We start from the raw sequence: 72089 nt of genomic DNA on the forward strand, positions 1-72089 counted from the left end.
TCCTTCCAAATTTCGGTGTAAACACATGCCCCCCAATTTTAGGACAAAAGAAATTTTGTTCCAAAGTTATCATGTCCATGCTCCCGATAGGCCCATAGTCATGGGTAAGGAATCTTGATCTGGGGTCCACTATTCATCGCCAGTCCATATCAACTCATGAGCCCATGCTTCAAAACTTTTTCAGAGCATTATTGCTTCATGGGCATTTTGGATTCATCCTTCCAAGCCAGCTATAAAAATGGCTATCCGACCTTGGTGAAAGCAAACTCAAAGATTTAGCCATGTTTTACTTCTATCTGCCTCCTCGGGTGTCTTTCGATCCCGCTGGATCCTCCATGGTTTATCCTTCTGCTATGTAGATCTTGAGCAGGTTAGGAGAATTCTTGTGCATAGGGTGATTGTGTCGCTCATTCTAGCGTCCTATCGAGCAAGAGGATCAGTTATTACAGTTAGGAGAATTCTTGTGATATCACCTGAGTCTTCTCTCCATGCTCACAAAGCTGTCCTAGTGTTTGCAAGGGCTAAAATGTGTGGACACCTTCCCCTTGTTTACTCCACTAAATGCCCACTGGGAAAGCCACAAGCTTCTTCCCCACAGTTTTCTGATTTATCAAAAAATCGGTTGAATTTATGTTTAGGCAGGCGATTTCCTTTCTCCTTGGGCATAATGTAAGCAATTGGCCAACATCAACTCGCCTCGCAATGAACTTTGGCCTTGTTGGGGCCCGAACTCCCTTCAATCCAAAATAAACTGGATAGGCTGATCTCTGGTAAAATCTCTGAATCTTTTTTAGATCTTTTGTAATTTGAGGAAGCAATAAGTCTGAATCTGTTATTTCTTTGTTATCCATCTCTTGAACTTCCAGAGTGTCGTTCCGCTTTCGTTTCTGATTCCAACCTCACACCCCTAGCGAAATCTATCTCCTCGCCTTCCTGGGCTATATAAATGGGCCTCAGCAGTTGATCTAAGGATAACTCACTTTGCCTCAAACCTTCTGCACCCTTAGCATAGTTCCTACTTTTCTGTAGGTTAGAGATCATGGAGAACAGCAAGAGGTTTATAGAGAAGGTCATCATCGGGTCTGCATCATCGTGTCAATGCCTTCATCATCAGGAGGGTATATCCCATGATGCCTTCCGCTGCCTCGAGGAACAGGGCCGACTCTGTTCGGCCTTCGAGGCCTTCTTTGTCGAATGGCTTACCGTCAGCCCCTTGTCATCAGATGAGGCAGATTGATAATGATGATTGGCTTGCCTCCATTGATCAACATGGCCAGAGTCGCGCTGAATGTTTATCCCTCACAGAATCAGCCCTGGCCATGGTTTGATGCCGATCACCTCCTGTAGTAGATTCGGTGGAGGATAGGTTGGCCAAGGCCGAGGCCAAAATTGTGGGTGATATACTTGTCATAACCTCTGCTTTCTTTTCAATTTTGTCTCTAAGACTCTAATCACCTCCCCTTTTGAATCTTTTAGATTTATCTGTCCAACTAGAGAGCCTTCGATTAGTTGTGGATCATGCGGCAGGATTTGTCAATGCCAGGGGCACCGTTCCGGTGGTTTGTTTGCATGACATCCCGAATCATGTTAGGGAGGTTGCTCTCCATGGCGTTCATCATGGCGCTACCATGGCATTGGCTGCCACCCAAGCCTGTTTGGGCCAAAATCTTTAGCTTCTTCCCCATGGTTTTCCAGACGCAGCATACCCTAGGGAGCAGGAGCACTTGGTTGAGGATTTCATGAGTGCCGCTAATTCTGTAGCTTTTAATACCTTGGCCAATGACATAGTAGGCAAGGTTTTCCTCGTCCCATAGTTTGTAATAGGTGAGATTTAGTAGATAATTTTCCTGTCTTGGCACCATGCACATTACTTTTGTTTATGTTTGCTTTTCCCCTATGGATGATACGCATTGTACCGGCTTTTACTCTTCTGAATCTATTTTCGCACCAGTAGTGATACCTTTCTGGTATCGGCCATTAGAGTTGTCAATCGAGCGAATTGGTCATTGAGTATTAATCCAAACGTTAGGGTAATATTCCTTCAAATATTCCCTATTGATCTACTGAATCCTTCTCCTCCTCCTAGCATCTCCAAAATGTACCAGGCATGCAATGCCTAAGCCGATAAGGTTTCCCCTGATTAGGCGACCATACCGGTTGTCTCGCTTTTCGATCAGTCATAAGTGTGTCTTTGAGAGCATTTCTAGATCAGCTAGAGAAGTCAATAGCCTGTGGGAGCTGATGTCATTTGACTAGAAATATCGAGAGCGACCCATGGTGCCCCAGACTCAAGATTTGCATGTCATCATGGATCTTGTGTAGAACCGATCATATTCTCCTGTTGTTTACTCATGCTTCCTTCTTTCGGCTAAAGAGCCGATTTGATATAGCCGATCTAGGCCCTTGGTTTAACCAAGTCTGAAAACACGGACTTTATTAAGAGAACCCTTAGATTTCCTGCCTTCCAGTTGCTCAGTGCTGTATTTCCATTGGCATTAGTGAAGTGGCGCTTTGCCTCCTATTAATTGCGGATTGCCTTTTGCGCATCCGGAGGCGTCTGTCCCTTCGCTTCATGTCTTCAAATACCAGCCAATGTCTTTCACCTCGAAACACATTTCCATCCTGCAACTATTCCTTTGCTCTCCCCCACATGCCAAAACTGTGTAGTAGTTAGATCCAATCATTCTTCATGGCTGGCGAAGATAACCGAGGCAAGCGCGCGGCAGGAGGAAACCCCAAAAGAGAATATGCCGATGAATCAGCGCCTCCGGCGCATGAGGTGAGATTGACATTTCTTGTTCATGATGATGAATAGTTCTGATCCACCTATGGGTTTGTTGTGAATGACAGTCTCCGTCCTCTTCCTAGGATTCTTCTGATTCCAATAGTTCTACTCAAGATCGAACATGCCTTAACCGCACGCTATGCACGATTAAGATTAATATGAAACAGCCAATAAAAACATAACTCATCATTTAAGATGTAGATTAGATCAGTTTAAGATTAGCAAATGATGGGTTAAATAAGATATAAGGCCGATCCGGATCAATCTCAATCGGGCAGAGTGATATTGCTGTAATTAGATAAACAATGAAAGCAATAAGCAATATCAGTAACTTAATGAATCTACCAAAGACTGCCATTCAAAGGTAGAGCCAATAACTTGACCTTGATCTAATTCAAGCAGTGGGGTGTGAGGCAGAATCACACAGGCCATACTTGAATTAGGCAAGAGTCGATAACTAGCTTATACCAGAGCCATAGTGGGGGTTGACCGGATCGATGTAGCCATATGAACAGAGGTATAAACCATGATGGTACTTATAACAAGTAGTGGAGGTTGACTGGATCGATGCAGCCGTACTCGCTAAAGAACTCACCGAGATCTACTCTACTCCTACTCCTAAGGGGTGGCCGGAGCCAAAAAAGTAATTGACTTGTATTTGATTGATTCGTTCCTCTCTACAATAGCCAGGGTTTGGTATTTATACCCGGAGCCTAAAACGAACCCTACTCGAGTATGACTTAATACAATCTTTGGCATAATGAAAAACATTCCTAATTTAAGATAACTTGGACTCTAATCTTTCCCTTTTTGTAGAGTCCAACATGTTTTTGTCTTGGCAGTCGAGCGTAGCCTCCGTCGTTTTCTGCTGGCACTATCCGAAGAAAGCCGATTCCTAGATTTTTGCATCTGAATTAGTTGTTTCTGATCCGCCCAATCCCTTGATGATACGATCCTAGGAGCTTCTGGGTCCCTATGACTCCTCCAAATTTTGGTGTAAACAGTAAAGCTTTCAACCATCAAACCCATGGCGACGAGAAGCACCTCTACTTCGACGAGCAGCATGAGCAGAAGGCCCAGACAAAGAAGTACCTATGAATAGCAAGACAACGGTAAATACATGGTATTGACCTATAAACCAAGGATGGAATTATAAACTAGAGGTATAGGACGTAACCTGCGGCTTGAGAACTGGAAGCAAAGGGAGGACCTCAATATGCCATAGGTGAAAGTGGGACAACCTTGAGTTGTACTGGACTATCAGGAGAAACTACCTCTAATGGGATGGGCTTTGCACAAAATTAAACTTGGATAAGTTAGGATACAAGCAGTCATGGCAAGTAAACTCATGTAAGCAAGAAGGATAGAAAGGGCAGCAATACCTAGAAAATAGTGGAGCTATAACCCTACAAGACATCGACTACAACTCCCTCTCCTAGTATCCCCACTAATCAGGTAATGGTCGATAGATCAGATGCTTAATCTCCAACACGCCTCTAAAGTCATCAACTATACAGAGCACCAAAGCCATGATGTATGGCTGCAATGCTAGAGGTGAGCGCACATCCCACTGGCACTCTAGCATTTGGTTCACCATCCAGTTGTTGGTATTTATTAACATATCACTTGATTAAGTAGTCACCTAGTGTTTATTGACATTTCTTGACATCACTTTTACTAAGTTCTCATCCCTAGCAATGATTCTAGAAACTCTTGTTGGTACTTCTTAGCATCACTACTAGAATGACACTAAGGAATACTTTGATATTTTGTTGTGACTAGAAAGAATACATATAAATGAAGGGTCTGCAAGAGCATAGACTAATATAGCATTATAGCACTTCACCTAGGAGTATTCCAAGTATCGTTATTTATATTTTTTACCTTAGGGAAGGACGAGCAAAGGAAATATATTGATAACTTGTACGTATGATGGAGAGATAAACCATAACCAAACTACTACTCACAACAGGGGTAAATCAAGAGATAAATGTAATATGAATGATAAATGATAATGAACACTCAGAGTACTCCTTTAGATGGCACTAGCATGGCTAAGTAGATAATAGAGAAATAATTCATAAGTCATTTTTAATTACAAGTCAAGACATACTATGATTAGTGCAATTACACTTAATAATCATGGCTAAGATCAACTTTATATCTACACATAAGGGATGTTACTAAGGAAGATGAAGAACAGAGCATGACTTCCTTCGTAACTAGATCCTACTTGAACCTATATTCGGGGAGTGGACTAAAAAGGACTCAATGAGAGTGTCACACTCACGATCTACCACATGGCCCAGAATATAGGGTGTATCGATAGGTAAACAACGTATAAGCACCATGCTTACCCAATGTCAACCACTCACCCCATGTACTTTAGAGTGAGCGCTATATGAGCTTATGCTTGAACATAAAGACAATGTAGCTATACTAAGCATATAATCAAAGTAAACGATGAACTTGATAACTAGGAACATGAATAATATTAAGAAGAATGTCAAATCATATGTAGCTAACATATAGAATATGAAAGATACAAGAGAGGACACAAGGGGCTACCAAGCCACTGCTCTTGACACGATCAGGAATCCAAGCAAAGCTTGCCTCCCTCTACATCTAACCAAGCAAAGCTATTCCCTAAATATTGTAGAACTCTGAGGTTCTTCTCTCTAATTAGGGTTTGGTCTCTTGATTGAATTAGGACTCTCCCTGAGGTGTAGGGGCTGATATATATTGGGGGAACCATCAATCCTAAGCCCTTGGATCAAACCAACTTAAATCAACAACATAGAGGTGGTGGGGATCCAACGTAGCAAGGGGAGGATGACAAGTGGGCCCACCTAGGCCGACCAGCCTACAAGTGGGGCTAGTCAGCCCCACCTAGTAGCGTCCCCCTTCTCTGCTTCAGTGGTTTGCCTTTTGGTGTCTTCTAAAGTCTTCTAGAGTTGTTTTCACCATGGATAAGCATGATTAATTCTGGTGTTTGGGTCCACCTTGATGGTTTTCTAGATAAACCCTCCTAAAAGCACAGATTCACCAAAGCTTATGGAATTTATTAGTTTGAACCCCTAAACCTATGTTGAGGATCATATTCATGCATTTATAAAAGTTATATTGACTGGTTCATAATGGGTGTTAACTACCATCAACAAACTCCCCCAAGCTTAACCTTTGCTCGTCCCTGAGCAATGCTAAACTCAGCAATGGATCAGGAGTTTTAAGATTTTTGAAAACATTGTAACAACTCCTTAAAAGTACAAATGCGTTCATACAAGAATTCTCCTTCGAATTAGAATAAACTAATATATCCTTCAAACTTACCCATATTACCTTCAACCATGGGGTTTCTTAGCCTTCACTTGGGTCTTGATAAATTGAAAGACAGAACAATCAAGTTAAGCACTATGTCTCAAGTTCTTTGTTCAACCATTATTCTAGATAGAGAACATGCCGAGGCCCTATTCTTTTGGGCTAGTGGGTGTGGATCCGATCTATTGGGACACCCTGCACCATCTTTTTACTGACCACACCAAGCGCAGCTACATCAATGACCTCTACTAGATCGACTTCCCTAAGGGCCGACCAACCTATGCCAATGGTAAACATGGTGCAAATCTAGCAGCTTCTAGATGAAATGCTCTACACAATACTAGAGGAAAGCCTCGAGCCATATTTTGAGGGCTCTACCAGCAGCTACCCCCCGTTCCCTCAAGGCTTTAGGAGAGAGCTTTTCATGGTTAGCCATGACAGTGTTGCTTATCGATGGAGAAACTAGTGTCTAGTGTCGTGAGTGCGAAAGCTAGGAACACTAATCGCCAATGACATCATAATGAAGAAGCAAAAAATGCCTCTCACCTCTCGCTCATAATCTCCAACAAGAGTTCCTCATGGTGAACAACCAGCAAGTGGAGCTGACGCCAAGCGCCAATCTAGCTATGGCCACCCATGAGCTAGCTAGACTCCCACCAACGCTGGAGGTACTCAAGATTCAAGCACTCCTTAAAGCAGCTTAGGTCTAGGTCAACGATATCTAGAACCCAGTTCCATCTTTTTCGACCGCATCGGCTCATAGTCGAAACCCCCGTGGCTCTCGCCATGAGGGTAGAAGCTGTTATCATAGTGGCTAGATCATCCATGGGGGTCTAGGGGCAATGTTGCCATCAACCCTGGATCACAAGGACCACAAAATCAGCGTGGCCTAACTAGCTTGTGACGCCAACCAGGAGATTATTGAACCCCTATGCGGTGATGCCCATGACCATATCAATGCCAATCTCAATGCCCACAATCTCATCGAGAACCATCATGCCCAGCGGCATCAGGCATAACTCCAATGCCGACAGGACTATGATGACCAACATGGCGAGCCCATCGGCCTCCAACTGCTCCCCATTGTTGAGCCGATGGGACCTCGCCCCTTCACAGTAAGGCTACAAGCTGTATAGTGGCCCATAGGCTTCAAGGTCTTTGGTGTCAATCCCTACAATGGCAAGGCAAGTCCCAAGCAGTGGATGTGGCTCTATGAGATTGCCGTACATGCCACAGGGGGGACAATGACGTAATGGCAAACTATCTGTCTATTATGCTCTCCCAATCTGCCAATAATTGGCTTATGGGCTTGTGGGAGGACTCCATAGAATCTTGGGATGATCTTAAGAGAGTTTTTATCATGAATTAGATGGCAACATGTCAGTAGCCTAGCATGAAGTATGATCTGGAGAAACTCCATCAGTCGTCTGGGGAACCTTTGTGAAGCTACATTAGGCGTTTCTCAAAAACAAGGAACTCCATCCCCAAAATTGGGAACAGTGAGGCCATCTCCGCTTTCACTAGAGGACTCCATCACCATCAGGAGTTGGGCTCCAAACTTTACCACAAGAGGCCCTAGACCATCGGTGAACTCCTCAAGGTTGCAAACTCGTACTGCAGACTCCGAAGAAGTTGATTGGTTGTTTAAGGACAACGTTGCTCATGCTTCCTGCTCAGATCACCACCCACATCATGATGATGATCACCATGAAGAATGGTGCTATGAAGATTCTGATAGGAGCTACGACGATCGCAAACTGCCGTCATAGTGATCAACCAGAGGGATCGAGGGTTGCACAACCATGTCACCATCGACCAGAAAACTTCATTAACAAGGCAGAGCAGCCATGCACAAAGTGCAATTTCTACACTATCTATGAAAAGCTCCTTGATGGTCCATGCCCAATTCACAAGAATAGCAAGTACACCATGCAGCAATGCTATGGCATGGCCAAAGCTTTCCGCAATGAGGAATAGAAATGGTAGACGCGCAAGGACGATGAGTTAGATGATGGCAAGGGGGAGGAGCATCCTAAGGATGCACTGACCCACTTTCCAAGATGCCAACAAGACCATTGCCACAATTTTTGGAGGGTACGCCACCTCTAAGAGCAAACGCCACCAGAAGCTCATTGCTCGGCAGGTCATGTCGATCACCAAGTACTACATAGTCATCAATCCCAAATATCTAGACTGGTCAAAGCATCCTATCACATTCAGTAGGGTCGACCTAGTGGGCAAATATCCCATACCCATGGTGTTTCCCACTCATGCTAGATCTAATCATTAGTAGCATGCGGTTCAAGGGGGTACTCATTGATGGTAGGAGTGCCCCCAACATCCTCTTCGCCAGATCCCTAACTGAGTTAGGACTCATGAAGGATGATCTTGTTCCTATTGATTCTCCATTCTAGGGTATTGAACCTGGTAGAGCATCCCATCCTTTAGGGTAGATCACCTTGCCAGTCTAGTTTGACACCATGAACCACTTCCATACTAAGTATGTGAACTTCTTTGTGGTAGACTTTGACACCGCCTACCATGCCATCCTTGGCCGACTAGCTCTCGCCAAGTTCATGGCCGTGCCCCATTATTTCTATCTAGTGTTGAAGATTCCAACAGAGTAGGGCATCCTCACCCTACATGCCAACGTCTCCACCGCCTATGACTATGAAAGAGAAGGACTCGCCATCACCGAAGCAACAGGCATCTCAGCCAGAATGGAGGCTTGCATCATTGACTCCAAGAAGGTCCATACATCGTCAAGGCTATGACCCGACTAGGGTCAAATAGGCTCTGTGATCAAGACGGCATTGACATTTGTAATTCCTGGCACATCGAACACCTTAGGTGGTTCTATCCTTGAGACGTTCTACAAAAGATATGTACCTTTTTATGTATATATGCATTTCAATAATGATTTTATCCATGATGTTTTCTCCATTTGTTTTCCATAATTTTTCTTGAATTACTTATTTCTCCATGCTAAACATCTTTGAGACAACGCATTCTATCACAATTCAAATCAAACTATGCCCTCGCCTCAGTCAGACATGCCCAAGGACTTCGCCTCCCCACGTGAATTGACTCCGTCAGGCTCCAATTACGCCCATTTGCCTATGACTCTGCATAGCCGCTTGAGCCACCGAGCCGCTCGAGCCACCGAGCTGCTCAAGCTACCAAGCCACCGAGTCACCCGAGCCACCAAGCGAGCTACCAAGCAAGACGCCCAAGCCACCAAACGAGCTACAAAGTGAGCCACCTAAGTCATAAGCACTCTCCATGTTCTCCAAATTTCGCCATGTTCTCCAAATTTCACCACGTTCTCAAAATTTCACCACGGTTTAGTGCTAAGCACTCTCCATGTTCTCCAATTTCGCTATGGTTAAGTGCTAAGCACTCTCCAATGATATCCATGTTCTCCAATATTCTCCATGTTCTCCAATTTTGGCATAGTATAGTGCTAAGCATTCTCCATGTTCTCCAATTTCACCATGGTATAGTGCTAAGCACCCTCCATGTTCTCCAATTTCGCCATGGTATAATGCTAAGCACTCTCCATGTTCTCCAATTTCACCACTGGTATAGTGCTAAGCACTCTCCAAGTTCTCCAATTTCATCATGGTATAGTGCTAAGCACTCTCTATGTTCTCCAATTTTGCCATGGTATAGTACTCTCTCCATTTTTAAGTGCTCAGCACTCTCCAAATTTTACTCCTATGTCCAATGCTAACCACGGGGATTTCATCCTTTATACAAATATGAATAAACTCCAAATAAGCATATACTACTCTACATGATATAAAATTCACTGATACATTGCTCCTGATAAAATCCGCTCTATTTTCATCATCACCGAGTTCATATATTTTATTTTTAAATCATGTACTACCCATCTACATATTTGTATTGTAGGATCATCATCTAGGTGGTTGCACCATCTGGCCTTCAGATTTCTCAACCGATCAACTGGTCGGACCACTAGGTTCATGACTTCATCACCGACCAGTTTATCAGACTATTGGTGTTCTCTTCTATTCGGCGCTCACTTCACCGCCGATTAGTTGGTTGGGCTACTCGATACTTGATTCTTCATCAACCAACTGGTTCGATTGTTTGTCTCTTCATCGTCAGTTATGCAATGGGCTCACCAGCTAAGCTAGGGACTTTGTCTGTCGATTTGCCTATTGGCTTACTGTGTTTTGCAGATGTTGCATGTCATGTGTGATATCAAAGGTGTTCCATGCTATCTAGATCAGGGTGCTGATCCTGGGCGGCACTTCAGGGGTTTTGATAAGTATATCTATTGTAGCAATCTAGTGCTAAGCACTTTTCATTTTCTCCACATTTTACTGCTTGATATTATCAAGTTTTACTCCATATGCCTAGTGTTAAGTATGGGGACTTTGTCCTTTACACTTAATTCTTTGATCCTACTATAAGATGTTTCTCTATCTTATAGCAGGCTTAGGGACTAAGTGTGTACACTTCACCTTGCTGTGAATGTACTATTTTTTCTTCTTACTGGTTTTTAAGCTAAGCTAGGGGACTAGCTATGTGCTCGGCTATGCTGGGAATTGGTTGTTTTGACTAAGTGATCGTTGAAATTCTTTGATCCTAACACCAGGTGCATTCTTCACCTACTATCAGGCTCGAGGACTACAATGCTAACACTAGGTACAATACACCTTGTGGCGCATGTATCAATACTAACATCCTCTTTGACTAAGTCATGGATGATGATCATCTATTGACACAAAAATGTGGCGATGTGATCAACACACAGCAAGCCGAATGATCTTGATAGAGTGAATTGGAAGATCTACATAGCTTCGACACAAGAACGGTCAGTTTCGGGACCAAAGGCGTGCCAGTCAATTTGACCCTGCAATTGACAAGGAGAGAATAATCAGTAGTTTAAGGTGGAACATGTCAGTGTTGCACTAGACAGTTCCAATATGTGGCTAGATAGCCGATGTATAAGGCTATCGACTAAAGAGTCAATATCCAGCATGTCCATGAATAAAAAATATATTGAAATAGAAGCAATCAACCATTGTTGAATGATGATGGCATGAGGATAATGACTGATATTCATAGATCATGATGATTTAATAAAGGCTAATCAACCAAAACAAGTACAATTGTAAAAGCCTTTCATAACCGATATTCATAGATCTAGCCTAGAAGCATAATCTATCTGCTAAAATAGTCGATTCAGGTAGAAAAAGGATTATATCATATGAGCAATTGACTGTCTAGTTCAAATGAATCTACAAACATTCTGAATCTAATCTGTTACTATCAATAGTGAGGTTTGATCGAATCGATACAGCTATGATAATAATAACAAACTAAAGAAAAGAATCTATAAAACTATCTATATATCGATAGGTTCATGAAAAACATGCTATATGTGTGAAAGCATAGGCGAATCGGCTAAAATAGCTAATGCATGCATAGCAAACAAACAGAGTACATATCTCGATCATGAACAAAGCCACTAATCGATAATCTCTAATCTAAAGTCTTACAAGTGAAGTTCGACTAGATCGATGCAGCTATGGTAGTGTCATTAGATTAGATCTCATTAACTAGTGAGTTCATTCATGATTGAGACATGTCTTTGGATGCATACTATGTTTGACTGGAATAGAGATAAAACAGTCGATCTAATAGAATTAAGCCATCGATTATAAATTTTGAAGCATGACCAGATCAGAGGACGACCAATTAGATGATATGATGCCGATCTATCACTATTTCAATCGAGTGATTTTGTTATAATTAATAAAACATTAATTATAGCAAAATCGATAACTGGTGAATCAACCAAACACAGCAAGGAAAGCCGTAGTCATCTTAGCAGATTCTATAACTGGTGATATTGTATTAAATAACAAGTTATTTAACACAAGATCAATACAGCTGATGCAGCCTTACAAACTACAATACAGATAGATAACTAACTTATATTATGGCTCATAAAAGATCAATCAACTGATGTAGCTTTACAAGCACAATACAAGTCGTGATGGTACTCACAAGCAAGCTGGAGGTCGATCAGTCGATGCAGCCCTATTTGCTGAAGAACTCACCGAAAAGCTACATTACTCCTACTCCTAAGGGTTGTTGTGAAGCCAAAAAAGTAAACTAATTTTGGTTGATGTGTGGATGATTTTTTACAAGGAGCAGGGGGTACATATTTATACCCTGCAGTAATGATCTTGATGAGCTATGTACATAACTTACCTAACAATAATATCTAAATGAAAGGAAATATTAAAATACATAGACTCTAATTTCCCTTATGCAGAGTCCTTGCTGATTGAAGCTTCCTTGTTTGATTCATGTCTTTATCCCGTTTTGCTCAACCTTCACAGATTTAGTACGTAGACATGCCACCTTGCCGGGCCATATATGGACACAACATCTAATCGGCCATGTATATACACATATATGATACATGTCCTTGCTTCTTTGTATTGTCGATGTGCATCTTGACGCCATATCCTGAATAGAATAATATTCCATTTCCTTTGTTGCACATACGTGATGCATCTAGAGCTTTGCAAACACATCATCCTACCAATGATATTTCTTTTGTTGCTTTACGTGATATCTCTATCAGGCCGACTTCAAGATGTTGTACGCCGTCACCGATTTTCTCAAATATTCCATATATTAGCAAATCTTTCAAACTTGGCTGAATGTAATAATCAGCCGTGCATGAGAATATCTCTAATAATTCTCTCAATTAATGACATGTGCACTTCCTTTGATCCTTTTGACTTTTTCCTTATTTCACATTAGGGATATATTGGACGTCGGGCTTCTCCAAAATTGAATAATATTTCCTGGCCGGCTCCCAAATATCCACTAATTAAGGGATTTTCTTGTTTTTGACACCATTGGCCAATCTCTTCCTCTCCAAGGCAAGCGTACCAAATTTTTGTGCCAACACAGCCCCGGTAGTTTAGAGTATGAATTTTCATGCTTCGAACTATTTTGGTCCGATGGTCTTCCTTCCTGAATCAACGATATCTGATCTGCTTCGGCTCTCGATAAATCATCTTCAAAATTAATCCTCCTATGTATCTTGCAATCGGCTTTCATGAGCCGATACTTTTGATGTCTTGCTTGGATTCCATCTTCTTGAACTCCTGACTGTTAATCTACTTTAGCCAATTAGGAGCTAGCCACAAGGTCTATAATTATATAATTGGCTATCTAGAGAAAATTATCATAAACATCACCCTCTTCCTTGCTACTGACCATTAAGTATTTGTATGTGACCAGTAGATAATTGAAACTCTTGTCCACCTTTTTATGCAAAGCTTTCTTTGTTGGCTTGTTGCATCATGAATTCAACATCGGTAGCATCGTTACCCATAATTCAATCCATCAGCTAATCACCATATAAATGTTCAGAAAAATATAATCCAATAACTTCTAGCCGATGGTCTTCTTCCAAGGAGCTGAGGATTTTACTGGTAGCAATATTACCTTCTTCCAAGCCTCACCTACACATGTGAACTTTGAAGTGTCTACCACACCATCTTGGGTGGTTGAAGAATAGAACGGATTAGAATCCAGTCATCTTCGCTTCTCCTACTCAGAAAACATGGGGTTTTGAAAGATTTTCCACTTAAAACATAGCTTTGCTCCTCAAATGATTCTCTCAGATTACTCAATGTGTATAGTTCCTCACCAAGACATTGTTTTGCCTTTGTTCACTCTATTTCTGAAAAGCTTATGTGGAGTTCGGATAGGGATAAAATATGTAACATACTTACCTTGTGTATAATGTAAAGTCAAACCCCGGATCCAAGGAGAGAAGTGTCATACTCTTAGATCAAGATGTGCATGTGTGTGGAATATTTAGTGGTAACCTAATTCTAGCATTTATTCTGACAAACCTAACAAATGTATTTTTATTTGCCTCCTAGTGTAGAAGCAGAACATTTTGGGGTGGATGAAAAGCATGTTTTTTTGCGTACTCCCAGTGTAGAAGCAGCACATATATATGGTGTGTACTGTGATCTTGATCTTGAGAGCATGATAAATCTCTCAACAAGGGTCAAGAAGACTTCACAAAACTCATCACAAAACAAGCAGCTTGGAAAGCTTTTGATGATAACATATGGCCTTGGTAAGAAATTCAACATCATCGAGGAGACAAGCTATTGATTTTAAATTTTTGTGAGAAAATTCCCAAGCACTTTTCAAAAAGAAGCAAGGTTCCTTATACCATATCTCATTCATCAACTACTTAGATGGTATGCTTTCTCTATGATAGATTGTTCACAAGTAGTAGGAAAAGCGAGGAATAAAGAATATACGAGCCAACCATAGAAAGGCATGTACCTCATATCTGCATGTATGCTCCTCCACTCTGAGCCAATGAGTGCCTCTGCTTGAAATTTTATAGACATCGGCGTCTTCCTTGCTTGTTGGGCATTAATTATATGTAGAGCGACAATCCAAGACTTGCAGATGACAACTTCATGCTTTAAATTCTGAGCTAGCTCAAATAACATTTTGTTATATTTACATCGGCTTCATGGATCACTCCAGAGGAGCCAATGGTTGAAGATTACTCCAAATGTTAATTAGTCGATTGCTTTGCCTATTGCATCATCGGCTTTAGTGGGCCATCAAATTATTCTCCACATGTTGAGCCAGTCAGAAGTAATATTTTTCATCTTTATGTATGTTTAGAATTTATGGCCATCAACTTTTATTTTCCTCCCCTTTCCTCTTTGTCCTCCTGATAAATTTGTTTAACTCCTTCATCCTTCTAGGGGGACATCCCTAGATGAAATGACATATGTGATGAATCATGAGCATATGCATCAGTAGTTCGGGTTGAAACGGCGTTGACTTATGGAAATCCTCTTGATGCAGATTCTATTTTTAGGAGAACCCATGTGCCCATTCTATTTTTAGGAGTTCATTGGCTATTTGTGAGCCGATTGTCTCCTATCGGCTGTTACGGTTGCCAACTTCTTTCATATCCCTGATGCAACCTCCAATGATGACTTTTTCAATTGAAAAATATATTACTCTATTGTCCCCTATTTAGAACAAGCTTTCTGAGCTGCTTCTCACTTCCATCATCAGATTGAGCTCTTCTCACTTCCATCATCAGATTGAGCTTTATATCCCACAGGAAAAGACAGAGCCGATAGATCAGCCTCATTGGCTTCATGATTAATCCTCCTTTGGTTTTTCTCCATGATTTGTGGATCCCTCAATTTTTACAAATCAGACAGGATGATTGAGATTTCAACAACTATGATACATGGATTCATCAATATCAGCAATCACCTACCGGCATGGTCAAGGATAACTGTAGCTAGTAAGACGATGACAGTAGTGACGATGCCGATGGTATAGGTGGTGACAATGAGCTGGCCGTTGTCGGTGATTCTAGCACTAGACCATGTGCATGCATTGCCGATGTGCTTGCATTGTATTCTAGTAGTTACCTCAACCACCGACGAACACACAGTGGTCTTTGTTGCTGATGAGCTTGGTGGTCATGCAAGTTTTTTCAGAGCCTTTCTAGCTTGCTTTCCCTTCATGCGTGAACTCCTAGCTAGCATGAGCTTATTGCTCTATGGACTCCGTTAATTCTTTTTCCATATTAAAATCACCTATAACATGTAGGCTGCCTTGGCTGATTCATACAAAGAATATTAGGCTTTTGCTTTTATAAACCTTCTCAGCTGATATCTCTCCTTCGCTATGAGATGGAGAAATAGGAATATGACATTTACTGCTCAAAATTATTCAGCCGATGGTTACTGCTCAAAAATTATCCAGATAATGATGGTGGGATAATTTGAAGAAATATCTCCTTAACCTACCATCTATTTATAACAGCATGCAAACCTGACCTACGAAAAACCTAAGTTCGGACTCCACCTCTCTTTGTAGACGCACACATGCAAATTTTCCTTTTATTTATTTCTTCATATATGCATCCTGTGTCACAATATATTTGGAGTCCTGATTCTTGGCCATCATATCAATACTTACATATGTGATAGTCTTTGGTGATTCCTATTTGCACTCTGATCCTTTCCTTTTTTGTTTCAGCAGCAAATTTAGTCGATTGTGGCTGCATCGGCTATACATAGTTGATTGTGCGTTCAGAGCACCACCTGCGTATCCAAGCTCTTCACGTCACACACGGACATCCACCTAACATACCATTGCTGGTGGTAGCTCTACTTGAGTCAGCCACGTCATGTCTGCCAGGCCAAATGGCTTCATCACCTGATGCATCAGCTAAAGTGGAAACTGGTCTAGTACTGATCCCCCAGCCGATCTCTATATATCTGGACTCTTGATTCTTGGCTACTTGCAGTAAAAGACCTCATCGACTTTTATTAACATGAGTGCCATCGGCTATCATAAGTTGAAGTTTTTGAGCTTGACGATGGATTTGTCGTGCACCTTGAACGTGTGTAGCTCCCTGCACCTAACTACCTCGGCATACTTTGCAACCTGCTTGTCGAGCTCTAATAGCTCGTGGTGGTCCTCGTGTCCTCGCCGAAGGAGATAGGATTGGTGGTAGCCTGGTTGAGGCCATGCGACATTCTTTGTATAGCGCCAGCGCTTCTCGTTCATCCTCGCTGAAGTTGGCAAACATGGTACTCAAGATCATGCTCAACCCAAAGTCGTTGGTATGATGTCCAACGCACTCAGTGTCATATCCATTATGTTGTTCACTGCGATGTTGATGTCCATCTTCCTCAGCGCTGACATGTTGTTCACGCCATCACTGGTATGCTGTAGATGTGTCTAGCCACTTCATGATCTCATACTTGCACTTTAGGAACATGCCGGTGGATCCATATACCTTGTTGATTGGACTGTCCATCACTGGCCTTGTTCTCCACAATGTCATGTTGTAGTGGATCAAACAGTGGTAGGGGGCCGATGAACTGCCATGGTTCATAAGCGATTTCCTTTTCCCAGCCAATGTAGTTGCTGATTAGCATGTGGATCTTTTCCTCGCCACTCTTGTTCATCCAGCACAGCTGATGATCTGCTCAAGGTCCGCATCATTCTTCTTTCGAACTTCATTACGTGACCATGCTTCATCAGCTATTAGCTTCTCAATAAAATAACTCTATTTAGTTTTTACAGCCAATGAGCTATACTCATTTTATGCAAGCCGATAGGCAACCAGGAGGCCACTTAGGATTTCATGCGAGCTGATGAGTCGATAGAATTTGTCCAAGATCTTCCAAGCCAATATCATTATTCTAGAATATAATCATCAGCTGTTTTACCCTTGTAACATGAACCTTCAGAAACACCTGTAGTTAGATGCATCCATAGCCGATGAATTTACTACTGGGAGAAGCTAATTCTAGATGTATATGACCATGTCAATAGAGTCTCCTCCTGTTCCGATTTGATTCCGTAGGAAGTTTGCTAGAGAACCTGAAGGAACTACTAGTGTGATCTTGGAGGTGCCTGCACTCTTCATCCACCATGACTCCTATATTTGGAGAATCGACATGCATGAGTTCAGGCCTGATAGCCCCCTGATGCATAGTCGATGTAGGGGATCGAGACATCGAGCATGTTCATCTCTAGGATCTTCTCAGCGTTGGATCCTGTGATAAGCTGATTGCATTGTTGGTGACGTTAGGCTTGGCAAGGAAGCTAGAGAAGAAGTCATCAGGGGTGGCCACTTTCGCCTTGTATGGGACTCGTTCATCCTGATCTTGCCTTGTATCTTCCTGCATAGCTAACTGTATTGGTTGTTTCACAGGCCGATGTTCCAACAACTTTCACGATATAGTTTATATTCTTTTTTATCATTGGATCATCAATGTTGTATATATATATTCCAATTTCCTGGTTGGTGACTTGTTTCTTTCTAGTTCTTATATAGGGTAGAATGAGGAGCCGATGAAGGTTTAATGCATCGACTCTTGAGCAGGTATTGATCTATCATTGTCTTGGTAGAAGATGTCGACTTGTCAAAGTAACTGGTTGCTATCTATCAAGAGATCCTCAGCAAGGGCCAAGGACTGAAGAATCTTTTTAAAGCTATCTTATAGAACTTGCACCAATCAATGTTGCTTGATAAAATGCCCAATCGACTATTAGCTAGATCTTCGCATTCTAAGCTAATGAGTATCTTTGTATCTTTGATGCACACGTCAAACTTAGCCGATGGTGTCCTACATTTGTTTCCGTCACTATGCCAACTGGTGGCATGGCCTGTAGTTCTTTCATGAGTCTAATCAATTGGGGATCCTCAGTACTTTAGTAAGTCCATCAACCACTTGATCTGCTGGTGTCCTTGGTGGCATTGTGGCAACAGCTAAATTACATAAACCACCATGTGTTGTCAATGTGTCAACTTCTGATGCATCATCAGGACTTGCTAACATGTATGTGACAAGAATTGAATTTCTCTCATGCTAATCAGTTGGTAAGCCAAAGACGGTAATCTAGTGCAGCAGCTTTTCATCCAAATGCATGTCAGTGTCATGCAAATTTTCATCCATACTTGCCTCGGCTCCTCCATCATCGGCTTTATTTAGCTGATTAGCTATAGACGTGTATACGCTTCCCTTTAGATAGATTATCCTTCGTCTTAAACGCTGCACCTCTATGACCAAGCCAGTCAAATAATCCATGGTATGTGTTACTCATCTAGGCCTATCCCTTGTTTATTTTACGATGTAGAATTAACTCGTAGCATCTTGATGATGACCGAATAAATGCTAACATCGACCTCTGACTTCTGATCAAATGATTGTGGTCCCACCGGGCGTGCCAAAAAGTATGTTGACACAAAAATATGGTGATGTGATTAACACACAGCAAGCTAGATGATCTTGATAGAGTGAATCCGAAGACCTGCTTAGCTTCAACACAAGAACGGTTAGTTTTGGGACCAAAGGCGTGCCAGTCAACTTGACCCTACAATTGACAAGGATTGAATAATCAGTAGTTTAAGGTGGAAACATGTCAGTGTTGCACTAGACAGTTCCAATATGTGGCTAGATAGCCGATGTATAAGGCTATCGACTAAAGAGTAAATCTCCAGCATGTTCATGAATAAAAAATATATTGAAATAGAAGCAATCGACCATTGTTGAATGATGATGGCATGAGGATAATGACCGATATTCATAGATCATGATGATTTAATAAAGTCTAATCAACCAAAACAAGTACAATTGTAAAAGCCTTTCATAACCGATATTCATAGATCTAGCCTGGAAGCATAATCTTTCATCTAAAATAACCCATTCAGGTAGAAAAAGGATTATAGCATGTGAACAATCGACTGTCTAGTACAAATGAATCTACAAACGCTCTGAATCTAATCTGTTACCACCAACAATGAGGTTCGATTGGATCGATATAGCTATGATAATAATAATAAACTAAAGCCAAGGAATCTATAGAACCATCTATATATCAATAGATTCATGAAAAACATGCTATATGTGTGAAAGCATAGGCGAATCGGCTAAAATAGCCGATGCATGCATAGCAAACAAACATAGTACATATCTCGATCATGAACAAAGCCACTAATCGATAATCTCTAATCTAAAGTCTTACTAGTGAGGTTCGATCGGATCGATGCAAGTTATGGTAGTGTCATTAGATTAGATCTCATTAACTAGTGAGTTTATTCAAGATTGAAACATGTCTTTGGATGCATACTATGTTTGACTAGAATAGAGATAAAACAACCGATCTAAGCAGAATTAAGCCATTGATTATAAAATTTGAAGCATGACCAGATCAGAGGATGACCAATTAAAATGATATGATGCCGATCTATCTCTATCTCAATTGGGTGATTTTGTTATAATTAATAAACCATTAATTATAGCAAAATTGATAACTAGTAAATCAACCAAAAATAGTAAGGAAAACTGGTGATATTGTATTAAACAACAAGTTATTTAACACAAGATCAATAACTTTGATCTATATTATGGTTCGTAAGAGATCAATCAGCTGATGTAGCCTTACAAACTATAATACAGATCGATAACTATCTTATATTATGGCTCATAAAATATCAATCAGCTGATGCAGCTTTACAAGCACAATACAAGTCATGATAATACTCACAAGCAAGCTGGAGGTCAATCAGTCGATGCAGCCCTATTTGCTGAAGCACTCACTGAAAAGCTACATTACTCCTACTCCTAAGGGTTGGCGTGAAGCCCAAAAAGTAAAAATTGATTTTGATTGATGTGTGGATGATTTTTTACAAGGAGCAGGGGGTACATATTTGTACCCTATAGTAATGATCTTGATGAGCTACGTATGTATCTTACCTAATAATGATATCTAAATGAAAGGAAATATTAAAATACATAGACTCTAATTTCCCTTATGCAGAGTCCTCACTGACTGAAGCTTCCTTGTTTGATCCATGCCTTTATCCCGTTTGGCTCAACCGGCACAGATTCAGTACGTAGACATGCCACCTTATCGAGCCATATATGGACACAACATATAATTGGCCATGTACATACATGTATATGATACATGTCCTTGCTTCTTGCATTGTTGATGTGCATCTGGATGGCATATCCAGAATAGAATAATATTCCCTTTCCTTTGTTGCATATACGTGATGCATCTAGAGCTTTCCAAACACATCATCCTACCGATGATATTTCGTTGTTGCTTAATGTGGTATCTCTATCAGGCCAACTTCAAGATGCGGTACGCCGACACCGATTTTCTCAAATATTCCATATATTAGCAAATCTTTCAAACTTGGCCGAATATAATAATCAGCCGTGTGTGAGAATATCTCTAATAATTCTCTCAAGTCATGACACATGCACTTTCATCGATCCTTTTGACTTTTTCTTATTTCACATGAGGATATCTTGGACGTCGGGCTTCTCGAAAATTGAATAATATTTCCTGGCCGGCTCCCAAATATCCACTAATTAAGAGATTTTCTTGTTTTTGACATCATCGGCAGATCTCTTCCTCTCTAGGGTAAGCTTACCAAATTTTGGTGTCAACATCATATTTCTTTGCCAATGAAGCCTAAGTGTCTACACCACCTAAGGTCAATGTCCCCGGCAAGCTCCTGCTGCTATTTTCTTTGCCAATCAACTGGTCGGACCACTAGGTTCATGACCATCATCGCCAACGAGCTGGTTGGACTGTTCGGTGCTCACTTCACCACTGACCATTTGGTTGGGCTGGTTGGTGCTCGTTTCTTTGCCAACCGACTGGGCGGATTGTTCATTGCTTCATCGCCAGCTAGGCTAGGGACTCCTCGACTTTTGAATTGTTCATCGCTTCATCGTCTACTATGTTGGGGCTCGCCAGCTAAGCTAGGGACTCCACAACATTTGGATTGTTCATTGCTTCATCACCAGCTAAGCTGGGAACTCAGTGTTCGGCTTCTTCGTGCAAGAGTCGCCAGCTAAGCTAGGTACTCCCTTGGTGGTCAAATCTTGATATGTCTCATTGGTGTGCTATCAACTTGCTCTATGCTATTTGGATTAGGGTGCTAATCTTGGGCAACACATCTTGGTCTTGATACACACATGTTAGATGATGTCGACAAGCTTTCAAATTTATTTTCTTTGACCCTGCTACAAGATTCATTCTTCATCTTCTAGCATGCTCGGGGACTAAGTGGCTACACTTCACCTGGCGGTGAATGTAGTGCTTTTTTCTTGATTTACCCTCCTTATTGACTAAATCATGGATGATTCTCTCACAAACAGAGTCTAAGTGGCTACACTTCGCCTAAGGTGGAGAATTTTGAAATTTTTATCTTGTGCCCCTTACATCCTTCTAGCAAGCCTTACATGGCTAAGTCCAAGATCTATGTACTAGTTAAACTGGTCGACTTCGACTTTCACCGCTAAGTTCACTAGTTAAACTGGTCAGCTTTGACTTTCAATGCTTAGATCACCGGTTAAACTGATTTGCTTCATGTCAAACTGCTTGGACCTCCTCAAGATGATGTTGCTTAGCGAATACAAGGCGCTTGGGGACTAGCTATGGGGGTATAACCCTAGGTACCCATGGCAATGGACATGGGCCACACTACCAGGGGAGGTCTAGCCCATAAGATCAAGGCCTGTGGTGCTCGGCTCTAGTCGGTGTGCACCGCAAGGCAACCAGAAGACATCTTGGTGATGAAGGAAGATCTATTCGGATATGATAGATATTGTATTCCTTGTAAATACTCGCCATATAAACGAATAGAACTAGGCCTAAACTGACTTGTAACACTACCCCCTAGACTATATAAGGCGGGTAGGGCCCCCTCGAATTCATCTGATATTCAATACAATCCACCAAAGACACAGGACATAGGGTATTATGTCGATCAGATAGCCTAAACCTGTCTAAATCATTGTCTCTCCGCCCGTGTCACCATTCGGTTCCTACTATGCACACCTCCACCAATCATCTACTACCATGGGTATACCCCTTGATAGACTGCCAACTAGATTTTGTCGACAAGGAGTTCCTGTAATAGAACTAGTCCAATTTATAAGAGCACAAGTACAATAGCAATCGCCTAAGCGATCAAACCGTCACACTTGAGCCCATATAAACCCGGTAGTTCGGTGAAATCATGAAGTATCTCAAACAAACCAAGATCGTACATGATTCAACACAACTAGTCACATGTTACATTGCAGTTCACAAATAGTTCACAAGTATCTCACATACATCGACGTTCACATAGTTATTACAAACCAAGTTTAAATAGCGGAAGCAAAGTAGTTTAACATCAACATCACACGTAGTTCAAATACATGCTAGTGCTACGGTCATTCCAGCAAAAGTAGAATAGAGGGGGTAACATAGGAGTACCATGCCACATGGTTTAGTCCTCATCCATAGTAGGATGAAGGCAGTTCTTACAGTACCCATGGTACATCATGTCATCTGCAACAAGAGGGAATAAACCCTGAGTATGAGAATGTACTTAGCTAGACTTACCCATCATAAAACAAAAATAATATGACACCAAGGAGTATGTAAGGCTTTATTGGTGGAGTTAGCTTGACAACATTTTGCATAAAAGCTCAAGTAACATAATTGCAAGATTTAATATCTCTAGCATCAATTTGGATACCTATTCAATTAAGCATCTCTAGATTAGCACCTGTACTAGAGCTATCACTTGATTAAGCTAATAAGCATTAGTAACCATATCTGGTTATTAGAATAATTTGAGCATCATCATAACTATCCAGTATCTATTAAGTTACTCTATGTTGCCACTGCTCAGTCAAGTTATCACTGTCCGGGAGAGACGGTGATTCAAATTGATTCCTACCTAGCTAGAGAATTATTCTTAACACAAACCCATACTTCCCCCGTCAGAGTCGCATCCAGTCACCTTTGGTACAACTCAAGAACCAACTTTGTGGGTCCAATCAACACCATACCCTTAGAGATTCTACCAATCTGCTAGGAAGATTGGGACTTGAACCTACCCTTGGACTCATGCCATTAGCTCTCTACACATCCTTACTACCTCCAGTGTGTGCACTTTCACTTACCTAGGGCCCGACCTGAATTGAGCTACTTGGCATTGTGGTCGAAATTACTTATTCGGCCAACTATATGCTAGGCATGCGTTCAACATGACATGAGGATGTATAGTGAATCGGTCCTTAACCGACATAGATGGGGATAAATAGGAACCAAGACCTCCATGCCTTGTGATTCTCTATCACAATCCCACCTGGTCTCCTTTTTAATCATCAACACATGGTTATTTCCATGATAGCAATTATAGCCAACCATGATCAGTTATCTCCTATATGTTTTAGGTGATAGGAAATCACCTAAGTTCTACCAGACTAAGCAAGGCTAATCATATATTCAATCCTGGACCTACCAAGGATTCAACATATATTTATCTGGACAAGGATATTATATGTAGCAAGTGGTCCCAATCAACTCTTATAACCTAATGCATCAAACATAAAGGACGCAAATGATATTTGTAGAAACATCAGAGGCTTATAATGCTCTGGGGCTTGCCTTTCAAGAATGAAGAAGGTTGGTGGTCAGGAAACTTAGGGAGATCTTCTACTGTTGACTCCTCCTTCTGCCTAAACTTCCTACTCCTAGGTTGCCTACTGCTCTTCCAGAAGTTATTCTTCAAATTCTAGAAGAATGACTCCCTCCAAAACACCTATTGCATGCATATGCATAGCATAAGAGTCATGAATGGATAAGAGATGGAAGGTGATGATGAAAGGTACAACCATGTATAGATGGATACATGAATGACATGATGATACAAGATTAATATTTATTTTACTGAGTAGGTGCATATCTTTTCTTAAAAACAACAACTACACACTCACCAAGCTCTAACAACCTAAGGTACAGTTGTTCATCTCCAGTAAGAGGTCTAGCACCTACAACAAACCACTTATCTTAATCAACTTAAGCATCTAAATCATCACATTAACTCATATAAAGAAATCAAGTCATTCACTGCATTCAACAGATTCAGGGTTGTAGACAGCTGCTGATAGTTTAATTCATAACTAGAGTTGTACTAACCCTAAAGACATACAGCAAGACAATCTAGAAAGCTTATGAAGTTAGCTCAAATTAATCTTTAATCATCTATGTATGATTCCCAAGTTAATAAGGTCAAACAGTCATATTTCTAAAATTTGGTCCAAAAATTCTGGAGAACAACTAATTCTAAAGACCAACTTTGAACAGTCATAACTCACAAAATCATTTGGCCAAATGCCATGAAAATTTAACATGAGCTAGATAAGTGAGTTATATACAACTTTGTTATAGACAAGATTCATAGCAAACATCATCTTCACCATGTAACTTGCTTAACTCTAGAATCTATCCAGAAAAGTCACTATAAATGAATTTTAGGGAAATTAATATTTCACTACATACATGAATGGTACTTTGAGCACTACCAATGTTACCAACAGTTAACATACATCAAATGAGTACTAGAAAATATAGTGGCCATTCCTAAATAATTTTTTTTCATGCCTTTATTAATTTATTTAGATAATTAGGTAAAATAATAAACATATAGCAAAATTGTACAGTAAATTCCAAAAACATTACAGTAGCTTATTCACAGTCTCCAATAGGCTACTGTATAAATTTCATATCATTTGAACTAGTAGAACATCATATGCAAAAATGACAAGCTAGCAGGGTTAATAATAACATAAATAGGAAATCTTAGTGACGTGTGTCAAGCAATAGATTTCATATTTTTCTTAGATTCATCATAGCACAAGAACACTGTGCAATAAATTTCATGCTCATTGGATACATGTTTTTACCATGAAAAATAGCACAAGAATCTAGCATTTATTCAAGATAAATAGCAAACTCCTATTTACTAGTAAGAACACTATGCAACCAATATTTTCCTAGGTAGTACATGACAAGATAAGACCAACAAAATTGGAATCACATTTTTAGCACTTTTCTAGCTCAAGTTATACATTTTACAAGATTGACACCATTTAAAAAGCATTTATCAAGCTACATTTTATTCTCCTAGAAAAATATAAGAAGTAGTACATTTCATATTTTTATCAAATACTACACATCATGAGGAATCCAACAAAATTTGGTTCAATCAAATTGGACACCTATAGCTCTAGATATGATTTTCCAAAATTAGCACAAAATTCTGGAAAAGAATAAAACAAAACCCTAAAGCTACAGCCGCTGATGCGAGGGACCCAGAGGTCAAAAGACCCCACTTGTCTGTCAGATAGAGGCAAGGGAGGAGGTTTGATTGGTGCTAGCTCACCAACGGTGAGCTTTCTAGTGAAATTGACCCCACCATCAGTGATCCTCTCATCCTCCCGCATCGATATGTGTAGGAGGTTGAAGCGTGGACAGCACTGGAGAGGTCTCGTCACTGACCATGGTGGCAGGGCGGTGCTGTGTAGAGGTGCATCAGTCCATTTTTGGCCATGGCATGGCCCTACAAGGGGCACTAGGGTTCCATGGTGACCACATGGACCTACCGAGCCTACCTAGGGTTAGGTTGGAAGCATCGGCGGGGTTCGTCCTCGTGCGCGGCAGTGCGGCGGTGATTGCACGATGATGCTAGCCATCCTATTCAACTCCAGTGAGACCACAGTTCACCATAGGGTCACCACTAAGGCTAGGTTACACCCATAGCTAGTGCTAACATGAAGAAAAAAGGAGAAGGAGCAAGGGAGCAGAGCAGCAGCGAGCTCGCCATGAAGGCAACCATGGAGACAGTGACTCTAGTGAGAACAAGAATGGCAAATTCACCCTCACCGTGGCTTGCCTAGCCCTGCAACTATGTTGAAGAGGTAGAGAGTAAGATGGTGAAGCTATTGGCTAGCTAGAGGTAGCAATGGGGTGGTGGCAGAGCTTAAGGTGACGGCGGTGACGCCGTTGTGGCTCGTGCGCGGTAGCGATACGATGCAGATGAAGCGAACGAGGGCAGCAGCGCATCGTGGCGACTTTGTTGCTCCTCCGACCAGATCGGTGGGCCCAGCACCAGCGTATGGACACCACATGGCATGCATGACCAGCGCCCGGTCGGCCACGATGGCCTAGGCTAAGATGGCCATTAGGCCACCATCAGTTGTCTAACAGCGCATATTCACCCCCTCCTAATTCCTAAACTATGATGAGTTAGCAAAAACTCCATTAATAAAAGTTGTAGAGCTACATGTAAAATCCAACTTTGCTTAAGAGAGCTTGGTCTAATTCGAGCTGGTTTTCAAATTGTAAAGCATCAAAGTAGAGCACATGAAACTGTAAATTGTTTTTTACAAAGAAAATTCTAAGTTTGAAAACAATATTTTGTTGATTCTTGTGAGCCCTATTTGACCATGTTAGGCACTGAATTAGCTCTTGACCCAAAAATAAAAGTTGTTACTCTAGTCAAGTACTACATCTTTGCTTTAAGGGTGCACTACCATGCAAACATTCTATGCTATAGTTCAACTTAGGTTAAACATACATCATGAAAATAGTAACTTACACTATAACCATGACTTAGAGGCCAAATTGATCCTAGTCATGAGTACCAAAGTGGTTCCATGTGACATTCTAAACATGTCTAGGGTACGCCTAAGGTCCCACAAGCATTTCGTACATTTGTCACACATAAGTACTTCCTAGGTCAAACTAAGCATGTCATCACTTAGGAGCTTAATTAGGTAAGGTGATCCACATGAACATTGTTCTATTAGGCATCCTAAGTGTAGCTAAGGTGTTTTAGTGACCAAACATCACCACTTGCATTAGCCACACTTGATCATAAAGCATACATACAATGAAACATAGAAGAACAATAGTATGTTTCACATGTTTCATAGCAATGTTTCATTTGAAAATGCTTATGCATGAATGAATGATGCTTATGCTCATGCAATGCAAGTGCAATTATGCAACCCTAACACCTAGGGTGTTACAGACCCTCCCCCTTATAGAAATCTTGCCCCGAGATTTAAAAGACCTACCATTTTTCATAAAAGGAGGGATAAACTTCATGTAAGAAATCTTCCCTTTCTCATGTAGCATCTTGCTCACTATGATTATTCCACATCACTTTGTGAAACTTGATCACATGGTTTCAAGTTACCCTATCCTTGCTATCTATAATTTGCACCGGCTTCTCTTCATAGGCTAGATCTGATTCTAACTTGATATCACTGACCTCCACTCTTTCTTCTGGAACACGTAAACATTTCTTTAATTGGGATACATAAAAAACATTGATGATAGCCCTCATTTCTGTAGGTAACTAGATCTTGTAGGCTACTCTTCCACTTTTCTCAATGATTGGATATGGACCTACATATCTAGGTGCAAGCTTTCTTTTTACCCCAAACCATTGTACCCTTTTCATTGGTGACACTTTTAGGTATACATAATCACCTACTTCAAATTCAATGGGTCTTCTTCTCTTGTCCACATAGCTTTTCTGCCTTGATTGAGCAACTTCTATATGTTGTTGAATGATATGCACCTACCCTTTAGCATCTTTGACAAAATCAATACCATAGTATCTCCTTTCTCTGGGTTCAACCCAATTCAAAGGAGTTCTACATTTACTGGCCATACAAAGCTTCAAAAGGAGCCATCTTAATACTCTCTTAATAACTATTGTTGTAGGAAAACTCAGCTAAAGGTAACCATTTTCCCATGAACCTTTTGAAGAGATGACACAAACTCTCAACATGTCTTCCAATACTTGATTCACACATTCAGTTTGCCCAGAGGTCTAAAGGTGATAGGCAGAACTTCTGACTAAGTTGGTGCCTAACATTTTGTGCAAATGTTCCCAAAAATGAGCAGTGAATTGAGGCCCTCTGTCAAACACAATGGTTCTTGGCATGCCATGTAGACTGTACTATATGGGATATATACAACTCAGCATACTCATGTGGTCGATAGTTGGTTCTTACTAGAATGAAATGTGCAGACTTAGTTAGGCGATCCATAATCACCCATATGGTATCATAATTCTTATGAGTAGGTGGAAGTCCAACAATAAAATCCATGCTAACTTCTTCCCACTTCCAATCTAGAACAGATAGTGGTTGAAGCAGTCCAGAAGGTTTCAAATGAATAGCCTTAACTCAGCAACAATTATCACATTTAGCAACATAAGCTACAATCTCCTTCTTCATTTGGTCCACCAAAAATGGTTCTTTAAGTCTTGATACATTTTGCTACTACCCGGATGAATGGATAGTTTAGAAGAGTGAGCCTCTCCTAAGATCTGGTTTCTAAGTTCCTTATCCTTTGGCACTACTAGTCTATCTTTAAACCATAGAATATCGTTCTCATCTACCCTAAAATATTTAGTCTCTTGCTCTTTCATCTTTCTTTTGATGTGGAACACACCTAGATCGGTCTTCTAAAGCTTGATGATCTTGCCCTTGAGAGAACAACTGATCATAATATTGTGCAGCATAGCAGGATGTAACAAATTGAAACCATCTTCTAATAGGGAATTGCAATGAGACTTTCTGCTCAAAGCGTTTGCAACAACATTCGCTTTGCCAGGATGATAATGTACTTCTAAATTATAATCTTTGATCAGTTCTAGCCATCTTCTCTAGTCTCATATTCAGTTCGGGTTGAGTGAAGATATACTTAAGACTTTTATGATCGGTGTAGTTATGACACACATTGCCAAGCAAATAGTGTCTCCACATCTTCAATGAATGGACAACTGCCGCTAATTCCAAGTCATGAGTTGGGTAATTGACTTCATGCTTCTTTAGCTAACATGAGGCATAAGCAATGACTTAGCCTTCCTACATAAGAACACATCCTAAATCAGTACCTAATGCATCACAAAACACAATAAAAGGTTTCTTGATATCAGGTTGTGCCAAAATAGGAGCTGAAGTCAACAAAGTCTGTAAAGTGTGAAAAGTAGCTTCACACTCCGGAGTCCATACAAACTTCTCATCTTTCTTAAGCAATCTTGTCATTGGCTTGGCAATTTCAGAGAAGTCCAGAATGAACCGACAGTAGTAACCTGCTAAACCAAGAAAACTCTGAACTTCATGAACTAAAGTTAGGGCGTTCCAATCCATGACTTCTTATACCTCAGAGGGGTCTATGGAGATCCCATTATCTGACAACATGTGTCCTAGAAAAGGTACCTTTCAAAGCCAAAACTCACATTTGCTAAACTTAGCACACAACTTATGTTCTCTTAGTCTGGTTAGTACAATTCTCAGGTGTTTTGCGTGATCCTCCTCAATTTCTAAATAGATCAGAATGTCATCGATCAACACAACCATGAACTTATCTAGTTCAGGCATGAACACTGAATTCGTCAGATACATAAAGTATGCAGGTGCATTTTTTATCCCAAAGGACATGACCAAATACTCATACCGGCCATACCTAGTGGAAAAAGCAGTTTTAGGTATGTCTTCTGGTCTGATTTTAATCTGATGGTAACCAGATCTCAAATTGATCTTGGAGAACACCTGAGCCCATGATAATTGATTGAATAAGATATCAATTCAAGGCAAAGGATACTTGTTCTTGACCATTACGATATTAAGTGGTCTATAGTCCTCACACATCCACTAAGGATTTGTCTTTCTTCTTCACAAATAAGGTGGGACAACCCCATGAAGATGAGCTAGGTCAAATGAGACCTTTCTCTAAGAGCCCTTGTAATTAGACCTTAAGCTCAGCTAACTCATTTGGTGGCATTCTATATGGCCTCCGAGAGATGGGTGTTGTACCTGGCAATAACTCAATCTTAAACTCTACATCCCTGTCGGGTGGCAACCTAGGCAATTCATCTAGAAATACATCCAGGAAACTCACATACCACTAGAATATCAAGTAGCATTGTGGTCTGAATAGCACCAGTGAAGTTTTGGAGATCAAGTTCTCTAGGAAGTGGCACTAAGAAAGCATTGTTACTCTAGGGTTCTCTCAACATGATGGTTCTAGTTGAAGTGTCAATGAGAACTCCATGGCCACTCATCCACTTCATACCCAAGATTACATCTACCCCCAACCCTGGCAATACTACAAGATCTAAGGTATACTCTCAGTTGCTTATTGAGATGCACACATCTCTGACTATCTAGTTGGAAGGGATATTATTTCCGGTTGCACTTATGCAATAACCACCTTTATCTACAGTAACTACCCTTTGATCATGCTTGGATCCAAATATTTGACTCATAAATGAATGTGAAGCTCCAGAATCAAATAAAACAACTGTGGGATGTTAGGTTCACAAGAAATGTACTTGAAGTAACAACTTCACTTGAAGGGATCTCTTCTAGGGTGGTATAGTACATGTGTCCCTAACGTCCATTTGGATTACCCTGCTTCTAGGTTGTTGTTGTTCTTCGGATAGGTGCAATTCCTTGACCAATGGCCAGTCTTGTTGCAGTTCCAGCATGGCATACTGCTAGGTGGAATGTTGGAGCTTCCTTGTCCTATGCTACCCTTTGGTAGGGCAATACAAAAGGCCTTGCGATACACTTTCTGGTTCTGACTGGTCTGTACCTTCCTCTGAGGTGGTCTATACTTTGGACCGGGTGGGCAAAACTAAGGTCTTGCAGTAGTAGGAGCTTTTGGCTAAGACGCACCTACTTCATAAACTCTCTTGCGAGGCTTGGATGCTAAATAGATGTTGTTTTGATTCTCTTGGGTTAAAGCATCACTAACAAACTCATTGAAAGTGGCACATTTTCTATTAGCTAGTATCTTCATCATCTTCAGACTAAGCCCCATCTTGAAACTAGCAATCTTCTTTGCATCGATATCCACAAACTCTGTGGCATAACTTGACAAATTGTTAAAGGCATGCAGATACTCAGTTAGACTCTTGGTTCCATGCGTCAGCCTCATGAATTTTGTATGTTTCATACTCATAAGACCTGGGGAATATAATGTACCCTAAATGTAGCCTTAAACTGGTTCTAGGTAATTTGAGCATCCTCAAGCAAAGTGGATCGATGATGACTCCACTAAATTCCTACAAGCCCCTGTAGCTAGTGTGACCCGTATTCTATCTTTAGGTGCTCGGTGAGCCTTAAGAGATGGAACTTCTTCTCAATTGTATTCATCCATTCATCTACCTACAATGGCTCTTCTGCATCCTTAAAAATAGGAGGCTTGGTGTCAAGGAAGTCCTTAAAAGTGCTAAACTAGTTAGGTTCATGTCCTTGGTGTTGGTCCCTTCCTCCGTCCATGGCCATCATTCTGCATGAGACCATGCAACACTTCTCCCATGGAAAGTTGGTCTCCATGACTTGGGCCATCATCTCCACTAGCATAGGATGTGGTGGTGGTGGGAGGTCCTCATTGCCATTGCCACGGGCACCACTACCACCCGCATCATCTCCACAAGCTCCCCTACGAGTGTGCATCATCTGCAGATTTGCAACCACAAGTAATTATTGATGATGCTAGAAAAATTGTAGAGGAATTATATAATTATGCCAAACTGAATTTACTAGAGAGAATATATATTCATACAATAAAACAGAGGCACAATAATTCATTTCCACAACCATACACCATCAATTATATTACTTAACAATGCATTCCGTATATGCCAAATTGCTTGCCAACACAATGGGCATTCATTAAAAGTGCAACCACAACATGGATTACATGCAAGGTTTCAAGAGTACATCAAAGGGTACATCATGAGATCTAAGTAATTTATGAGTTCATTACATAAATAATCGAAGATAGAGAGCTAATGCATCTAGCTAGATACTATAGCTAAGCAACTCCTCGGGGTGGTCGCTGTCGATGTCGGACACACCATCACCATGGTCATCCTCAAAAGGCTTTATCTCCACATCTTTAGGCTCATCCTCGGTGTCCACCTCCATGCCATCATCCTCTGCAATCAACACATTAGGATCTTCTTCCACCACAGGAGCTGGAGGAAGAATTAGATTCACCATGTTATTGAGATGATGAACATCTAGCTATAGCTCCTCAATCTGGCATATGAGTTCCTGCTCTCTATGATCAAACTCCATTGCCTGCCTAGTAGCCTAAAACATGGTCTAGATTCTAGCTGCCTCCCTAGTTTTAGCAAGGTGAATGACCTCGTCCCTCTCAGCACAGATGTCCTATAACTCAGCCCTCGTTGCATCTCTTTCTGCAACAGCATTCACCAACTGAACCTGGCGAGCTTCTAAAGCTATAATAGCATTGTTGGTTTCCCGCTAAGCCTCTCTAGCTGCCCTTTGATGCCTACGCACACACCCTCATAGCTGGCGTTGTGTGGCCTATGCTCATTGGAGCACTAGCATGCAATTGACATAACTATCTTGGCGATAGTAGAACTTCTTCAAGACGGTGAACATAGCACTCATAGCAGCACTAAAGCTTTCTGCTCACTCATCATGGTCTCTTACCAGTGCATTGCCGCCTGGCTACATCCAAGCGGTCATCGACGGATCCACCCAGGGAAAGGTCCCGGCTAGACCATTGACAAGCTCATCACCAAACTCTTAATAGATCTCACTCAGTGCTTCCAAAGCTACCACTTGGGAACCTTCCCAAGGAGACTGCCATCTAACTCAATACTCCAACCCTGCCATTGTGGATTGTTTGCACAGGCTAGAATGGTCATCCACACATCATACCACGGCTATCCCTCAGCTACCACTTCCCCCTAGAAGTAGCAGGGTGGTTCAGCGTACCCAACCTGAGTTTAGCACCCTCCATAGCAAGGTAGGAGTGCCAAACATAGCCAGCAATGTGTCACTGTGAGGCGGGGCTCCTGGTGCTTCCATCTATAGCAAAGTGCGCAACTCTTGTGAGAGGATATAATACATGAGAAGAAAATCAATTAATGGGGTAAGCAATTATAATTAAGGGAGGGATGCAACAATGTAAGTGCATGAGTGAACATGATGCATGCACGTTCCATACGTCCTCATGAATCTTAGGAAGAATTTAAAATTCTAGCGACATACACTGGTGGCATACATATGTTCTCTCAATATATGCAACTAATCGGCTACATGATTCGTTGTTAGTGTACCTACACAAGAATTTCATTTCAGCCCAACCCAACACTTATATATACAAAAATGTAAATTTGGGCTCTAGGTTGCAACTAAATACTTCCATATATGTATATCCAAACATATACTTCTATACCAAAGCTACCTGATGACAATTTATAACCCACAATTAAATACGCACCATACACACATGCAAGCATGCATATACAGCCGTATCAAAGCTAGCTCTCCCCGACCACATGTTCACATCTTGCGGTTATGCCACTTATCAACTTACCTTCTTACCTTGGCATAGGGGCATTCGATCCATACATTACCACTAAAGTGAATGGCATCCATACAATAGCACGTCGTATGGACAAGCAAAAGTAAAACCCCCATGTTAGTACTTAATTAGCCACCTGATAGTCCTTAACTAGGAATAAAGGATACGACCACTAGGCATACTCTGTATTTAAAAAAATAGATTTTTAACACACCTATATAGCTATAAGTTGTCAAACTGATTTTATTAAACAAAACATTTGTTTTTAATACCCATATGACTAGTTTAGTGTTGAACCTTGCTCTAATGCTAGTTGTAATAGAACCGTCCAATTTATAAGAGCACAAGTACAATAGCAATCACCGAAGCAATCAAACCATCATAATTGAGCCCATATAAACCCGGTAGTCCGATGAAATCATGAGGGATCTCAAACAAACCAACATACAATCCAAGATCGTACATGATTCAACACAACCAGTCACATGTTACATCACAGTTCACAAATAGTTCACAAGTATCTCACATACATTGGAGTTCACATAGTTATTACAAACCAAATTTAAATAGCGAAAGCAAATTAGTTTAACAACAACATCACACATAGTTCAAATACATACCAGTGCTATGGTCATTCCAGCAAAAGTAGAATAGAGGGGATACTCAAGAGTACCATGCCCCATGGTTTAGTCCTCATCCACGATAGGATGAAGGTAGTTCTTACAGTACCCATGGTACATCATGTCATCTGCAACAAGAGGGAATAAACCCTGAGTACGAGAATGTACTCAGCTAGACTTACCCATCATAAACTAGAAATAATATGACACCAAGGAGTATGCAAGGCTTTATTGGTGGAGTTAGCCTAACAACATTTTGCATAAAAGCATAAGTAACATAACTTGGAGATTTAATATCTCTAGCATCAATTTGGATACCTATTGTCATAGAACTGACCAATTTATAAGAGCACAAGTACAAAAACAATCGCCGAAATGATCAAATTCTCGCACTTGATCCCATATAAACCCTGGTAGTCAACTAAAACCTCGAAGGATTTCAAACCAACTTGCATACAACCAAGATCATTGTAATTCAACATAACATATCGTATGTTACAACATTTCACAGATGGTTGCAAATAAGTTACAACACCTCAGAGTCATTGTTATTACAAAGCAAGTCTTGTAAAGTACGCAGAAGCAAATAGTTTAACTTACACACCTGAGTTCAAATACAAATACTGGTTCGCTGATCACAACCCGCAAAAGCATTCAGATAAGAGAAATAGAGATCATGCCCATGATCTAGTCTTCATCACCCGCCAGGTGGAGACAATACTTACAGAATCCTTGATATAGAAGGTCATCTACAACAAGAGGGAATAAACCTGAGTACGAGAATGTATTCAGCAGACTTACCCATCATAAACCAAAACAAATGACACCAAGGATTATGCATAGCTTAATTTAGTGGATCTAGCTGACACTTTCTTTTTGCAGAAAAGCATAAGTAATAATGATCAACTCATAACCTGAACTAGCAGTGACTTTTAGCCATTAGCCTGTCATCTATATTAGCACCTGTACTAAGCAATCATTTTATTAAGATGCAAACATTAATAACCATATCAGGTATAAATTGTGGCAACATTATCATCATCATCCATTTAACCATATCGTTAAATTAATTGAATCTACGTTGTCGCTGCTCAGTCAAGTTCTCACTATCCGGGTGAGATGGCGATTCGAATCGATTCCTATCTAGCTAGAGGGGTATTCCTAAACACAAACCCTGCTTCCCCTGTCAAGGTCGTAAACGAGTCACCTTTGGTACAATTCAGGAGTCGTGAGTCTGAATAGATCGACATTCTCAGAGAACCACTCTACCAAGGTTGTTCGGGACTCTAACCCGCCTTGGACTTATGCCAATGGCTCTCTGCACATCCTTACTACCTCTAGAATGCACGCCACTACTCAGTGTCCCTAGCCTGAGTCGAGCTACTAGGCTTCACGGTTGGAACGACTTATTCAGCCTAGCTAAGTGTTAGGCTACGTTCAACACAACATAAGGACGTACAGCATATCGGTCCTTAAACGACTCAGACGGAGTCACTATGTCCAAACCTACACAAGACTCCACCCGGTCTTAATTCATTATTAACATGGTTCTTTTCCACGATAGCAAATATAGCCAACCATGATCCACCTCATCCTAAAGCTCGCAGGTGATAGGAAATCACCTAACTTCTACCGCACTAAGCATGGCTAAGCATTTAACCCGTTCCTGAACTTAAATAGGATTTAGTGCAATATCTGGACAAGGATGGATATATAATGCAACAATTGGTTCCAAACAATTCCTATACTTAATGCATCATCAACGAATAAAAGATACTCAATGTATTTGTGAAAACATGGGAGGCTTAATATGCTTTGGGGCTTGCCTTTCAGGAACAAGGAAGGCTGGTGGTCAGGGCACTCGGGCAACTCCTCCGTGGTAGCTGCTTCATTGGCTTCCTGCACCTCGGGCTCCTCCTCCTGGTTGGCTCCCTTGAACTCCAGCAACGTCACTCCCTCCGACACACCTATTGCATGAATGCACAAGATAAATATCATGGATGCATATGAATGAATGTTAGGGATGCTCGAGGAATGCGCATGTTCACTGTAGTTTGCATATTCCAACTTAAGCCCTATTCAAATCACTTTACTTACCAAGTTTATACAACCTAATGTATAATTGCTCATCTTCAGTTAATGACCTAGCACCTACACCTAAGCATATTCTCAAGTTAGGCTAACCCCTAAACAATCAACGAGTGGTTGGAGCCTATGACAACTGGTGGGTAGGGGGCAGCATCAAGTGCAATTTTTGGCTCTACAGTGGTTGGAGCCACCCTCCTCAACATCAGAGCTAATGGCACCACTATAGACAGAGGCGTCCGCTTCCCTAGTGTGTTCTCCATCACCACCGTCACCTTCCCTCTAGGCCAGCTCTACAACTTTGGGAGCCTAGCCTATGTCGCCAATTGCTATGGTGAGCTTTGTCCACTTCATGGGGCCATTGTCACATAACTGACCAATTTATAAGAGCACAAGTACAAAACACAATCGCCAAAACGATTAAATTCTCGAACTTGAGCCCATATAAACCCGGTAGTCAACCGAAATCTCGAAGGATTTCAAACCAACTTGCATACAACCAAGATCACAGTAATTCAACATAACATATCGTACGTTACAACATTTCACAGACGTTCGCAAATAAATTACATCATCACAGAGTCATCGTTATTACAAAACAAGTCTTGTAAAACATGTGGAAGCAAATAGTTTAACTCACACACCCGAGTTCAAATACACATACTAGTTCGCTGATCATAGCCCACAAAAGCATTCAGATAAGAGAACAGAGATCATGCCCATGATCTAGTCTTCATCACCCGCCGGGTGGAGACAATACTTACAGAATCCCTGATATAGGAGGTCATCTGCAACAAGAGGGAATAAACCCTGAGTATAGGAATGTACTCAGCTAGACTTACCCATCGAAAAACAAAACAAACGACACCAAGGATTATGCATAGCTTAATGTAGTGGATCTGGCTGACACTTTCTTTTTGCGAAAAAGCATAAGTAATAATGATAAACTCTTAACCTGAACTAGCAGTGACTTTTAGCCATTACCCTGTCAACTATATTAGCACCTGTACTAAGCAATCATTTTATTAGGGTGCAAACATTAATAACCATATTAGGTATTCATTGTGGCAACCTTATCATCATCTTCCATTTAACCATATCATTAAATTAATTGAATCTACGTTGCCGCTGCTCAGTCAAGTTCTCACTATCCGGGAGAGACGGCGATTCGAATCGATTGCTATCTAGCTGGAGGGGTATTCCTAAACACAAACCCTGCTTCCCCCGTCAGGGTCGCAAATGAGTCACCTTTGGTATGATTTAGGAGTCGCGAGTCCGAACAGATCGACATTCTCAGAGAACCACTCTGCCAAGGTTGTTCGGGACTCTAACCCACCTTGGACTTATGCCAATGGCTCTCCGCACATCCTTACTACCTTCGTAATGCATGCCACTGCTCGCGTCCCCGGCCTGAGTCGAGCTACTAGGCTTCACGGTCGGAATGACTTATCCGGCCAGCTAAGTGTTAGGTTGCATTCAACATGACATAAGGACGTACAGCGTATCGGTCCTTAAACGACTCAGACAGAGTCACTATGTCCAAACCTATACAAGACTCCGCCCGATCTTAATTCATTATTAACATGGTTCTTTTCCATGATAGCAAATATAGCCAACCGTGATCCACCTCATCCTAAAGCTCGTAGGTGACAGGAAATCACCTAACTTCTACCGCACTAAGCATGGCTAAGCATTTAACCCGTCCTGAACTTAAATAGGATTCCAGTGCGATATCTGGACAAGGAAGGATATATAATGCAGCAGTTGGTTCAAACCTTTACATAAATTGTCTACACTTATGAACTTATGAAATTGTCTACAATTCATTTTCAGACCCCAAAGCATGATTCAAACCTTTACCAGGTCGAATTCTTTAATCAACAGAAATCTGTCTTCACAAGACAGAGAGTAGGCAAAACTGGAACCTAACTTTGAATAGCTGTAGTTCCTAAACTACTGGGCCAAATGCCATCAAATTTTGACATGAGCTAGATACATAAATTATCTACAACTTTTGTATTCACCCCATTGATAGAAGACCCTATTATCATGGGGAACTTTATAAAGTCCCCAGAACTGTCCAGAAGGACATAATGCAAACAAAATAATTATTAACTTATGATGTAAACACATAATTGTACAAAACTAACTTTACTCACTCATTACATACATCACAAGAACACCAGAAAGTAAGGTGTTCATCACCACATAATTTCTTTTAATACCTTTCTTAATTTATCTAATTAATTAGGGGAAATGATAAACATATATTAAAACTTCATCATTAAATCTACAAAAATTACAATGGGTACTACATGCTCTAAGTAGGCTACCATAAAAATTTCATACCATTTGAGCAAGTATAACAGCCTACACAAAAATGATAAGACATAATAGCTTAAAATGACATAATTAGGAAACCTTAGTGAAAAGTAGTCAAGCAATAGACTTCATATTTTTCCTAGCATCCTTTAGGTACTAGGATGCTCCCCACAAAATTTTATGGTCATAGGATTCCTAGATAATTTACAAAAAGTCACACAAGTATCAATCAATGATAAAAGGAAAATCTATAACTCAAAAACTATACATGCAATGACTCTCAAATTTTTACCAGAGCTTCCAATAAGCAAGAATAGCTCACCCACAAAATTTCATAATTTTTGCAGCACAGAAACACAAGATATAATTTAAACAATTTTGTATGCATTTACAAACACATTTCAAGTTCCTATTTTATTCATTCAAAATTTCCACTTCAAGTGCTCATGTCATATTTTTATTAAATACTAGACTTCACTGTGATTCTACCAAAATTTGAATCACACCATTTGGATCTACCAATTTGGAGATACAAAATTCACAAAACAGCATTCAAATCAGCAAATTTGAACTATCCTATAGCTAAACTGTCACTGACGCGTGGGACCCGCGTGTCAGCCGGGCCCGCTGGTTAGTGAGACAGAAATAGGGGAGACGGCATGCGACGGTGCGGCAGCGGCGAAGCTCGCCGACGGCGAGGACTCCGATAACACCGAGGGCACCTACATGGTCTACGTGACGAGATGCGTCGGATGATACTACCGGCAAGGCCTAAAGCTAACCGGAGGTAGCTCGTCGCCGATGAAGGCGGCACAACGGAGCTCTGGCGCGAGGTACAGACGGCGGTGAGCCCCCAATGCCCCTCCCGAGCTCGGTATGAGCTTCACGGGGTCACCACAGAGCTAACCAAGTAGAGAAAGGAGGACGAGAGGGTCCCGGTGGTGGTTGGCCGCGGTGAGCTCCGCTCTGGCGAAGTGCGGCCATGGAGACAACGTTGGAAAAATAGCCAATGACCCTCACCTAAGGCTCGGATGGCTCAGCTAGAAGGTCGACAAGGTAGAGGAGGACACGACGGAGCTGTGGTCGAGCTGGAGGTCATGTTTTTGTGACGGCGGAGCTCTGCGCTACTACAGCGAGCAGGGAAGGCGAAGGAAAACACAAAATGGAATGGCGAGCAGGTCGGGCAGATGGGCGTGAGCTCAAGCAGTGGCCAGCAGCACTAGGACGGCCATAGCGTGTGGCCTGTGTGGTCAGGCGGCCAGCGACGGGTGTCCTCCATGTGGCCGTCAAGTTCTAAACTCTGTCGACACTATAGCAGCATTTCAGTGAACCCGATCAAGCCTGACAACAAAGATTTACAGCATTTGATCTCCTAAACCGAGAAGAATCGGTGCAAACAATATACATGAAAGTTGTAGAGCTATGATAGGGCTACAACAATGCTTCAGAAATCACCAGCTAATTCTCAATGGATCACAAGTTATATCAATCCAAAGTCAGCTCGATCAAACTGACATTGCACTTTAGACTTAGAAAATTTTCTAAGTGTTGAATCAGCTCTCAACACTGACTTGTGGGAACTTTTTGAGCATGTTGTGCATATTTTCATGACTTGGCTTCTAAACAAAGTTTGTTCCTTATAAAATTTGCTACAACTTTGCTTTAGGTTGCTCAGACATGCAAAGCACTCTAACTACACTTTTTAAACAGTCAAACAATAGAGTTCAGGGGTCAAAACAAGTCAAACCACTATTTGAAATCATAAATAGGCAACATGATCAACATGAACAATGTTCCAAATGACATTTTAAGTGTAACTAAGTTACTTAAGAGAATTATTAGCCATATCACACATTGGTCACACAAGAATCAAGCATTGTATGTACTGAAACAAGGAAAAAGCCAATGAAATGTTACATTTGTTTCATAGTCATGTTTCACATGTTTCATGATCTTGTTGCATAGTACTAACTAGCTATGTTTCACTAAAGTGAGTTGCATATGTTGCACTTGGGTGTTGCACACTATTCATTTCATAAAAACAACACACATGAAATATAACAATATGTTGCAATGTTTCGAAAACATGTTTCATGTGATATAAGCTCATGAATGGATGAATGATGCTCATGTTCATGAAATGCAAGTGCAAATGTGGAAGCCAAACACCTAGGGTGTTACACCTATTCAATTAAGCATCTCTAGATTAGCACCTATACTAGAGCAATCATTTGATTAAGCTAACAAGCATTAGTAACCATATCCGGTTATAAGAATAATTTGAGCATCATCATAACCATCCAGTATCCATTAAGTTACTCTACGTTGCCGCTGCTCAGTCAAGTTCTCACTATTCGGGAGAGACAACAATTTGAATCGATTCCTACCCTGCTGGGGAATTATTCCTAACACAAACCCATACTTTTCCCTTCATTGGTCGCATTAGGTCACCTTTGGTACAACTCAGGAACCAACTTTGTGGGTCTGATCAGTGCCGCACCCTCAGACATTCTATCAATCTGCCAAGAAGATCGGGGCTCGAAATCTGCCCTTAGACTCTTGCCATTGGCTCTCCGCACATCATTACTGCCTCTAGTGTGCGCACTTTCACTTACTAGGGCCCGCCTTGAATTGAGCTACTTGGCTTCGTGGTTGGAATGACTTATCTAGCCAACTAAGTGCTAGGCATGCATTCAACATGACATGAGGATGTATAGCGAATCGGTCCTTAACCAACACAGATGGGGATAAATAGGTACCAAGACCTCCATGTCTTGTGCTTCTCTATCACAATCCCACCCGGTCTCCTTTTTATTCATCAACACATGGTTGTTTCCATGATAGCAATTATAGCCAACCCTGATCTGTTATCTCCTATATGTTTTAGGTGATAGGAAATCACCTAAGTTCTATCGGACTAAGCAAGGCTAAGCATATATTCGATCCTGGACCTATCAAGGATTCAAGATATATTTATCTAGACAAGGATAATATATGCAACAAGTGGTTCCAATCAACTCTTATAACCAAATGCATCAAACATAAAGGACGCAAGTGATATTTGCAAAAACATAGGAGGCTTATAATGCTCTAGGGATTGCCTTTCAAGAATGAAGAAGGTTGGTGGTTAGGACACTTAGGGAGATCTTCTACGTTGACATCTCCTTCTGCCTAAACTTCCTGCTCCTAGGCTACCTACTGCTCTTCCAAAAGTTCTTGTTTGAATTCCAGAAGAGTGACTACCTCCTAGAACACCTATTGCATGCATATGCACATCATAAGAGTCATGAATGCATAAGAGATGGAAGGTTATGATGAAAGGTACAACCATGTATAGATGGACACATGAATGACATGATGATACAAGATTAATATTTACTTTACTGAGTAGGTGCACATCTTTTCTTGAAAACAAGAACTACACACTCACCAAGCAACAAGAACCTAAGGTAGAGTTGTTCATCTTCAGCAAGAGGTCTAAAACCTGCAACTAACCACTTATCTTAATCAGCCTAAGCATCTAAATCATCACATCAACTCATATAAAGAAATCAAGTCATTCACTGCATTCGACAGATTCAAGGCTGCAGACAGCAGCTTCTAGTTTAATTCATAACTGGAGTTGTGCTGTCCCAAAAGACATGCAACAAGACAATTTGGAAAACTTATGAAGTTAGCTACAATTCATCTTTAACCATCTCTGCATGATTCCCAAGTTAATAAGGTCTAACAAACACATTTCTCAAATCTAGTCTGGATGCATCCTAGGTGACCAGTTTAAGGCAGACTAGTCCTAGAACCCGAGATGGGCTCCAACTTCAGTTGGACTAGGCCTCCACCATGAGAAAGATGAATTGGACGGCCATGCTGGACCTCCTCCTCTCCTTGGCTTGTATGTGATGAAGAAGTGATGTCCTCATCACCTTGACCACCGCCGTTGGCCACCGCCTTCACGTGTTTGGCTTTGGGCAAGACCTGGATTGCTCCCCGGTGGTGCTTTGCCCTGATTGAGTTGAATTGATGGGCATCTTTGTCGTTCCTTTGCACAAATCAATGTCAAAAAGCGCTTTTCAATGAATTTCTCCATGGATTTATGTTTGTGACCTACAAAACATGCTTGTACCAAAACTTGTGGAAAGTGTAAGTTAAAATCCCTAATTCTAAGTTTTGGTGTTTACATTTGTTCATTTTGTTTATATGTTGGTGGCAGGATTATGAGTTTAAGCATCGCTAACAACGCTTCCCTCCGAGTGAGCTTGGTGTTGTCCATCGGACAACTATGTCTTTGAGGGTGGAAGGACTCCAGTGGTGAGGAGCCAATGGCATGGCATGGAGGCAGCTATAGAACCATGACACTAGGCAGGAAACTAGGACCTCCATTGTAGTTAGCGGCCTGAGCGTTCGTGGTCTTGCCATGAGTTGCTAGTGCCAACACCTCCTCGATGCTGAGGCCCATCGAGCCCCTGCACCATTGCCCCTCCTTGAAAAAAGGGAAGGATCCCAGTGCCTCAGGCTACCTTGGTCTTTCTATTTTGTTAATGGACGAGTTAGTGGCCTAGGGGCTCAGCGGTCCTTCACGCCAGTGAGCTTGGTTGAACACCACCGGTCTTGAGCGAGGGTTGGCTCCTAAGCTCTAGTGAGGCGAGGTTGGCGCTTCCTTCACTATGCCTATCTGTATGCTAGGAAAGCTCGACTAGGGGCCTTGACTGAGCGATCATGGCCTTTGCAACCATGGCGATGGGTCAATAGCGGTTTTGCCACCATATATTGTAATTGAGTCATTCCTAATTAATGAAATGAAATTACTTTCATGTGCAATCCCATTATGCTCTTGAGTCATGCTCAGAGACTTGATCCCTCATTGGGCTGAGCTGTTACGACGATGGCCTCATTGGCCAAGATCATAGCGCTTGTGCTACTAGCGAGTAGGTCCATGAGAACCCTAGGTTTATGGTTGTTCCATGCCCCAGTCATGTCCCCCAGAGGGGAGATTGTTGGCTACCCAAAAGAGCCACTCATATTGTTCTCAAGCCTGTCTATCGGTACTTGTGGGCTTGCTACCTCCCTTGTTGGGTCATCACAAGCGGCTCAAGTCAATACTCGGACATCACTCATCCAACGGTCGGGATGCTTCTAAGCATCCCAGCTATAGCCACATGGGCTCATCTCTCGAGCGTCCCTCCCACTTAGTTGCTTTGGGCAGTCTTGATGCCTAGTGGGCTAGCCTTAAACCCTCGGTGATCCCCTTCTATGGTGCCCCCAGACTGACATGTGTGGGGGTGGAATGATCCGATGAAGGATCAAGAGATAGGCAGAAATCTACAGAAAAAATAGAGTGGACACAAGAAAGGGGAAAGAGGACATAGCTAGTCACGTGATGGCCAGGGCTGCTCCGTTAGTGCCCTGTCGATCTTTTGCCTACTTCTCCTACTCCGTCTGTCTCATCCTTGCCTCACTCAGGGGCTTTCTACAGTGGTCCTCCTTCAAAAAAGGTCAGCAAGTGGTTAGCTCTGTCGATCCTCTGGTGTAGCCAAGCCATCTCTAGGATAGCTTGGGTCAAGGAAGACAACAAATAGAGCAAACTAAGGTAAACAAAGTAAGAGGGTCAGAAGGACATGACTTATCTTGGTTTTTGTTGTTGGAGAGATAGGCCAACGAAGGAGGTCGGTTGGTGGGACATGGCTCGAGAGGCATCACTTCTAGGTGGATGGCTCAGCAATGGCCTTCTAAGTAGCTAAGCGCCTGGATGGTGGGGCTAGCTAAGTCACTACTACTGCTAGAGGTCTTGACCACCTTATCGATGCTCGATCGGTCGAGCACCGCCACCATCTTGGATGCTTCCTCCGCTGGCACCCTCCCTGCATCACGACCAGGGCCATTAGGAGTAGAGGGGCCAACGAATGCAACCACTTGGGTGATGTAGTCTTGCTCATAGTATCAGGCTTGCTTGAAGCTACCCTTGACAGTGGTGACCCCCTTTGGGCTAGGCATCTTGAGCTTGAGGTAGGTGTAGTTGGGGATAGCCATGAACTTGGTGAAGCATGGTCTACCAAGCAGGGTGTGGTAGACACTGGGGAAGTCGATGACCTTGAAGGTGAGTGGCTCCTTGTGGATGTTGTCCGGCCGACTAAAGGTTATGTTTAGTCAGATGCACCCGAGGGGCATGACCTCCTTCCCTAGCACAATCCTATAGAATAGTGCCTTGTTGGGGCGTAGGCTGCTCCGAGGGATGCCCATCTTATTGATAGTGCCAGCGTAGAGTATGTTGAGGCCGCTGTCCCAGCCGCTGTCCCCATCCATCAACACCTTGGTGAGGGTGTGGTGCCCATGATCGAGCTAACCATGAGTGGGTAGCTCCTTGGATGGGGGACACAATCGGGGTGATCTTCTTGGTCGAAGGTGATGGCCATCTAGGACCATCGGAGCCACATCGGGGTGGTGACGGTGTGGACAATGTTCACCTCCTGCTCGGTGATGCGGCGCTACTAGTGCAATTCATATGCCTAGGAGCCCCTGAAGATCATGAGGCAACACTCAGCCTTGGGGAACTCATTGTCCTCCTCTTGGGCACTATCTGTCGGGTCATTGGCCTTCGGGGCAGGCTTCTAGGCCTTGCCCTATTGGTCAAGGGTGCTACGAATGTAGCCCTTCATGGTAGCATAGTCCTTGAGAAGATGCTTCACCTGCCCCCCGTGGAATGGGCAGAGGGAATTGAGTGCCTTCTTGAAGTGTTCTGGGCATGCAGTGCGCCCGCAGGGCTGAGGTCTGGCAGCGTAGTCGGCCATGGCAACCATCTCCTCCCCATGGTGCTTCTAGTCCTTATTTCACCTATCATGGCATTGTTAGGATGAGGTAGGATCATCGGTGCCATCACCACCACTGAGGTGTCCAGCGGCCTTGGCTTTCCCACTAAAGTTGGCCTAAACGGCCTCCTCACTGGTGGCATACTGGGTGGCGATGTCTAGGAACTCCTATGTCATGCACGGGGTCTCACGGCCGAGCGTGTGGATGAGCGCCTCACTAGTCATGCTGCTGATGAAGGCGTTGGTCAGGTCAACGTCGATGATGTTGGGGAGCTTATTGTGCTTCTTAGAGAAGCACTGAATGTAGTCCTAGAGGGTATCATCGGCCCTCTCCTTGTAGTTGCGAAGATCCTAGGAGTTCCTCAGGAGGGTGTAGGTACCCTAGAAGTGGCCGATGACCATTGCATGGAGATCGCCCTAGTAGCGGATGCTGTGGGGCTCGAGCTGCTTGAGCCAAGCTCAGGTTGAGCTTGATAGAAGTAAAGGAAGGTATTTGATGGCAAAGTCATCATATGACCCCCTAGCCTTCATGGTGAGGGGGTAGTCCTCTAGCCAATGGTCCGGGTTGGTCTTGCTGTCGTACTTGGAGATGTGCGTTGGTAGCCAAAATTGCATGGGGTAGAGGGCCACCCATATCGCTGCCCTAAACGCTAGGGGGCAAAGTAATCTAGGACAGGGCCCCTACCCGATCGCTTAGGGGTATGGGACAGCGCCTAACCACGGCACCTGGCCTCAATGGTGTCAAGGATGCTGCGGTCATCGCCGATCTAGTGCCCTGCGAGGGGACACCGAGGGGAAAGGTCATGCCATTGCTCCTGCTAAGGCTTCGCACCATGGGTCCATGGCTAGTCGAAGCTGTTACCAAAGGTGTCACCGCTGCTCCCCACCACCTACAGCATGTGAGCGTTGGAGCTCCCCTTGTTGGTGGTCACCATCATCTAGGATGGTCGGGAGAGTGTGGGACGACACCAAGAGGTTGAACTCTTGACCTACTGCTCGAGGGTGACGTGAAGGAGACGCTTTGCCTCATTCAGCCACTCATTGGTCTTTGGGTCTAGCATGTTAGAGATGTCTTCTAGGCGACAAGCAGTGTCTGCCATGTTGTACACTGCATGGGGGAAGCAGAGGCCCCTAGGAGCCCCCATGCGGGCATCATCATCGTCGAGAGGGTGTGGGGCTTGTTGCCACGCAAAGTGCTCCCTTTGGCACTCGAGCTCTACCTCGGTGTCTTCCAATTCCACCTTCTGAGTGCGCAAGTAGTCTGCCTTCTCTGAAAGGTAGGCTGCATGGCTATGGGGACTCTAGTCCAGTGGCATGAGCCTGGGTGCCTCCTCAGGCTGAGCCTTACCATCGATGTTGTAGCACATGCACGGTAGGGCATTGTAGTTGATGTCATTAGAGTGGTACTCTGATCCATCCCCTGAGAGGACCTTGAGCAAGACGCGGAGCAAGGGGACATCGGTCCTCACTGGGCTAAAGAGGATGATGCTCCATAGTGCCTCACGACTAATGAGGTGCTCCAGCTCCAACTAGAAGGACACCGCCACATTTTGTATCTAGAAAGGCAGGTCTAGGAGGTAGTACTAGAAGCGATTAGGCGACATGAGCACCTCACCGGTGGTGATCAGGTGGTAGACGTTAGCTAGAATGTAGAACATCTGATGGCAATCTGACATGTTGGGGCTCAGGTCCAGACCACATTGGATCTAGCAGGCTAGAACTTTGAGATCTGGTCCCAAGAGTCTTGGCGGTGGGGATGACACCGGGAGCTCATTGCCCATTGGCATGGCTGTAACACCCTAGGTGTTTGACTTCCATATTTGCACTTGCATTTCATGGACATGAGCATCATTCATTCATTCACAAGCTTATATCACATGAAACATGTCTTTGAAACATTGCAACGTATCGTTATGTTTCATGTGTGTTGTTTCCATTATGAAATGAAAAGTGTGCAACGCTTAAGTGCAACATGTGCCACTCACTTTAGTGAAACAAAGTTAGTTAATACTATGCAACAAGATCATGAAACATGTGAAACATGACTATGAAACATTTGAAACAATTCATGTGTTTTTCATTGTTTCAGTACATACCTTGCTTGATTCTTGTGTGACCAATGTATGGTGTGGCTAAAAATTCTTTTAAGTAACTTAGTTACACCTAGAATGTCATTTGGGACAATGTTCGTGTTGATCATTTTGACTAATTAGGTTCCCAAGTCATGGTTTGACCAATTTTGCCCCTAAACCCTTTTGTTTGACTATTTAAAAAGTGTAGCTTAGGATGTTTGCATGTCTAAGCAACCTAAAACAAAGTTGTAGAAAATTTTATAAGGAACAAACTTTGTTTAGAAGCCAAGTCATGAAAATGTGCACAACATGTTCAAAAAGGACCCATAAGTCAGAAGTGAAAGCTGATTCAACACTTGAAAATATTTCAAAGTCCTAAATGCCATTTCAGTTTGATTGAGCCAACTTTGGCATGATACAACTCTTGATCCATGGAGAACTGGCTGTTGATTTCTAAAGCAAAGTTGTAGACCTAGCTTAACTCTACAACTTTCATGTTCATTGCTTCCACTAATATGTCATGGTTTAGGAGCTAATCCCTGTCATACATCGCCTGTCAGTTGGGTGATGGATCACTGAATCAGCGTTTCAGGCAAGCTACAGTGATGTCCGTTTTTAGAAAACGAACACCGCGTGGCGCCACCTGTCGCCGGTCGGCTGACCGTGCTGCCATGCGCCGTGGGCATCCTGGCACGGCCGGCCATGATGTGAACATCCCCACACGCCTGCCCGACCAGCTCATCAGTCTATTTTTCAGTTTCTTCGCCTTCACCCACGAGCAGCAACAGAGCAGCCGCTCCGCCATTGCTGCCGTGGAGCTCCATCATCGCCTAGCTCACGCACCACCGCAAAAACGCGTCGGCCAGCTCGTCTATAGCTTCGCCGTGTTCTTCTTGACCTTCTCCACCTTCTAGCTGAGGCAATCGTCCTTAGGTGAGGGCCTCCGTCCATTTCCACCACCGCCCGCCATGGCAGAGCTTCGCCAGAGTTGGCGCTCACCGTGGCCAGCGCATCACTGCACCGCTCCTCCATCCCTAGCCTTCGTCTTGTCTTCTCCATCTTGTGTAGTTGCTCCTATGAAGACGCTACCGACCACGCCGGTCCGGACATGCTAGATCGCGGCCGCGCACCACCGTGCGCCATGGCCGAGCCGCCGTGCGCCATGGCCGACATGCTTAGGGGCCGCTAGGGTCTAGGCTTAGGGGGTCAATCGACGCGGGAGACTTTGGGGAACATGCTGGTAGTCGTGGTTTCGCTGGAGGAGTCGCCGTCGGCGAGCTCCACCGCTACCGCGCCGTCGCGTGTACCTCCCCTGTTTCGCTGTCGCTGACCAGTGAGTCTGGCTGACACCCGGGTCCCACGCATCAGTGACTGTTTTTTAAAGGGCTAGTTCAAAATTGCTGATTTGAATGTTGTTTTGTGAATTTTGTAACTCCAAATGTGTAGATCCAAATGATATGATTCAAATTTCGTTAGACTCACGGTGAGGTCTAGTATTTAAGAAAAATATGATATGAGCATATGATGTAGAAATTTTGGATGAATTAAATAGGAACTTGAAAGGTGATTTTGAATGCATGCAAACTTGTTTAAATCATATCTTGAGTTTCTGTGATCCAAAAATTGTGAAATTTTGTGGGTAAGCTAGTCTTGCTTAGTAGAAGCTCTGGTTAAAATTTAAGAGTCATTGTATGTGTAGTTTTTGAGTTATATATTTTCCTTTTATTATTGATGGATACTTGTATGAATTTTTGTAAATTATCTAGGAATCCTATGACCATGAAACTTGGTGGGTAGTATCCTAGTACCTTAAGGAGGCTAGGAAAAATATGAAATCTGTTGCTTGACACTTTTCACTAAGGTTTCCTAATTATGCCATTTTAAGCCATTATGTCTTATCATTTTTGTGTAGGCTGTTATACTTACTCAAAGGGTGTGAAATTTTTATGGTAGTCTACTTAGGGCATGTAGTATCTACTGTAATTTTTGTAGATTTAATGATGTAGTTTTCATATATGTTTACCATTTCCTCTAATTAATTAAATAAATTAAGAAAGGTATTAAAAGAAATGTTTTGGTGATGAACACCCTACTTTCTGGTGTTCTTGTGATATGTGTGATATGTGAGTAGAGTTAGTTTTGTCCAATTATGTGTTTGCATCATAAGTTATTAATTATTTCGTTTGCATTATGTCTCTCTGGACAAATCTGAGGACTTTAGGAAGTTTCCCATGATATTTTGGTTTTCTGTGAATGTGATGAATACAAGAGTTGTAGATAATTTATGTATCTAGCTCCTGTCAAAATTTGAGGGCATTTGGCCCTGTAGTTTAGAAACTACAGCTGTTTAAAGTTAGCTTCCAGTTTTACCTACTCTCTGTCTTGTGTGGACAGGGTTCTATTGATTTATGAATTTGACCTAGTAAAGGTTTGAATCATGCTTTGAGGTCTGAAAATGAATTGTAGACAATTTCATAAGCTTTCCAGATTGTCTTGTTGCGTGTCAATTGGATTTATAAATCTCTAGTTATGGCTAGTTTACTATACCGCTACATAGTCTTCATTTTGTTGAAATACAAATGCTTGAGTGTATGCTTGTGCAATGTTCTCGTTGATTATTTAGGGGTTAGCCTAACTTGAGAATATGCTTAGGTGCAGGTGCTAGGTCATTAACTGAAGATGAGAAATTATACATTAGGTTGTATAAACTTGATAAGTAAAGTGATTTGAATAGGGCTTAAGTTGGAATATGCAAACTACAGTGAACATGCACATTCCCCGAGCATCCCTGACATTCATTCATATGCATCCATGATATTTATCTTGTGCATTCATGCAATAGGTGTGTCGGAGGGAGTGATGTTGCTGGAGTTCAAGGGAGCCAACCAGGAGGAGGATCCCGAGGTGCAGGAAGCCGACGAAGCAGCCGCCGTGGAGGAGTTGCCCGAGTGCCCTGACCACCAGCCTTCCTTGTTCCTGAAAGGCAAGCCCCAGAGCATATTAAGCCTCCCATGTTTTCACAAATACATTGAGTATCTTTTATTCGTTGATGATGCATTAAGTATAGGAATTGGTTGGAACCAACTGCTGCATTATATATCCTTCCTTGTCCAGATATCACACTGGAATCCTATTTAAGTTCAGGACGGGTTAAATGCTTAGCCATGCTTAGTGCAATAGAAGTCAGGTGATTTCCTGTCACCTATGAGCTTTAGGATGAGGTGGATCATGGTTGGCTATATTTGCTATCATGGAAAAGAACCATGTTAATAATGAATTAAGATCGGGCGGAGTCTTGTGTAGGTTTGGACATAGTGACTCCGTCTGAGTCATTTAAGGACCGATACGCTGTACGTCCCTATGTCATGTTGAACGTAGCCTAACACTTAGCTGGCCGGATAAGTCGTTCCGACCACGAAGCCTAGTAGCTCGACTCAGGTCAGGGACGCGAGTAGTGGCGTGCATTCTGGAGGTAGTAAGGATGTGCGGAGAGCCATTGGCATAAGTCCAAGGTGGGTTAGAGTCCTGAACAACCTTGGCAGAGTGGTTCTCTGAGAATGTCGATCTGTTCGGACTCGCGACTCCTGAATCGTACCAAAGGTGACTCATTTGCGACCCTGACGGGGGAAGTAGGGTTTGTGTTTAGGAATACCCCTCCAGCTGGATAGGAATCGATTCGAATCGCCGTCTCTCCTGGATAGTGAGAACTTGACTGAGCAGTGGCAACGTAGATTCAATTAATTTAGTGATATGGTTAAATGGAAGATGATGATAAGGTTGCCACAATGAATACCTGATATGGTTATTAATGTTTGCACCCTAATAAAATGATTGCTTAGTACAGGTGCTAATATAGTTGATAGGGTAATGGCTAAAAGTCACTGCTAGTTCAGGTTAAGAGTTTATCATTATTACTTATGCTTTTTCACAAAAAGAAAGTGTTAGCCAGATCCACTACATTAAGCTATGCATAATCCTTGGTGTCGTTTGTTTTGTTTTTCGATGAGTAAGTCTAGCTGAGTACATTCCTATACTTAGGGTTTATTCCCTCTTGTTGCAGATGACCTCCTATATCAGGGATTCTGTAAGTATTGTCTCCACCCGGTGGGTGATGAAGACTAGATCATGGGCATGATCTCTGTTCTCTTATCTGAATGCTTTTGCGGGCTGTGATCAGTGAACCAGTATGTGTATTTGAACTCGGGTGTGTGAGTTAAACTATTTGCTTCCACATGTTTTACAAGACTTGTTTTGTAATAACGATGACTCTGTGATGATGTAATTTATTTGCGAACGTCTGTGAAATGTTGTAACGTATGATATGTTATGTTGAATTACTGTGATCTTGGTTGTATGCAAGTTGGCTTGAAATCCTTCGAGATTTCGGTTGACTACCGGGTTTATATGGGCTCAAGTTCGAGAATTTGATCGTTTTGGCGATTGTGTTTTGTACTTGTGCTCTTATAAATTGGTCGGTTCTGTGACAATGGCCCCATGAAGTGGACAAAGCTCACCATAGCAATCGGCGACATAGGCTAGGGCTCCCAAAGTTGTAGAGCTGGCCTAGAGGGAAGGTGATGGTGGTGATGGAGAACACACTAGGGAAACGGACTGCCTCTAGTCTACAGTGGTGCCATTAGCTCTGATGTTGAGGAGGGTGGCTCCAACCACTGTAGAGCCAAAAATTGCACTTGATGCTGCCCCCTACCCACCAGTTGTCATAGGGTCAAAACCGTAGCAAACAAGTTGTTCAACTTGGTGTCAGAGTACGGGGTCTTCGGTGGCTCTGGTGGACTCAAGAACACAAGAATCATGTAGAGAAGATGCAATGGTTTATCCTAGTTTAGGATAATTCGGTCCCTACGTCTAGCAGCTGATGATCCTTATACTCAAGAGCACCCAAAATTAGGGTTTTACAATAGAGTGTAAAGAGAGTTTGGAAGGGGCTTAGCTCGATGCTAATCCTAAGGTTGCCTCACCGCCGGTGGAGTCTCCCCCTCGCTGGAGAGGAAAGAGATGGAGGGATACAGTGGAGGAGAGTCTCTTAGTGCCCCTCTCTAGGTTGCCTTGCCCTTGGTGCTGAGCAGAGGCTGATGGAATGGAATGAAGTGTCTAGTGACCAAATTGGGATCCTCCCCCCTCTATGTCTGACCTTATCCCTTATATAATGAGATAGGTTATGTACAAGGTGGTTTGGGGGTTCTAGTCTATGGTCTACATGCGCCGGAGTCCAAGATGGGCTGGTAGCGGTGCGCCATGGACCGTCGAGGAGTATTGGAGCCAAAGAAGACTGTGCATCATACGACTGCTCTATTCTGACACTCTACAAGTCAAGGGGTGTCAGCTTGGACTAGCCTCCCTGAGTGAAACCTTCTGGAGTCTTCTTGGTAGCAAAGGAGGTTGGCTTTAGGGGCTAACGTGCAGGCTCAGAAGCCCCCAAGCCCCCGGAGGTCATGAACACACCCTAGACATGACCCTATTAGAGGAGTAGTTGGTAGGGGCACACCTCAGGAGTGACGCTAGGGTGCCCCCAGGCATCAGTAGCCTAGGGCTTCTCTTCTTGTGCATAGGCCTTGGCTGGCATCGTTAGCCAGGTCGGAGATAAGGCCTAGGCCCGGAGGTGCCGTAGATTGGGAGCCTAAGGCTTGAAGAAGCCCCGAGCCCCAGGTGGAAGTTGTGGTCGAGTGAGGCTTGGCCAAGTATCTTTGCCAAAGGGTGCGTGTGAGCGTGGCCTAATGGGCATAGCTCCTGAGCACGTGGGCGATCCTAAAGGGGTCAGTTAGGGGGTCTTCTTCGTTTGTGAACCATAGGACCAGAGGCTTAACAAACCTATATGTTAGCATCTCATCTCAAGGGTTATGTGTCTTTATCAAGGCCCTTCTACTAGAGTACCCACCACAAGGAAAGACGATAAACCTATAAGTAAATAATGAACAAAGATAACTTTCTTAAGATAACAATTCCAAAGTTGAGCACAAACTTCTTACTCCAAGTAGTAAGATGATCATAGAGGTATAAGTGGAGGAGTAGCTAGCTCCAACACTCCTTCCACTAAGTGTAGCGAGCACACTAAGGGAGGTTGTCGACAACCCTGACACTTCTCCAACTCTCCCCTCTCTCACTCGATCTATTATTCTAGCTAAAGCTAAGATGGATGAAACCCTTCTACTTCTCTTCTTGTGTATCAATGTGTTGATGAATTATGAAGGAGCTTCCTTTGATTTTATTGGACAGCTATGTCAATTCATGGGAGGATATTTCCCAGAATATGAGCATGCACTGCCTCTGCATGGCTTCTACACACCCCCTTACGAAGGAGAGGATGAGCAGCGTCTGGTGGGGGTTGGGCACCCCCATGGGTTGGCCGCCCCATGACAGGCTACGGTCGCCACCGCCTTCACATGGTGGGCTCCTGGTTGGACCTAGTGCGTGAACCCATGGTGCTATCGGTCTAGTCATGTTAGGTATGTGTCCTTTGCTCATTCTTCTTCTTCTCTTGTGTTGAATTATGCAAATGTTGTACTTTGGGCCCATTTTGATGTATTTCCATGTTGGTCACCTTCAAACAAATATTTCACCAAAACTTGTGGAAATGATTAGTTAAAAGTCCTATTTCTAGTTTTGTGATTGCTTTTGATGAATTTTATACAAGTGTTGGTGGTGTAAAATATGAGTTAAGAACAACCAACAATAAGTATGTCAATTTCTCATCTTTTATGTCTTAATTGGTGGTCAAATTTGGTCATTAAGGACCACCAACATCCCCTAAACTTAACCTTTGCTAGTCCCTAGCAAATAGCTAAGTCCTTGGTTGTTGATCAGGAGTTGCTACTATGCTAATACAATTCACAAGTGCCATGCCTATAATGAAGTATTCTTCTGCAATTCAAATAAGTTTGGCACTCTATCAACCCATTTTACTTAATCCCTATGGGGCTTGTTGCTTTTCCAAGTTCTTGAGTGGTTGCAAGATAGAATAGTTTTAACAAAAATACAATTCATTCATTCTTTGATCAACCTTCTATCCGGAGGTTTTATGAGTTCTGCAAGTAAATGTAAGTTCCTCAAATGATTCTCTCATTCGCTAAATATGTATGATCCTTACCAAGGCATTTGATAATTTTACCTTCTTTTTCATCCTACCTCTATAGTCAATTTAGTTGAGTTTTGGGTAGGTATGAAAATAAGGCATACTTGCATCACATATTTTGCTAAGTCAAAAACTGGATCCAAGGAGATGCAAGTCATACACTTTGATCAAGAAGTGCAAGTGTGTGGAATATATTCCTAAGTCTAAATATTTTTGTGCTCCTTTGATCATGACTCTCCCTCTTTTTGAATAATTGTCTTCAAAATATGGGCTATCTTTATTTCTTTCTTTTCTCTTCTTTTTTTCCTCATGCTTTTTGGCATGTATTTTTTTCTCTCTCATGCTTTTTAGCATGGATATTTTCTTTTTTTAACTTGGCCCATACTTTATTTTTGGCACATGAAAACTTTGGAGAGAAAAACTCATGACAAATGAATGGAGTATTTATTTAAGTGGATGGAAAACCATGTTTTTGGGTAACTCTCAGTGTAAGAGTCAGCATTTTATTTGTTGGTGTATGTGAATTTTGATCATTGGTGCATGATGAGAATCTCAAGAAGGGTGACAAACAATTGGACAAAATTCAATGTAAATACAAGTAGCATATGACTAAGGTATATCTTTGAATATTTGTCATATGGCCTTAGTAGGAATTTATAATCATTGAGAAACTTTTGATTTTAGTATTTTTAAATTGAGAACTCTAGATGTCAAGTTTCTCTTAGAACAAAGTCATAGCATATTCCATCTATACCATATCATAAGTAGCAAAAACTTAGAAAAGGATCATGCTTTTGCAACCCACAAGTTTTCAAGTTTTTAGGATAAGACATTTTTTCCAACAAACTTAAATCTTGTGGAATACTAAGTTATAGCCTAGGCAAAAATGAATTTTAAATAGAGCAACTATTCATCATTTCAACATAGGAGAAACTAAACATTATTGATACACATTTTGTGGAGTGGAATAAATATTTTTGTTGTTTTTATCATATTTTTTATTTTTTTAATTGCTAATAACTAAATAAGTGTATGTAAATAAAAAATGTAAAAATACAAGATACAAGGTACCTCTGTGGGGGTCCTCCCCCAAGCTAGCTCGAGGTCTATGGTCCTGGACATCGCTTGCTAATGACTCCGAGGTAAATTATTATATTTATGTTATGGTTAATAAGTTTATACCTCCGTTTATTTAAGTTCAACCAATGTCTATACTTAGTAGTTTTGGTACAATGATCAAGCTAGATGCCATGTTTCGTTTGATCAAGGTAGACTAATTAACCTAAGCACCATGCTTAATTTAATGAGTCTATGAAAGTGTGATCGATCACTAATCATACCCAAACCAAAACATATTTGTCTAGAACATGGGAAGATAATTAAGATTTATTCAATGGAGGTTTTGAAAAGTAAACTTAGTGGTTTTTAGACTTTTTATTGATTTTAGCATTGTTAATGTATATACTAGAAATTTTTAATTTAGCAAATTATGATTAAAAATAATTTCATAACTACCGATTTACCTTTGGCAAGGACTCACTTTTTAAAGTCCAATGAGCAGGACTCTTCTCCATTCATTTGTTGCTTGTGGATGGAGCTCCTGATACTGGAGAAGTGGATGTGGATGCCGGTGCTTTTACTCGCCACACCATGTTGATCTTCCTTGGTGGTGTGGTGGTGGATTTTGGAGCTTCCTCTTTTGGTTTCCACACCGGTTTGTTCTTCTTCGGTGGTGTGGGAGCTACTTTTGGCTTTTCTTCTTTTGTGTGGGGTTACGACCCCAGATACCCATGGCGAACCACATGGGCTGCACCCCCAGGGGTGGCCTAGCCCACAAGATGAAGCCTTGTGGGGCACGACGCTGCTCGGCGTCTCCCACAAGACATCGGGAAGATATCCTGATGATACTATGAGATTTGTTAGGATACGTATGATCCCATGATTCCTGTAATGTATTATTACTTTTTGGTTATCTCTCAGATCTAAACTGACTTGTAACCCTACACTCGGACTATATAAGGTGGGCAGGGACCCCCTCCAAACTCACGCAATATCATATGATAGCCAATACAATCCAACAGAACATAGGAGTATGGTATTATGTCATACTGATGGCCTGAACCTGTATAACTCATGTGTCTCTATTGCCTTCTTGTTCTTGATTACACACCTCTCTACTGATAGTTGGTGTGCAAGGTAGGGGTGTGCATGCTGTTTCTATATCAAACAAGACGGTACATTCCATAGGCTCTTCGTCCCTTCCATAGCCTAGCTAGATCTTCACGATCGAATTGATCTCGTGGATCATCAACACTGATTGAGTTGGAGAGCTCATTGAGCTAGCGCAGACCAATTCTATGCCAACCACCCCAACACTTGTGACTATAGATCCGATCTTAGAACTACTTCTGAGGTCACCTTCATCGACAACTCGCTGCCCGCTTCCTCTCTACCAGAGGAGGTAGATCAACAATGACGATCTGATCACATCCATCGATTAGGTTGGTCAGAAGCTCGCCGATTGCCTCTCCATCTCCGAATTGGCTCTAGACACTCTCGTTTAGTGCCGACTGCCCTCTGATCTAGATCTATCAGAGGCTGCTTGGCAAACCCAGGGGTTACGGCCCTACCCTTTGGGTTCACCAATGTCACCTGCCACCTACCAAGATGGCCTAAGGGGCAAATTCGCCGACCAGGTGGGAGATGTCCATCGTCTCACCAACTAGATCGCTGACCAGCCTCCACTGACCATCAACATGTTGCACATCGCCCGATGCCCTGGAGCATCCCTCCAAACCATCCAAAAGGAGAATCCAGACTCCAAGTCCTAGGGCTCTATAGAGACCGTCACCGAAACCACTACCAAACTACTCCCTCTCCCTCCTTTCCATGGGGGCACAATCTTCAATGTTAGCGTCGATAGCCCCCTGTGGGAAGGGGAAACCAAGGAGGATAGTGTTGTTCGTGTCAACAAGAACATCAACCGTGAGCAGCGCTGAGCAAATGAGGCTACCCTTGCGATGGCCTGAGGCTTAGCTTGACTCACAAGGAAGGCCACTCCAACATAACCTCGATGATGAGTTTGTCCATGTTGACAGCAACGACATCTACAATACTCCAAGCACCAATCTGGTAGTGGCCACCAACAAGCTCGCCTAGCTATCGTAGACACCAGAGGTCCCCAAGGTCATTGCCATGCTTAAAGCGGCACACTATCAAGTTAACAAGATCCACTAGGATAAGAGACCTTCATAATCCACAACCTTGATTCATTGATCAGCCATGACAAGATCCGATCGCCGCTCAAGTCGCTTCACCGACCAGCACCACGATGACAGACAACCCCTCTAGGGGGGAGCTATGGGCAACTGCATCAAACATCACCACCAACACCACCAGGAGGTTGACCAGGATGTCCGAGTGCACCTCAATAATCTCCGAGATGCGTGATGATGTATCGATGAACACTGCTTCGGTCGCCATGAAGAAGAAGTACGCCACCGCCAGGAGTATGAGCAAGAGTACAATAACCCAGACTTAGCTCTTGAGCCGCTCAACACCGACAACACTACAAATCATGGCGTCAACAACCTCGAAGGGCCCCTAGCTTCCATGAGGGCACTCCGAACACTCTAGTGGCCCCATGGTTTCAAAATTACTAGGGTTGAGCCCTATGAGGGAAGGATGAACCCCACATAGTGGCTACAGTCTTACGCCATTGTTGTCCGCACTACTGCAGCAGACACCAGTATCATGGCAAACTATATTCCCATCATGCTAACGCCAACCGTCATGAACTGGTTCACAAGCCTCACCCTAGATTCCATCGGACCCTAGGACGAGTTGAAGAAAGTCTTCACCGACAACTACATGGCTACATGTACTTGGTCGAGCACCAAGCATGATCTAAACTGCATCTATTAGAAGCCATCTGAGCTCCTCCATAGCTACATTAGATGCTTCTCTGAGATGAGGAATTCTATTCCTAACATCATGGAAGCTGAGCTCATTACCGCCTTTGTCCGAGGACTCTATCACTGCGATCTCCACTCCAAGTTCAACCGTAAGCCACCTACAAGGATTGGCAAGATGATTACAACCGCCAACAAGTACACCAACACCAAAGAAGCCAAAGTATGCTTCAACAAAGATGTGGGCATTCATCGCTCAACTCACCGCAGCGACAATCGCCCCGATGACTGACGGTACAATGACCGCTGCTATGACAATTGCTGTCACCATCAGGATAGTGGCCATGATTGGCTAGAAGGCTCCAAGTCTGGTCAATATCATCTCCACCAACTAGATCATATCATCACCGTTGTTGACGAGCCTCAAGCCAAGCGCAACTACGACGAGCAATATAAGAAGATCCTCAAAGTCCTGTGTCCTCTCCATAAGAACGCCAAGGATAAGATGAAGGACTGCCTTGGCTTGGCAAAGGAATTCTAGGCCAAAAAGCTGGATGACGACAACAATGATGGCGTCGAAGGCTGTCGACCACCTAGGGGCAATAACAATGCATTCTAGGATCACAACAAGGTGGTTGCCACCATCTTCGGGGGCCTCACCTCCATCGAGAGCAGAAGGGAATGGAAGCTCACCGCCCACCGGGTGCTCGCCGTCAACAGTAGAAGATGCCGCCGCCAACCCCAGCTATTGCCCCTGGTCCAAGGTCCCCATCACCTTTAGCAGGGCCGACCAATGGGTGGACATCCCCTATATAAGGAATTTCCCCCTCATGCTCAACACAACCGTTGAGAAAGCACTTTTAGAAAAGTGCTCATAGACGGTGGGAGCGCTCTGAACCTCCTCTTCACCGGAGCACTAAAAGAGCTGGGCCTCAGGATGACAGATCTCACACCCTCCGACTCCTCCTTCTGGGTGTGGTACAGTGGTAGGGCATCCAAACCTCTTGGAGAGATCACCCTACTAGTACAGTTCGGCATGGCAAGCAACTACCACGTCGAGTATATCAACTTTTACGTCGCCTGACTTTAATACCGCCTACCATGCCATACTTGGTCGGCTAGCTCTGGCCATGTTCATGGCTATACCGCACTACACTTATCTGGTGCTGAAGATGCCTTCACCCACAGGAGTCCTGGCCCTATAGGTCAACCTCTCCATCGCCTATGCCTATGAGACAGAGAGTCTCGCCCTCATCGAAGCCACCGACCTCTCCATCTAGATGGCCAGTGTGGTCATCGACGCCAAGATGGTGCCCGCCGATGACCTAGAGATCCTATCGCTGGAGCCTCCATGTGCCTCCATCAAGTCCAAAGAAACCAAGGAAGTCAGCCTTGGCCTCAATGACCCCTCCAAGATCAGTGAAGATTGGGTCTAACCTCGACCCCAAATAGGAAAGCGCGCTCGTCTCCTTCCTACGTGCCAACACCGATATGTTTGCTTGGAAACCTATAGACATGTCATGGGTACCACAGGAGAAGATCAAGCACTCCTTGAATGTCTCATCGATCGCCAAACCAATCAAGCAGAAACTCTGATGATTCACGCCAGACAAGAAGGAGGCTATTAGGGTAGAAATAAAATGGCTCCTAGCTACTGGATTCATAAAAGAAGTGTATCATCCTGAGTGGTTAGCAAACCCTATTCTTGTTCAAAAAAAGAATAAAGAATGGAGAATGTGCATTGATTACACTGATCTTAACAAACACTGCCCTAAAGACCTCTTCAGTCTGCCTTGGATAGAGGAGGTTGTAGACTCCACTACCAGCTATGAACTGCTCTCCTTCCTCGACTGTTACTCTGGCTATCACCAAATTTCCCTCAAGGAAGAAGACTAGATCAAGACATCGTTCATCATGCCTTTCAGTGCGTACTGCTACACCACCATGTCCTTTGGACTCAAGAACGCTGGGGCGACCTACCAAAGGGCCATCTAGATGTGCCTCAATCAATAGATCCACCGCAATGTCGAAGCTTACATTGATGATGTGATCATCAAGTCCAAGACCGTCGATAATCTCATCACCGACCTCGAAGAAACGTTCGCCAACCTAAAAAGGTACCGATGGAAGTTGAACCCTTCAAAGTGCATCTTTGGAGTTCTATCTGGTATACTCCTGGGCTACATTATCAGCGCACGTGGCATTGAACCCAACCTCGATAAGGTCTCCGCCATCACCAATATGAAACGACCAACATGTGTCAAGGATATATAGAAGCTTACAGGTTGCATGGCTGCTCTCAGCCACTTTATATCATGCCTTGGCGAAAAGGGACTATCGTTCTTCAAACTCCTCAAGGGCTCTAAGCGCTTTTCCTGGTCAGAGGAGGCAGATACAACTTTTGAGCTGCTCAAGTTATTTTTAACAAAGCCTCTGATCATGACGACACCTCAACCAGACAAAACTCTACTAATCTACATCGCCGCCACTTCTCGCGTCGTTAGCATAGCTGTCGTTGTTGAACGCGAGGAGGCCAAGCATGCCTATAAGGTGCAACGTCTAGTCTACTTCATCATCAAGGTCCTTAACAAGCCCAAAACTCATTATCCTCAAGTTCAGAAACTGATATATGCTATTCTGATCACGTCACCGAGTATTACAAGATCACCATGGTCACCGAGTTCCCTCTAGGGGACATTCTCTGCAACAAAGAGGCCAATGGCTGCATCATCAAGTGGGCTATCGAGCTCGGTACTTACTCCATCGAATTCAAAAGTAAGCCTACCATCAAGTCTTAGGTGCTCGCTGATTTCATCGCTGAGTGGACCAAGATCCAAGAACCCATCACTGCTACTTGCCCTGAGCACTAGGTGATGTACTTTGATGGCGCCCTCAACATCAATAGTGCTGGTGTGGGCATTTTGTTCATTACACCAACCAAGCATAAGCTATGATATGTTCTCCAAATACATTTTTCGGCCTCCAACAATGCCACCAAATACGAAGCGTGTCTCCACAGACTCCGTATAGCTGTTGAGCTCAGCGTCAAACACCTCATGGTATATGGGGACTCCGCGCTGGTCATCAACCTAGCTCAACAAAGACTAGTCCTACTCTAGTGAAAAGATGGATGCATATTGCACCGAAATTAGGAAGCTTGAAGGAAAATTCTACGGTATCAAGTACCACCACGTGGTACGAGATCAAAATTAGCTCATCGACCACCTATCCAAGATAGGCTCCTCTTGCACCGGGATTCCACCTAGGGTCTTTGTTCAAGATCTTTTGGCGCCATCCATTAAGGAAGAGAAGGAAATTTAGGAAATTCCCCATGCCGAGCACTAGTACTTATCGTACCGTCGCCGGCCACAGATTGGAGGGAATAGTTCATCAAGTATCTCACTAGCGCCGAAGTACCGGCCGACAACACTAAAACCGAACGCCTAATCCATCAAAGCAAGCATTACATGCTGGTGGACGGCAACTTGATGAGGAAAAGTGCCAAGGAAGGGATACTACAGAAATGCATCACCCAAGAAAAGGGAGTGAAGCTACTTCTCCAAATTCACTCTGGTTCCTGCAGCAACCACGCGGCCTCGAGAAACCTAGTCGGCAAAGCTTTTTGAGCTGGTTTTTACTGGCCCATGGCCATCTCCGATGTAGAAGACCTCATCCGACATTGTGAAGGGTGCCAATTTTTCACCAAGCAAATACATGTGTTAGCACAAGAACTATAGACCATCTGTAACAACCCAAAAATCCACACACTGGAAATACCAACTACAAAATTTTTCTTAAAAACTTCCATGTGATGATGAGTGTCATGTATAGTAACCCAACCTAAGAAATGCATTAGGTCTAACCCCAACCCAAGTTAACACATAAGCATGGCATGTCATTAGTTAATTGCATTTATTTAAATTCTAACAAATAAGTGTTACATACATTAAATTGTGATTTGGATTTCCATTTGAGTTATGATATGCTTAACAACTCCAATAAATTAGGTGAACCAATTTGGAATTCAGATTCTAGAATCAAATTCGAATTCAAACAAAAGAGATGAAATGAAAAACAGAAAAAGAAAATGAGGAAGAAGGCCTCGCAGCCCACGCAGCTCGGCTTCGCGGCCTAGCCAGCCCAACCACGCCCACCTTGCACCGGTGCGCCCATACACAGCCCATGAGCTGGCCCAGCGCATCGCCCACGCTCGCGCACCCGTCTGCCTCGCTCGCAGCCACTAGGAGGCATGGTGCTCGGCTATAAAGCCAGCCCGCACACCACTCACGCCCGGCGCCCTAGCTTCTCCCTCAGCCTCCGCCGTCGCTTGGTGGCCCAGCAGCCGCACCACACCGAGAGTAGAGGGTCGAGAAGGAGATCGTGAGAGGAGGATCGGAGCCCCCGCACACTGCCGAAGTCACTGAAGCCGAAGGCAACGCTGTCGTCGTCATCACGATCGCAGGTCGGCACTGCACGGCACTGCTTCCAGAGCTACACGGCCGCAACTCGACACTGCACCACCATCCTTTCTTCCACAGCACCCACAGTGAGCCCCAGTTCATTCCCTGCTCGCCACTGGACCTTGCTACTCCAGCCATGGCGCTCCATACCGTGAGCGCGTAGGCCAAGGCCATCCCCAGCCTCTAGGCACACCAGCACAACACACTCACATTGATCGTGACCATCCCTAAGCCCTTGGATGCTATAGGCCTCTCTAGGTTCCCCAGACGCCGTAGCCAAGCACGCATGCTACGCTCGCAACGCCGCCGCCATGATGCAGCCACCACCAGTCCAAGCACCAGACCATAGGTCCGAGCACCTTACCACTAGTCCGAGCACTAGACCATAGGTCCGAGCACCTGACCACCAGTCCGAGCACCAGACCATAGGTCCGAGCACCTGACCACCTAGTCCGAGCACTAGACCACTGGTCCGAGCACCCGACCACTAGTCCGAGCACCAGACCACCTGGTCCGAGCACCGACCACCAGTGGCCAGTACCGATGGGAGCGCCTGGCGCCTCCTTGACTCGCCCATTCCATTTGCTAAAGCCACGGGTAACTCATGTGCACTGTCGTGACCACTCCATAGGAGCCCGTAGTGACCCAGCGTGCCTCGCCGTCATCACCATGTTGCCGTGGCCACCGAGAAGACCCTACCAGCCACCTAGGAATCGGAAGTCCTGCCCAGAGCTCTGGACACCCTCACCGCGTCCACACGGATCTGTAGGAGCCTACACACCCCACTGTGACGCCTCCAAGGCCATAGCCCCCACACCGACGCTGCCGACGTGATCGGAAGGCCTGTCCGCCAGTGGCCAAAGCCACCAGGAGGCCCTAGAGGACCCCTCGACCTACCAACATGCCCTGCTGGAGCATTGTGACGCCCACGCGCACCACAGAGCCGGCCAATGCTGCTGCACCCAGCGCCATTCCCTGCATGCCGGTTGTGCTCGAGCCGCCGTTCACCATGACTAGTGACTTAGGATGCACCATCCGTCACCCTGACTCCACCATTATAGTCGCCATGGCACAGGGAGACTTTTCCCCACCTCAATTGGATGCCTGAGCCGTTGCGGGAGCTTGCCGGTGAGCATGTTGCCGGCAGAAGCGTGCCGTGGAAGAAATAGAGGAGAAGGGGCAAGGTGAGCAGCGCAGCCCTGCACCCAGTGCACATGAGCCAAGCCAAGGAGAAATGACGATCGGCTCGGTCCACCATGGACCCTGCCTTAGGACCATGGATCAAGAGCGTTGGTCCACCGTGAGCCACATGGTGTGAGCCATGCTGCGGACGAAGCCCAATAAGAGCCTCCGGCCGTGACGTGGCTGTGCCACAGCACGCCACATGTTCGGCCTGGCCCAGCCCACACCTGCCTCGACCTGAGCCTACCAAGGCCTGTTTGAGACCCGGCACATATTGACCATTGACCTGGCCCCACATGTCAGCAGCACAGACACGCTGGACCCACACGTCAGATGCTGACGTCATGATGACGTCACGAAGGACCCACATGTCTGCAACCCAAGAGCCCCTAGGACCCACCTGTCAGCTTGGAACCGAGACAATGACGTCATGCTAACATTAGCATGCCACGTTGACTAGTGACACCGTGACACGAGTCAGCCTAGGATTAATTCAGCCTTTTCCATTTTCAGAAATAGATTTAATCTTTGGAAATTCATAACTAATTCATACGACCTCAGAAAAATATGAGACCAGGACCAAAATTCATCTAAAATCAAGCTCTACACAATGAACTCCTATTTGAGTGCATTTGACTCTTTTGAAATTTCATTGTTTCTTTGTGCTACTCTATAGATGTCGCTAACGCGACTATAATGCAAACGTTGCAGACTCAGAGGAGAACCTGATGGAAGAGGACCGTGAGTACCATGAGGAGTACGGAGACGAATACACTGAAGGTGCCACATCCCACCCAAATCTCATAGCACCTATTATGCATGGCTAATATAGAACTGCTATCGCTTTACTTTACTGCTACAATCATATTATGCTAGGACTTGCATGGTAGTATGCTTGCTTAAAAGCCTTTACCTTAACGCAACCTTACCCTTGCATACCCTGCTATTAGGCTAGACACACTGCTTGCTACTATATATTTCATTACTTGTACTTCTACCATGCTTATACTATGTGCGTGGTGGGAACTGGTGTTACCTAGACTATGGGGAGAGTGCTGCGTGTGTGACTTGGGTGTGTGGAGGGTGAGGGTTGTGTCGATCAAGTTGGAGTATATGACAAGCCTGGGGCAAGTCTTACCATGGGGTGCTACCTGGGCACCCCTAGAATGGATACCTGTGGTGGGTAAAATGGTATATGAGGTGGACCTGGGTGTGAACCTATGACAGGTGGAGCGCGGGATGGAGGTGCTATGGTGGCACGATGAATGGAAACCCCGATGGAGACATTCTGGCTTGGTCATCCCTAAGTACTTACTAGTACTCAGATTCACCGGGAAGCCTTACATACCACTCGCCCTATATGGTGCGGGATGGCTGGACTACTTGGTAGGATATTGCCACTACTGCTAGGTTGATAGCGGACAGTGTAAGGAGGTACGGGGCGCAGAGGATTCCCCCCACACCCTTCCGAGACTTTATGGAGACCTTGTGGACCCGGCTCATGACTCACAGTTTTAGCCACCCTAGACTTGACTTGGGGTGAACCAGGGCTGAATGGTAGAGTGGCATTATCCTAGGCTAGCAAGCAGCCGGAATCAGCCTAGTTGACTGACGGTCAGCGAGGAAGGCGGATCTTGTGGTTATGTAAAACCTCTGTAGAGTGTATGGTTGATCGATCGATACATGTGCGACTCGTCGGCTATGGACCTTTCCTGGGTTTCCCTTAAACTAGATAGTGAGATGAGTCCTTCTCTTCTTCCCCTGTGAGAGAGTGTCGGTCGTAGCCAGGGGCTACGGGCCTTGAGATAGTGCCGAGAGGGAATTGGCCTGTCGACTGAGCGATGGTATGGTTATGGTATGGTGATGGTGAGGAGATGGTGGTATATCGATCCTAGGATCAAAACCTAGCTCAGAAAAGGGAATGGAGTGGAATGTGTGTGGGAATGGTGTTAAAACTTGATGAACTATTACTATTTACTTGATATGCTATTGCATAGGAAACCCCAGCCTTATAGGTTCATTTTGCTTATATCCAACTTGCATCCAATTTCCACAAAGCAATGCTCATAGGGATGGGAGTGGCTAGTACAAATCAGTACTGATAAATTTTGGGCACACAGGTTCTGCTGAGGAGTATAGTTCTGAGGAGTTTGACGGATGAGGGGTTCGTGCCTACGCTTGAGTTTGGCGATCTTATCTTCAAGCTATTCTAAATGAGTGCTACTTTTGATTCTGCCAATACGGCGATGTATTAAATTATGTAATTCCGCACTATTTGTACTCTGATATTATCGTTGTATGGATGTGATATTCGACTGGAATCTGGGTAATATGATCTACAACGATCTTGTTACACTTCGACGCTATGGATTTCCCTTCGCTGGAAATTAGGGTCGTTTCACCATCCTAGCTTCCTAGCCTTTCGCATGTTGGGGACTGGACATGATCGGGCCTTTCAAGCTAGCGCCAGGTGGTTTTTAGTACGTGTACGTTGCCATCGACAAGTTTTCCAAGTGGATCAAGTATAAACTGCTAGTCTCAACCACTACAAAGAAAGCAGTCGAGCTCTTCGAAGATAGCATCCACAGATTCGGTCTCCCAAATAGCATCATCACGGACCTCGGAACCACATTCACTGGCCATCATTTTTGGGACTTCTATGAAGACCGATGTATCTCCATTAAATATGTCTCTGTTGCCCATCCCAGAGCCAACGCCCAGGTCGAGCGGGTGAACGGCATGATCATTGATGCCCTCAAAAAGAGGCTATATCAGAAAGAAGAAAAGCATCTGGGCAAATGGCTCAAAGAGCTACCAGCTTTGGTTTGGGAACTACACACTCAAGCTAGTCACAACACCGGTGTGTCTCCATATTTCTTGGTCTATAGCTTAGAAGCCATACTACCAGTGGACATTGCCTTCCAAGCACTAAGGGAGGAACATTATGATGAAGAGCAAGCCACAACTTTTTGGACAGAGGATGTCGATAGGGCTGAGGAGGAATGCCTGATCACCTGCATCTACATAGCCAAATATTTAGCAGGCTTGCGGAGATACTACAACTACAACATCAAAGGACATTCATTTGCTATCGCCAACCTCGTTCTCTGTAGAAAGCAAAAAACCAAAGGGATGCACAAGCTCTCCTCCCCCTAGGAGGGGCCTTATGTCATCAAAGAGGTTACCTGACTAGGGTCTTATCGCCTATGTGACTTGGACACAATCGATATCCCCAATTCATGGCACATCGAGCACCTTATACGTTTCTATCCTTGAAACACTCCATATATGTATTCTCCACCCCATGATGAATAAAGTTTTGGTCACCATAATTTGTCTCCATTATTTCTCCATTATGATTTAATCTCCACTTACAGTCGTCGAGCTCTAAGCTGCTCTTTAATGAACTCCAATATGTGATTGCCATAAACACTCTGCCACATTTCTCCATATCTCCAACATGTGATCGCCATAAACACTCCACCACCTTTCTCCATATCTCCAACATGTGATCGCCATAAACACTCCACTGCATTTCTCCATATCTCTAAAATATTTTGCCGACCACCTGAGCAGCACACATTCCGCTCTAATCTCTATGGAGAAGACCCAGTCTCTGATCTCTCCCTACACATGCTATAGGTCCCTGCGCTCTATATTATGGGTGGTCGACTGCGGTTCCTTGGTCATGTCTATTCCTCCTACACTGTGCACGGGCTCCGCGCTCGATGTTATAGACTATGGGCTAGCCAAGGCCGAGAGCTAATGGTGAAGAACTAACTGCTCGAATGCCACTTATACTACATTTATCTCCAAGTTAATTTGCCAACCGCCAAGCAGCACACATTCCTGCTCTGATCTCTATGGAGAGGACCCTATCTCTGATCTCTCCCTACACGTGCTACGGGCTCCTGCACTCTGCATTATGGGTGGTCAACTGTAGGTTCCTTGGTCACGCCTATTCCTCCTACACGTGCACAGGCTCCACGCTCGATGTTATGGACTATGGGCTAGCTAAGGCCATAGATTTCAGTAATGAACTAACTGCTCGGATGCTACTTATACTGCATATAATTGCATTAGGGTTAATACTACAACAATTTTTTGATTGCAATAACAGCAAACTGCATAAACATGCACATGTCAACATTTATACATATACATAAATGTCTATCTGTGCCCTTGCATGTTTTAACTACTCTATTTAGTTATTACAGCATGTTCTCCGAGCTAGATTATTAGGCTTTGCCATCACCGTCTGTCTCACCTGAATAGGTCAATGTCATCGGCCAACTTCTTCGCCGCATCTTCCACCTCATCCTCCTAGCTGCTGGTGCTCCACCTCGCCCATCCCTCTAGCCCCTATCACCTGAAGTTCAATGGCTAGGGTAGTGGGACCAAACCACCATAGGGGCAGTGAGTAATGGCGGATAACAATGGCATCGTGGTTGCAGCTCTTCAAGTTCTCCCATGTCGCCTTGCACCTCTCAATGATGGTGTCCAGACGGGGCAAGCCTACCATCGAGCTAAGGAGCTGCCTCCAGGTCAACGCAGTCGAGCACCGGTTTGACTCCAGCGACTACTGACCTCAAACTTGTTCCTTTAGGTCCTGGCCTCCTGCTCCAACACATCAAACTATGCCTTGACCCTTCGATGGTAGTCTGCAAGCATTAGAAGGATCCATTAAGCAAAGCAATTACTTCAATAGTAACTCCTGACCAAGAAGTACTCACCCTGCAGTTCCTTGGTTAGCTTCTCCGCACGCTCTGATTCCTTTGCTTTCTCCTCTCGGAGTTGCTCGGTGGTCTGGCGCAGCTGGCTGAGCTTCATATCTTGCTCTACAAGTACAATGGTTGTCATCAACAATAATACTTCAGTAATACAAAAGTGCATTCGTTGATACGCCATACCTTTTCTCTGCTCGGAGACACTTTTGAGCTGCTCGGACTTGCGTTCCAGCCAATCGCAAAGACTCATCACCTGGCTTGGAGCTCTATTCTAGCTGCTTGGACCTGCCACACAGCTATTTGGATATGGTCGCTAGCTGCTCGAATAGGACACCCTTCTGGTACTCTAAGTCCCGAGCATTGGATTCAGCAAGATCACGCTCACGCTGGGCCCTCTGGACATTTTTCTCCATTGCCTTCAATGCCTCCTTAAGTTTTTCATTCTCCTCGGCAAGGGGTTCCATCCTCTTTATCAGCTGGTGCCGCTACTCGGCAGTCCGAGTTATCCCCTGCAAAAATGTCAAGATTATGAAGAAGAACAATCTCCAACGTCAAAGATAAACATTATAGATGCATTGCTGACCTTGATCTGCTTCATCTCTCTGGCAAGGATAGACTCCAGTCTCCTAAGCTCCTTGGTGGTGTCCTCTTCCTCAACAACCACCACCTCATCACTATGCTTGTGGAGGATTTAGATAGCTTGGGGTCGAGATTCCTCACGTTTGATCTCTTCCTCCTTGTCCTCCTTCGCCACAGCTAGGCACACCATCAGGGTGCTCCATGGCCGAATAGCATGTCTGACCACACCCTTTGACACCTCAGGGAGCATCATCTACTCCTTGGGTGTTGCAGGGTTCTCTGCTTTGGCCTCTGGCGCAGTCGTCGGTGACTCCAGCCTCTACTCTTGAAGACCCGCTGGCTTCTGCCGTTGCCCCAGGCATCACCGCTGACTCAGCCACCGTCGCTGCAAATTGTTCACCACCACCAAGTCCGCTAGCAGGGGTGGTTGACTCCTCCACTGGCTGCCGAGCACCTAGGGACTTTGGGATAGGAGCCGCCAGCATCGCCTCCACCCCAGTACTAGCCCTTGGCTGCTCGTTAGTCTGGACAGGCGGGATCAGATCCTTCACATGCCTCGCACTACATCAGATCAGCTCGTCAGTCACCAATTGAGACAAGGATGTGAAAACAAAATAACTCCAAGGCAAGGATACTTACATGTTAGCCTACTGATACACTTTTCAGAACTGGTGCTGCCTACCCAAGCCCACAGCCACGCCCTTGGGTTCAATTCCTACGCCTTAGGGTGGAGGTCTTCGCGGTCTCCGCCATTAGCCTCTCATCCCCCCACCACTCTAGGACTGCTCTCGCCTACTGCTTAGGGACTCCTATCTCCTACTGCTCAGGGACTTTCTCCCTCTCCTTCGGTTGCTTCTCCATGCACAAGCTGCACAGAGTTACTTCAGTGCTCGGTGGAGGAAGCCACCAACATTTTGTCATCATCCGACCACTCAGGCATCGCTGCACTCTATGTCTGAGTGGTCTAGTCACTGCCAAGCAAGAAGCTGCCTAGCTTGCGGGGGGCAGCACCCGCTGTCTTCCTCTTTTTCTAGGCCAGCTCGTCTACCATTGCCCTCTTCCCCTAAACTTTCTCCGACACTAGTGGGGTACTCTCTGCTCGACCAGTCTATGCCTTTGGACTTTGATGAGGCATAGGCCACATCTTCCTTAGGTCGACTTGGTGGCCAGGGTGTCTACTGCCTACGGCCAATCACCCTCGGCACGCCCGAGAAGTATACCACTCTTTCCTATGAATAGATCTTTGCATAAGTGAATCAATTCATTAATTAGCAACAATCAAGGATACTAAGCATCATGAACGAAACAATTGGGATGGTTACCTAAGGAGGTGGATTTGTACTGTTGAAGGCGCTTGTCTGCCTTGACATGCTGAATGAGGCATTTGGAGAGAATAGCTCTATGGCCCTGCTCTAGCACATCATCCCTCGTCAGCCTCTCTGGTCTCTCCCAGGTGCCATCATTGTTGCCCTTGATGTCAAAGCCTAGGAGTGCCCTCTCCTTGCAGCGCTGGACGTGGTGCACTATGAAGCTCACCGCTACCTATCCGCCATTCATCTCCACACCTTTTATCAGGTTGAGGAGTTCCCTCACCTGCTCCATGTCGGCACTGCTCAGTTTCTCCGACCAGCTCTTATGGCTCTTTGGGATGTGGTTGACATCATAGCGGATTATAGGATGGCTCTGCTTCATGTAGAACCACCTGGCGTTCCACCCCATTAGAGAAGTATTTAGTAGTACAGTGATGTACTCGCTCACCATTCCATCCTAGAGTTGTAGATATACGCTTGCTGACCACCTTGGAACTGCCAGCCATCCTTCTTCTTCAACCAAAATAGGTGTCTAAAGAGGTTGAAGTGTGGAAGAATCCCTAGATACGCCTCGTAGAAGTGGATAAAGATCGAGATGTGCTAGATGGTGTTTGGGTGGAGATTCCACAGACTAATCACCTAGAACTCCAACCAATCCCTCAAGAATGGATGAATAGGAAATCCCAACCCATGCTAGATATAATCCTCAAACACCACTACTTCATTAGTATGAGGCATTGGGAAGGGCTCACCGCTAGCCAGCCACCATCCGATGGTGACGTGGTTAGGAAGAATGCCCGCCTCCACCATCCTGTTGATCTCCGCCTCACCCATCCTCGATAGCACCCATTCCTCATCACGGCTGGCTATGGAGGCCATCTTCTTCGGCTTCATAGCTCCCTTCTTCAGCGCCATCTCTTAGATCTCATTAGGGATTGGCAGTGGAAGCACGTGTGAATGTGAATCGAGAAGTGCAAGGGCTGAGGATGAAATTGAAACAGAAAAATGGCAA

Source organism: Miscanthus floridulus, chromosome 12 (genome assembly GCF_019320115.1).
Source record: "Miscanthus floridulus cultivar M001 chromosome 12, ASM1932011v1, whole genome shotgun sequence".
In the NCBI taxonomy this organism is placed as follows: domain Eukaryota; kingdom Viridiplantae; phylum Streptophyta; class Magnoliopsida; order Poales; family Poaceae; genus Miscanthus; species Miscanthus floridulus.